Source organism: Aedes albopictus, chromosome 2 (genome assembly GCF_035046485.1).
Source record: "Aedes albopictus strain Foshan chromosome 2, AalbF5, whole genome shotgun sequence".
Classification (NCBI taxonomy): domain Eukaryota; kingdom Metazoa; phylum Arthropoda; class Insecta; order Diptera; family Culicidae; genus Aedes; species Aedes albopictus.
The window spans coordinates 150,277,724-150,330,184 of NC_085137.1; the positions used below are offsets into that span (position 1 = coordinate 150,277,724).

At 40.0% G+C, this 52,461-nt stretch overlaps 3 protein-coding genes and 2 long non-coding RNA genes across 7 annotated transcripts in view; 4 read left to right on the forward strand and 1 right to left on the reverse strand.

Moving 5' to 3' along the window:
* Positions 1-1,812, forward strand: part of LOC109420978 (zinc finger protein 60-like) — a 70,533-nt gene extending 68,721 nt beyond the window's left edge. Inside the window, exon 4 of the mRNA XM_062850607.1 lies at positions 380-1,812. Within this exon, the coding sequence (XP_062706591.1) occupies positions 380-1,748 (1,369 nt within the window). The 3' untranslated portion in view covers positions 1,749-1,812. The remainder of the gene's footprint in view (positions 1-379) is intronic.
* A 14,488-nt stretch (positions 1,813-16,300) lies between these two features.
* LOC109420977 (zinc finger protein 564) lies at positions 16,301-18,852 on the reverse strand. Its single transcript, XM_019695451.3, has 3 exons — positions 18,007-18,852; positions 17,101-17,924; positions 16,301-17,039 (listed from the first exon to the last, which is right to left on the reverse strand). Exons 1-3 carry the CDS (start codon positions 18,694-18,696, stop codon positions 16,382-16,384), a joined length of 2,172 nt encoding a protein of 723 aa, XP_019550996.2. The 5' UTR covers positions 18,697-18,852; the 3' UTR covers positions 16,301-16,381.
* Positions 18,853-23,183: 4,331 nt separating this feature from the next.
* LOC109420976 (small ribosomal subunit protein uS7) lies at positions 23,184-35,449 on the forward strand. 2 transcript variants are annotated; one of them, XM_029859054.2, is made up of 4 exons: positions 23,184-23,321; positions 23,787-24,285; positions 24,620-24,718; positions 35,213-35,449. In XM_029859054.2, exons 2-4 carry the CDS (start codon positions 23,794-23,796, stop codon positions 35,279-35,281), a joined length of 660 nt encoding a protein of 219 aa, XP_029714914.1. In that variant the 5' UTR covers positions 23,184-23,321; positions 23,787-23,793; the 3' UTR covers positions 35,282-35,449. The 2 variants fall into 2 exon arrangements, with proteins under 2 accessions (XP_029714914.1, XP_029714915.1); XM_029859055.2 differs by having other exon boundaries at positions 23,196-23,321; positions 23,790-24,285.
* Positions 35,450-38,113: 2,664 nt separating this feature from the next.
* LOC109428496 (uncharacterized) lies at positions 38,114-40,546 on the forward strand. Of its 2 annotated transcripts, none has more exons than XR_009997518.1 (7): positions 38,114-38,212; positions 38,488-38,539; positions 38,892-38,948; positions 39,158-39,722; positions 39,907-39,963; positions 40,166-40,218; positions 40,475-40,546. It is a non-coding gene; the product is annotated as an uncharacterized LOC109428496 (long non-coding RNA). The 2 variants fall into 2 exon arrangements; XR_009997519.1 differs by lacking the exon at positions 40,475-40,546 and having other exon boundaries at positions 39,158-39,452; positions 39,673-39,722; positions 40,166-40,468.
* Positions 40,547-45,047: 4,501 nt separating this feature from the next.
* On the forward strand, positions 45,048-45,828 carry LOC115269477 (uncharacterized). Its single transcript, XR_003898779.2, has 2 exons — positions 45,048-45,380; positions 45,665-45,828. It is a non-coding gene; the product is annotated as an uncharacterized LOC115269477 (long non-coding RNA).
* The last annotated feature ends 6,633 nt before the right edge of the window (positions 45,829-52,461 follow it).

Consider the following 52,461-nt stretch of genomic DNA (forward strand, 5'->3'; position numbering starts at 1 on the left):
TTCCTCCTACTTTGTATCTTCCTATCTAGTTTGTCCCTTCTCTCTACATATACAACTCATGTACATTCAATGTGTGAACCCTCTCTTAACCATATCTAAACAACATTCCGACATCCGTTTGAGTTGATTTGTGGAGGCACATATATTTATGTGCCTATGGCATATTTGGTCTGCCATTGCATTGTCGTCTAGAAAATCATCAATACTCACACACTTTAAATGCCTGCTAGTTCCCCGCGGATAACTTATTGGTTCCTTGTGTGAGTGTACATGTTCGGGCGATGCTGGAGTAGCATCTATGGGCTGGGCGGTCAATCCAGTTTAAGCCATTCCTAACGTATAGATATTAAGTTCTTATATTTTTTCCACAATTTTCCAGATGTACCCAACAACAGCCTTCGATTGGCACTACCGTCAAGCCAGCATCCAACAAGAAAGCGCTTAAACTTACGGATGCCGATATGGGAGGACCGGAAGGAACTTTCGATATTTTCCTGTGCAAGCAATGCCCTGCACGTTATCGACTCCTCAAAGACTTTCTGGCCCATTCGGAACTTAGCGGTCACCAGCTGCTGCAAAATTGCACCTTTTGCGAATGTGTCTTTACGGATGAAACTAGCTACAATGATCACATAAACACACACAATCCGGAAAAACTGTTTCGCTGCAATAAATGCATTGGTCCTGCAAGCAATTTCGAAACCCTGGAGCAGCTTGTTGAACACCGCAAGAAAACACACCCCAAGGAAACGAGTTGGCTGTTCAAGCCCTGTCAAATCTGCAAAAAAGGTGTCTACGCTCCTACCATGGGCCAGCATAAGGCTTTCCACCGGAACAACGCGCAGTTTCAGTGTCCCGAATGCGAAGCCATCGTTCCCCAGCATGATCGCAAATCTCACGCCCAGCAGCACCACAATGAGCAGAACGCCCTCCGCAAGTGCCGATTCTGTCACGTGTTCGAGGTGAAGGAGCTACTCACGGAGCACGAATCGATTTACCACCCGGAGGAAAGTCCGTTCGTTTGTGCACTATGCAGCACGAAATGCGACAGCCAAGAGCAGTTACGATTGCACGCCGATACGTCCCACAGCCCAGCGGATTTCAAAACCCTGGGAACGAGTTTGTACAAAACCATCTCCGTTGAGAATGCCGAATACTACGAGTGTCGAATTTGCCTGATTGATCTCGTTTACCGGGCAGAAATGGTAAAACACATCCGGGCGGATCATATGAGACGGCCGCGCCAAAACACCTGCACCATTTGTGGTCGGATTTTCCGTCGAACCCAGACACTGCTCACCCATCTGAAGAAGCTCGAGTGTCAACCGGGACAAAATTTGCCGCTGGTTAAAAAACCCTGCTCGGTGTGCAAAAAGTGGCTCCTGAAGCAGGACCACCTGGAACACTTCAAGCGGGTCCACCCGGGATCGTTCCCCGTCCAGTGCGTACTCTGCGGCCAATCGTACAAGGAGCAATTTCAGCTGCAACAGCATATGGACATCGACCACACCGGAGAGGAACGGAGCGAGTTTGTAATGCGCCATCGCGGCTACCAGGTGTTCGTCGATGGGAAGTATCAGTACTTCGAGTGCAAGCTGTGCGGTCAGGAGTTTACCCACCGACAGACCTGCGAGGAACATCTGCACGTGCACTCCGTGGGTTTGACGCTGTCGGATGCGGACGTAGTTATGGAAGTGGATGTGGTGGACCACGTTGACATGGACGAGTACGATGATGATGAGGATTGATGTTAGTGTAAGTGATAACGTTAAGATACCCGTTGAGTGCATTGAGTAGCTAATTGTGTGAAAAATTTCATGCAAATGAAAGACTATAATATCTAGAATTTCTTTTTATGTGTTGTGAATATCCCTTTATTACATAAGAGAATTACTTACTTTACCTTACCGATCAGGCTAAGGCCGGGGTGGCCTCTGCTGTACATAGTAGCCGTCTCCATTCGATTCGGTCCATGGCTGTTTGTCTCCAGTTCCGCACTCTGCGTAGGGTCTGCAGATCGTCCTCCATTTGGTCGACCCACCTAGCTCGCTGCGCTCCACGTCTTCTTGTACCGGTCGGATGACTCTCGAGAACCATTTTAGTTGGTGTTGCCGATGGGAAGGGGGCAGGGTCAAATGCTGAACTTCTTTCAGCGAATCTAAAAGTCGATCTTTTGGTCGATAAGCTAAAGCTAAAAATATATAATTTATTAGTATCATTTGTCTTGCACTTCATATTAAATTCATTACAATTTTTCAGTATGACCTCCACTGCAGCCCTTACTCTTGTTTCGGCAGACGTCTCTAGGCTTCGGCTTCACCGGATCTGTTAGTGTCTGCTATCGTACACACCAAAATTTTTGAAATGCTTCCAGCACGCCAAAAATCAGCAAAAGAAATTGCTGAATTTCAGCAACATTTTTGCTGAATTTCAGCAAAACTTTGCTGATCAACTGTCAAAATTGCTGGATGGTTCAGCAAGTTGAAAAATAATTGCTGATACTCAGTAATTTGTATTGCTGAATGCAATCAGCACGCCAAAAATCAGCAAAGTTTGCTGATTACCAGCAAAAATATTTTGCAGTGTAATTTGAAGAGTAGATGTAGAAAACCTGCTTAATTTACAAATTGCACTACTTACTTGGAATATATGAGTATTAATTCCCTAACAACTTCCTAAACTTTCTCACAAGCTATCCTACTATTTCAATCCAATTCTTTTTATTCTTCTTCACATAGGTATCTTCTATTTCTCAATCTGACAGAAAACTTTGTTCTCACTTAGACGAATGTAGAGTCACGCAATTGTATCGCAACATTCTCCCCCCCCCGTAACACAATCATGTTCATGAATGTTTTACAAACTCTCAGCGATTATTGCGTCCTTGTATTTCCATATACGCACCACCCTAAAGCGCATTTAAAGGCAATAAGTTCATTGGAGTTTCCTATGCGCACTACTGACGGTGCTACTAAGTGTGCATTAGACAGCCCTATCAATAACCTTGGTCTTACTTTTTCGTACCTAAATTGGGACAAATCTCGCAGATGGTTGCCACTCAAAAGCGATGCATCAATCTGTTGCACCGGCAGATCAAGATTACTAACTGTATGCACATCCCTCAACATGAGTTGATCTTTACTACCTACACTAACATCGGAAATTCCTAATGTTGTGGATTTCGTTATTCGACAGCGACAAATCTCATGTGCTATGTTTCCCTGCTCTCCCGGAAAATTGAAATGAGGCGGCAAGTCGATGCAGTGTATATCGATTTTGCTAAAGCATTCGATACCGTACCTCACTTCTTAGCAGTTGAAAAACTCAAACATATCGGCTTTCCAAATTGGATTACCGAGTGGGTTTTGTCATACCTATCTGACCGTACCGCGTATGTAGTGGTTAACTCGGCCGTATCTCGCATGTTTTCCATTACATCTGGAGTCCCACAGGGTAGTGTGCTTGGACCGCTGATTTTTAACATTTTTGTTAACGATTTGTGCTTGCTGCTTTCGTCTTTCAAACTTTCGTTTGCTGACGACCTTAAATTCTTTCGTGTGGTGCGTTCACCGCTCGACTCTACCGACCTCCAAGAGGACATCAACACCGTGTTGGTTTGGTGTAGCGATAACGGCATGCGTGTAAATAGTCAAAAATGTAAAATCATATCGTTTACTCGCTCTTATAATCCCCATCACTATCGTTACAATATGAATGGAGAACAATTGGAACGCGTAAAGTCGATCTGCGACCTTGGAGTCATCGTGGACGAAAAGCTGAACTTCAATGAACATGTGGGAATTGTGACAACGAAAGCGTATTCTGTGTTAGGATTCATACGTCGGCATGGTTCGGAATTCACCGACGTGTATGTCCTAAAAACACTTTATTGTTCGTTAGTGCGGAACATACTCGAGTACGCATCACAGGTTTGGTCTCCATACTATGTGCATCATATTGCCAGCGTAGAGCGTGTGCAGAAAAAGTTTCTCCGTTTTGCACTGCGGCTACTACCGTGGAACGATCCAGTCAATCTCCCTCCTTATTCGGCAAGATGTAAACTGATAGGGTTGGAGCCACTATCGACCAGACGAGAGAACATGCAGCGTTTATTTGTCTTCGACATAATCACGGGAGCAATCGACTGCTCCTCGCTTCTTGAGCAGATACCGCTAAATATTCCACCTCGACGGTTCCGGTACTCTTCTCTTTTGGCTGTCCCTTATCACCGAACAAACTACGGATATAATAACCCACTTGACTCTTGCATTCGCTTGTTTAATAATGTTTGTGATGTGTTCGATTTTAATATGTCAAAATCTGTTTTTAAAACCCGACTAAAGAGAATTGTTTAGATTTTAAGATAATTGAATTGTGTTAGCATATAAGTTCAGTCTGTACGATGTATGTCGAAGACGGTGAATAAATAAATAAATAAATAAATAAATAAATAAATAAATAAATAACGGTCTTCACCGAACCATCAATCCATTTAAGACATAATCTGTTTACATGTCCATCGAGCTCAAGTTCTTCTGCAAGCTCACTTTCTAACAAAGTTTCCGACGATCCTTCATCTATAAACGCGATCGTGTCAACACTTTTAGATTTTCCATATAATTTAATTGGGATATATTTAAGCAAAGTATGCTGACCGGCACCTGTGTCGACAGAACATCCACTTGTAGATGGCATATCATTTGCAGAATGAAGCAACGGGTGGTGTTTCATCTGGCACCCATTAACACCGCAGTTTTTTACAGTTTTACACGGCCACGACAAGTGACGATTCAGGCAACAAGGGCACATTTTATTTTCATTGATGAGTTCCCAGCGTTCTCCTACATGCATTGAAGAGAGTCTCCCACAATTGGAAGTCCGATGATTGCATTCACCACATATATAACATCGCTTACGGTTTTGTCGGCGACTGACGTTGGGATACGATCGACTGGATTCAACCTCATCATTACTCTCGTCGTTGTGCTCGTCTCGGTGCTTGTTTTGATCACGGACGATAGTGGACGTAACTTGGCTTGCTGCTGTTACCAACTCAGCCATGAAACTGCTAAAGGCAGCAATGGTTATGTCGTTGTATTTTCCTTTGTGAGTAGCCCATTTCAGCTTTAAATGTGTTGGCAATTTGTTTACCAACTCCTGAAGCAGGCATGGATTATTCAGATGAGTTCTCAATCCAGCAGCGATCATATGGTCAGCCAAATTCTGAACCGCTAAGCCGTACACAATCAACGAATTGAGATCGTCATCCTTCGGTGCTGGTGTGTCGTGCATTTGAGAGATCAGAGTGGAAAGCAATAACTCTGGTCTACCGTAGAGCAATTCCAGTGTTTCGATCACTTGAGTTACACAGTCTGGGAGCAGCAGTTTACTACATACGGCTTGACGGGCAGGTCCACGAAGGCACCGCTGCAACCTTATAAGGTTCTCTACATCCGTGAATCCGCATGCTTCAGTAGAGTTTCTGTAGCAGCTGATAAAGATGGGCCAGTCCTCGGGATTTCCAGTAAATATTGGTAGTTCAGCTGGAATCACCTGTCGAGCAAACATTTTCTGCAGTCCAGACTTCGAAGTAGTAGTGCTGTCGGCATTGCTCATTACATCATCGGTGGATCTGTCTACTTCACAAGCTAATGAAGCTCGGTTTGGTTGTATATGTTTCGGTATAGTGTCGATTTGCACTTTCAATGTGTTGACATGTTGTTGCAAAATATTCAGACGCTTATCGATTGCTTTCCTTTCCAGAGTTAATTCTTGTTGCAATCGTTGTATCATCTGGACAACTTGTGCGCCTGATGCTGATGACGTACAATCATCACATCTCCAACTCTGGCAAGGTGTCGAATTGTCAACTTTCGCACACTGTTGGTGGTAATGGTTCTCACAGTCTGCACACGTTACGCAGTTGGATAGAAGAACTGCTGACTTGAATTTTTCACATTGAACTTCCATTCCGCTGGTTTCAGCAATTTCGATAGAAATGAAAAATTCTTTAGTGTTGCCGATGGGAAGGGGGCAGGGTCAAATGCTGAACTTCTTTCAGCGAATCTAAAAGTCGATCTTTTGGTCGATAAGCTAAAGCCAAAAATATATAATTTATTAGTATCATTTGTCTTGCACTTCATATTAAATTCATTACAATTTTTCAGTATGACCTCCACTGCAGCCCTTACTCTTGTTTCGGCAGACGTCTCTAGGCTTCGGCTTCACCGGATCTGTTAGTGTCTGCTATCGTAATTTGAAGAGTAGATGTAGAAAACCTGCTTAATTTACAAATTGCACTACTTACTTGGAATATATGAGTATTAATTCTCTAACAACTTCCTAAACTTTCTCACAAGCTATCCTACTATTTCAATCCAATTCTTTTTATTCTTCTTCACATAGGTATCTTCTATTTCTCAATCTGACAGAAAACTTTGTTCTCACTTAGACGAATGTAGAGTCACGCAATTGTATCGCAACAGTTGGGTTGCTATCCGACAACCTGATGACGTGTCCCTCCCACCGTAGCCTCCCGAATTTCGCGGGACGATGGTTGGTTCTCTCAGCAGCTGATGCAGCTCGTGGTTCATTCGCCTTCTCCAAGTTCCGTCTTCCATCTGCACTCCGCCGTAGATGGTACGCAACACCTTCCGTTCGAAAACTTCTAGGGCGCGTTGGTCCTCTGCACGTAGGGTCCTTGTTTCGTTCCCGTAGAGGACGACCGGTCTAATCAGCGTTTTGTAGATAGTTAACTTCGTGTTACGGCGAACTTTATTCGATCGTAGAGTTCTGCGGAGTCCAAAGTAAGCACGATTTCCTGCCACAATGCGTCTCTGAATTTCTCTGCTGGTGTCGTTGTCGGCGGTCACCAATGAGCCTAAGTACACGAATTCTTTAACCGCCTCGATTTCATCACCGTCTAATTCGGGGTGGCGGGCGCGATGATTCCTCCCTGGAGTCCTTTGCCATCATGTACTTTGTCTTCGACACATAAATTACTAATCCGATTCACCTGACTTCACTCTTTACGGATGAATGTTTCCGCCATCGTCTCAAATTTGCGAGCTATAATATCAATATCATCAGCGAAAGCGAAGCAGCTGAACGGACTTCGTGAAAATCGTCCCACTCGCGTTTATCCCCGCTCTCCTTATTACACCTTCTAACGCAATGTTGAACAGCAAGCACGAAAGACCATCACCTTGCCGTAACCCTCTGCGAGATTCGAAGGGACTCGAGAGTGTCTCTGATACTCGAACTACGCACATCACTCGATCCATCGTCGCCTTGATCAATCGTATCAGTTTATCCGGGAATCCGTATTCGTGCATAATCTGCCATAGCTGTTCTCGATCGATTGTATCATACACCGATTTGAAATCGATGAACAAGTGATGTGTGGACACGTTGTATTCGCGGCATTTCTGCAACACCTGACGGATGGCGAAAATCTGGTCCGTTGTAGCGCGTTCACTCATAAATCCAGCCTGATATTGCCCCACGAACTCTCTTGCAATCGGTGATAGTCGGCGGCATACAATTTAAGAGAGTATCTTGTAGGCAGCGCTCAGTAGTGTGATCGCGCGATAGTTCCCGCAATCCAACTTGTCGCCCTTTTTGTAAATGGGACACACGATACCTTCCATCCATTCCTCCGGTAATACTTCCTCCTCCCAAATCTTGGTAATGACCCAGTGTAGTGCTCTCACCAGTGCTTCTCCACCGTATTTTAGAAGCTCGCTTGGTAGTTGATCTGCTCCAGCGGCTTTGTTGTTTTTCAACCGGCCAACCTCCTCCTCAATCTCTTGGAGGTCAGGGGCCGGATGTCTTTCGTCCTGTGCACATACTCCTAGATCTGTTACCACGCCACTTTCGGTACTTGCAACGTCGCCATTGAGGTGCTCATCGTAATGCTGCCGCCACCTCTCGACCACCTCACGCTCGCTCGTGAGAATATTCCCGTGATTATCTCGGCTTGTGGCACAAAGCCTCTGCGCGAGCGGTTCAGCTTCTCGTAGAACTTTCGTGTGTTCTTAGTGCGGTACAGCTCTTCCATAGCTTCGCGATCTCGTTCTTCATGCTGGCGCTTCTTCATCCGGAAGACTGAGTTCTGCCTGTTCCGCGCCTGTCTGTAACGTGCCTCATTTGCTCTCGTACGGTGTTGCAAAATTCTCGCCGATGCTACATTCTTCTCGATTTTTAACTGTTCATATTCGCCGTCGTACCAGTCGTTTCTGTGATTCGGAGTCGCAAAGCCTAGTGCTGTAGCTGAGGTACTACCTATGGCAGATCGGATGTCCCTCCAGCCATCTTCAAGTGTAGCTGCGCCAAGCTGCTCTTCCGTTGGGTGGGTCACTGCTAACTGCTGCGCGTAGTCTTGAGCCACTTCTACGTTACGAAGTTGCTCGATGTTGAGCCGCGGCGTTCGACTTCGACGCGTGGTGATAACTGTCGAAAGTTTTGAGCGCATGCATACAGCGACTAAGTAGTGATCCGAATCTATATTCGCACTGCGGTATGTGCGGACGTTGATTATATCTGAGAAAAATTTACCGTCGATTAGAACGTGGTCGATTTGGTTTTCTGTTTGATGGTCGGGTGATCTCCAGGTGGCTTTGTGGATATCTTTGCGGGGGAAGAAGGTGCTTCGGACTACCATACCACGGGAGCCTGCAAAGTTTACGCATCGCTGGCCGTTATCATTCGATACGGCGTGCAGGCTGTTTCGCCCGATTACCGGTCTGTACATTTCCTCCCTTCCTACCTGCGCGTTCATGTCGCTGACAACGATTTTCACGTTACGCGGCGAGCAACCATCGTATGTTTGCTCTAACTGCGCGTAGAACGTTTCTTTCTCGTCATCGGGTCTCCCTTCGTGTGGGCAGTGGACGTTGATGATGCTGTAGTTAAAGAAACGGCCCTTAACTCTTAACATGTACATCTTTGCGTTGATCGGCTGCCACCCGATCACACGTTGTCGCATCCTGCCCAACACTATAAATTCTGTTCCCAGTTCATCGGTGGTGCCACAGCTTTGGTAGAAGGTAGCCGCTCGATGCCCGCTTTTCCACACTTTCTGTCCAGTCCAACAATGTTCCTGCAACGCCACGATGTCGAAGTTGCGGGGATGTAGTTCGTCGTAGATTATCCAGTCACATCCTGCGAAACCTAGTGACTTGCAATTCCATGTTCCAAGTTTCCAATCGTAGTCCTTATTTCGTCGCGTGGGTCTTTGCCGATTGTATCGAGTCGTATTTTCTCCTATGTTATTCGCAATGGGGATTTCTACGGGTGGCTTATTGGGCCTACGCCAACACTCCTGTCTCGCCGGAGGGCCATTTTGCCAGTTCTGTTTAACGTCCCAACTAACACTGGAACGACCACGTTGATGGGGCTACCACCTTGGATCTAGCTGGGCGTGGTGCAGCGTTTCTTACTCAGCCGCTGGATGCCAGAACAGACGCTGTTTGAGCCGAACCTCCTTGGTGAATAGACGCTAGAGTCGTATCTTGCTGAAATCAGAACAACAGTGCCCAGGCTGCACTACCAGCTAAGCACACTTAGCAACTCTTAGCTGGCTGTCTTTGTGATCGCTTGACCCGTGGAAGCAGCTTTGATCAGAGCTATGTTGGACGCTCTCCTTATCGACTCACCGTTTTGCAGCCTAGATAATTACTAAATCAATAACAGCGCCTATTAATATACGTAAACTCATCAAGAAAAGAAGGAATGTTAGTATCATTCATTTTCATCATTTCATTTCTTTAGTTCACATCAAATTCATGATAATACTGAATCAACAATTTGCCGCCATAATACTCGATTTGCAGCTGCAGCTCTGCATCCTCGGTCACGCCCAACACTCGCCAGATCACGCTCCACCTGGTCCGCCCATCGTGCTCTCTGCGCTCCACGCCTTCTTGTACCAACCGGATGGTTAGCAAACACCAACTTTGCAGGGTTGTTGTCCGGCATTCTTGCAACATGCCCTGCCCACCGTATCCTTCCAGCTTTGGCCACTTTCTGGATACTGTGTTCGCCGTAAAGTGCAGCGAGCTCGTGGTTCATCCTTCTCCGCCACACACCGTTCTCCTGCACGCCGCCGAAAAAACCACCGGTCTTATTAACGTCTTGTACATGGTACATTTGGTGCGGGGGTGAATCTTTTTTGACCGCAGTTTCTTCTGGAGCCCATAATAGGCACGACTTCCACTGATGATACGCCTTCGTATTTCACGGCTCACGTTATTGTCAGCCGTTAGCAAGGAACCTAGGTAGATGAATTCTTCTACCACCTCGAAAGTATCCCCGTCTATCGTAACATTGCTGCCAAGGCTTGTCCTGTCTCGCTCAGTCCCACCTACCAGCATGTACTTTGTCTTAGCCGCATTCACCACCAGTCCGACCTTTGCTGCTTCACGTTTCAGGCGGGTGTACTGTTCTGCCACCGTTCCAAATGTTCTAGCAATAATATCCATGTCATCCGTAAAACAGACAAATTGGCTGGATTTCGTGAAGATCGTACCCCGGCTGTTGAGCCCGGCTCGTCGCATAACACCTTCCAGGGCGATGTTGAATAGTAGGCAGGAAAGTCCATCACCTTGTCGTAGTCCCCGTCGAGATTCAAATGAACTGGATAGCTCACCCGAAATCCTTACGCTGTTCTGCACACCGTCCATCGTTGCTCTTATCAGTCTAGTCAGCTTCCCGGGAAAGCTGTTCTCGTCCATAATTTTCCATAGCTCTGTGCGGTCGATACTGTCGTATGCCGCTTTGAAGTCGATAAACAGGTGATGCGTTGGGACCTGGTATTCACGGCATTTCTGGAGGATTTGCCGTACGGTGAAGATCTGGTCCGTTGTCGACCGGCCGTCGATGAAACCGGCTTGGTAACTTCCCACGAACTCATTCACTTTAAGTGAAAGACGACGGAAGATGATCTGGGATAGCACTTTGTAGGCGGCATTCAAAACGGTGATCGCTCGAAAGTTCTCACACATTAACTTGACGCCTTTCTTGTGGATGGGACAGATTATCCCTTCCTTCCACTCCTCCGGTAGCTGTTCGGTTTCCCAGATCTTGACTACTAACTGGTGCAGACAGGTGGCCAACTTTTCCGGACCCATCTTGATGAGTTCTGCTGCGATACCGTCCTTACCAGCCGCTTTGTTGTTTTTGAGCTGGTGGATGGCATCCTTAACTTCTCTCAGCGTGGGAGTTGGTTCGTTCCCGTCCTCTGCTGCACCAACATAGTCATTTCCTCCGCTGCCTTGGTCCTCCATGCCTACATTCTCTTCGCCATTCAGGTGCTCGTCGAAGTGCTGCTTCCACCTTTCGATCACCTCACGTTTGTCCGTCAGGAGGCTCCCTTCCTTATCCCTGCATATTTCGGCTTGCGGCACGTAGCCTTTGCGGGATGCGTTGAGCTTCTGGTAGAACTTGTGTGTTATGTTAGTATCATATACGTTGTTAATAAAATCGAATGCAGGTTTTCCGAGTTCTCCAGGAATTCTGATTTTCCTAGCAAGACTCAGAAAGTCCTTCGTTAAATCTGCCAGAAATCTGATAATTTCGCCTAATTCTTTTACATGAATTTATATAGATCCAAAAGAAAGTACTAAAATTCCTGAGGCTGCCTTTCTAAAGAAAATAGGCAACTGACAACTCTGTTAATGTTGCTATCATTCTATTCAAGACTTGCTTGTCACATACCCAGCGTTGTTAGTAATCCCAGGTACCGTGACCGGCCCTAATTTTGCGCAGTCCCTAATTCGGCGCACTTTCTCGAATATACCACAAAATCACGGACGCTAGTTCAATATTAGCTTCAAATATATTTTTTGAATATTGCTTCAATAGTAATAAAAAAGTTTGTGAAGAAAAATTTTTCAAATCAACGATCATTAGGCTGACACAAATTTCGATTTTCTCTTATGTCACCGCCCCCTCGGAAAATTTTGATCGAAATTCAACGTTTTGAGGGGGGACACCAATAAAATATTCAAGAAATTTTAAAATTTTAAGGTGAAATTAGAGTTGCACAGAAAGTTTCTTAACAAATCCGATGAGTTTATAGATTTTGCCGAATTGTTTGGGTATTTCTTCGTCAAATACATTTATTATTTATTGTCCTCCCCCTTGCGAGCCAACGAGTATTGTGACAAAAGAAGAAAATGAGATTTGTTCCGGCCTTATTTTGTAAACAATAAAATGATGTTGCAAGTACTGTAAATTGCCTGAAATATATGTCCGTTAGCGAAACTGCTAAAAAGTTGCTTCATGAACTGAAGCATTTTGCGACATAAATAATGAAGAGATTGTCTGCTTTTCCATGCCCATCCTGTACTGCTGTCTTCGAGGAATCAGAATCGGCCAAAAACAATTGAGTTTTCTTCTTCTTTTTTTAATCTTCTTGTTCTTCTTAGGTGCGCAGAATTAGGAACCGGTATTAAATGGTGGTCCTAATTCTGTGCAGACATTTCAACACTAAGTTTTGAACATATAGTTAATAAACAAACATCATATAAATGCCACCATAGCTATAGCTAGGATATTCTATGTTTCTATCAATCCGGTGAATGTAATTACGGTTCAACAAGTTAGTTTATGAACTTTGAAGGCTAATTTACGATTTTTGTCATTTTTTTGAATTTTTGATCGGATAGTTCGACCAGACAAACCACTTGTTTTAAACATTTGCTATCAACCTCGGGGGAAATTTTATGTATTCATGCAAGCATTCGTCAAATGCGATATATGATGTGAGTTTACATGGAATTTTCTTAAACAGTGGAAATCCTGGAGTTAGACAAGAAAGAAGTCTCAGTTTGCAAACAAAGATTGTGCCACCTTGTCATGGCGAAAAAGTTTATAATGCCTTTAGAAATGAAAGTTAATTTTACTAAAATGTGCATATGCGAATAACTTAAAAGCTTTACGTAGTAGTATTCTATAATGTTACAAAATCTTTTGTGTATTATGATTAAAATTCCCTTTGCTTAGTAATCAAAGAAGGTAGTATCAAGGGGTGATACACAAATTATGTCACGCAAAAACCGACCTTTTTCAACCCCCCCTCCCCCCTATGTCACACTTTTTGTATAGGACCTCAATATTTTTTGTATGGGTCGTCACGTTCTGCAAAACCCCCCCTCCCTCCTAAAAGCGTGACGTAATTTGTGCATGACCCCCAATGTTGAGGGCATGCAAAGTTTCAATATGATCGTAAAGTCGTTGAAAATGAAGAATTCAATTGAATTTCATCTATGAATCATGTTCTCATTACAATATGTTATCTTTTTAGAGTTTTTCCCATGTGTGCAGAATAAGGAACATTCCAAAAAGGGTGCGCAGAATTAGGAACAGACTGGAACAGAGACACACTTTAGAATTTTCATGATTTTACATATAAATTGAGTGTTTTGTATTATAATTATATTTTTCCCTCATTTACAAAGCTAATAACAATGTGCAGTCAAAAATTCAGCCAATTCGGTTCGATTTGGAATTTGTTACAGCTGATTGAAATTGAAAAAGTCTTAGATGCGCAGAATATGGGCCCTCCACGGTAGTTTTTTATCCAATCAAGAAAATCCTAGAATCTCCTGGAAGGAAAAATTCTAGAAGCCGCCCTGAAAGCTAATGTATCAATGTGAAATATTTCACTCTGCATGGTGCATCTCTTTGGAAAGCGCCAGACGGTATACTCATAAGTATCCAACCTTGATAGTATATGACTAATATAGGGTTCTAATTTATGGAATGAAAGACACTTCTAGATCTTCCTATAGGATTGATGCAGCTATGCTCCTAACTCATATCATATTTCATATCTATGATTTTTATTCACAGAATATTCTAGAAGGATACCTTTTAAAAGATTCCACGAAAGCTATTACATCAATGCATATGTGAAATATTTCACAGCATTGGGCATCTCATTGAGAAACGCCAGAAGGTATACTTCCAAGGATCCACCTCTTGACTGTCAATGACTGTTGTAGGGTTCTGAGTATGAAAAGAAAATTCTAGAAACTGCTGAATTGATTTAGCAAAACAATGCTTTACAATTCCTACGATGCATTTATGTACGACCAATGCAACGATGTATCCATGGAACGATGGAATCACACAACAATGCATCAGTGCAGCGATGCACCAATGCAATGATGCACCAGTGTAATGATGCACCAATTCAACAATGCAACGACGCAACAATGCATCAATGCAGCGATGCACCTATGCCAGGGGTTTTCAGATCGTGCACCGCAGTGCACTTGGTGCACCGCGAAGCCTTTCCAAGTGCACCGCGATCGTTCTGGACAGGCTACAAGCTTGATGACAAATATTAGATGAATAAATCGATCTACAACATGGATGAATGATGGCACTTGTTATATGACTATTGTATCTAAAATATAAAATTTCGGAAATCGTGAAGAAAATTAAAGCAGCGCGGTCCTGCGGCAAGCAGACAAATTTATAATGAATTCTGTAGTGAATTTCCTAAGAATGCCAAGGGGCTCGTTAGATATGAAACAATTCTCATCAAGAAATACCAAAAATCTTACAAGGTATGTTTGATCTTCACTAAAAATTCCAAAAATAATATGGCTAGTATTTCTCATAATTTGAGCAGGAATCTTTTAATGATCTTTAAAGTATTTTGAAAAAAAAAGTAAAGATTCAAATGATTTTTCTGGGAATTTCGCTCCGATATTTAAAAAGTTATGAAGTTCTGAAAACAGAACTATTTTAAGCATTTTTTAGAACCTCTTTTTAGTTATCTTTCAGAAAATATTTATTAAAAAAAAATCATAACAGTTATCTAGGGATCCAGAGATCATTAACACTTCTGACAAACTCTAAATTTCATATTTTAAACATTTTGATGCACCGCGGTGAAGTTTGTCTCCAGAAAGTGCACCGCGAGACAAAAGGCCTGACAACCCCTGACCTATGCAATGATGCACCAATTCAAAGCAGGTACAATGCTACAGTGCAGTGATTATTGTATAGCATACATTCTGTGAAACATTTCAAAGCGTGACGGAAGGACAGACAACTCTGGGATTTTATATAGGGTAGAAGCTTCAGTTTTGGCCAGTCCGGAGTTTTGGCCATAGTGCGATATTGAGCCTGTTGCGATCTAAATCGGCGTAAATTTATTTTTTACTAGTAGATCCTAATACAATATGATGATTACAGCTGTGAGAACCACACATTTTGATTAAAAACTGGAAGAAAAAAAATATATTTCCTTAAAAAATCTGCTCCCATATATCTATTTTGGCCAGGGTGTTTCTAATTTGGCCACTCCCATAAGAAATACACGTGATTGGCCAAAATAGAAACCAAACTTAAGAATATGGCCAAAACTGCGGCAGAGCTTCTATTTTGGCCAGTGCCACTTTTAATACAAAAATCAAGTATTGGTTTGATTTCTGCATTTTTCCTTCAAAATATAGAATGAAACCTTTCATTTTACACATTGGTTGTTTTCATAAGATTATTGGTTATTTTTATAAAAATGATTTCCCTTAGACTGGCCAAAACCGATGCCCTCACCCTATATGATGTGCGGGCCGCCCATTTGCGGAGTTGTGCGGCCCATTATTCTCTTTCCATTCCAGAAACGACCGTTTTGAAGCAAGAAGTGTGCCAATGGCCAAGACAAACGGGACTTGTCCGAAACACATAAGCTAAGTACAACAATTTTATAATCAGGCACCCAACTCTTTCTACTACTTTGCTTATAGATAATGCAATATGCATACTTCGATATCTATTATTTATTTGTTTGCGCATTTATTTATGACACTATTGAAGCATTCGTGTCGCCGCGGAATAGTTTACAATTTATCTTATTTACATATTTCAATTCACTTTAAAGAATCTAACACTGCTTTTACAATTGTGTATGTAAACTTGTATCTTAATTATGTTCATTATTAATAGTAGTCTGATAATCCAAGTCTAGTGATTTTTTTCCCAAGGAATAGAAAGAGTCGGTGTCATAATCAATATGTACAATACTTGAAACTGGAAACTCCTTATGTTCCCCTATGGGTTATAGGGAGGGGCGGGACATTCGAGCCTACTCATCAGTGGAAAGGACTTGCTATGCTAATCGGTTTAGCATAGGGCAGATACAAGTCTACTGGTAGACGTATCGCCCAGCGAAACAACGCAGATTGGCCACGGCCCGGGCCCGGGGGTGCGTTGATTATAACAGAATAACAGAATTAAAAAAATGGGAAATCTTCAACTAGGTTCGTAATTACAATCCCTTATCATTGTATAATGAATATTGTTTTAATCAAACTATTCAACCTACGTTATGTACTCACCCACTCGGACACCACTCCCTCGTCGAACTTCAATTCCCATCTCCTGAATATTCCGCTTTCGTTTCGACACCGCGTTGCCCTGCGTCCAACTCGGGGTGAGTTCTCTCGTGCTTTCTCCGACCGGACGAGGTGATGAACGCGGCCGGACACGCCCGGCATGGGAATGGCTTCTCCCCGGTGTGAATACGCTCGTGCGCCTTCATGTTGGCCACTTGGACGAATGCCTTCTCGCAGTAGCTACACTTGTGCCGGCGGTTGTTCTCGTGCATGTCCAGGTGATACCGCAGCTTCTGGTTGTTGCTGAACTTCTTGTCGCAGTACGTGCACGGAATGGTTTTCGCCGCCTTTTTACCTTCGTGGGCCGTTTCGACGTGCTTCACCAGGGTTTGCTTGGTGGGGAACCGGCGAGCGCAGATTTCGCACTGGAACTTCCGGGTGTGCGTCGCCAGGTGATAGTGCCAGCTCTGGACCGAGGTCGTCGTGAAGGTGCAGTTTTCGAATTCGCAAGCCCTCTCCCTTGAGTAGCGGTTCTTCCCATCGGTAACAATGCCCTTGGGGTTACTCAGATTTACATCGTCCTTTACATGGTCGTATTTGGGTCGTTTTATGCTGTACTGAGTACGATATCGAGGATCGTCGGGAAAGTGCTCGGCCATGTGATAGCGCAGCATGGGAGCGTTGATGAATCTTTAGCGAAAGGAAACACGCGTGAAATAAAACAAACAGAGAACAAATAAAACACCCTCACCTTTTGTTACACTCCGAGCAGACGTGGGCCTTCTCGCCAATGTGACTTCGCTTGTGCACCTGGAAAATCGACTCGTGATTGAAGCGCTTGCTGCATTTCTTGCATTCGTACGGCTTTTCGCCGGTGTGGATGCGCAGGTGTCGCGTCAGTAAAGCCGAACTGCTGAACGCTTTCCCGCAGTGGTCGCACTTGAATTTGCCCTCTCGGATGGCCCGGTGTTTGTAGATGTGCGTCGAGAAGGCTCGCTTTTGGGTGAAGAACTGACCGCAGTCATCGCAGGTATATCCGTCTGAATTGATGTTTTCGTGCAGGCATTGCATGTGAAGGATGTAGCTCTTCCGGTTGATGTAACGCAACGGACAGTAATCACAGACGTACGAATACAGATGAGACTGCAGATGTTTGTTCAAAGTAATCAATGACTTGAGCACGATGGGATGTTCTTCGGTGCTGCAGGCACAAGTGTACGGAACAAGCTGGACATGCTGCTCTATGTGACTGTCAAGCTCGTCCTCATTTTCGTGAACTGTGTTGCAAATGTAGCAAGTGTTGGGAACCAGCGTCGGTTCCGGTAGATCTTCCGTAATTTTGTGCTCCTTCACCTGACGGACGCGTTTCGGTTTGTACAATTCCTTCCAGGAATATACAATTTTCTTCGAAGAGCCGGCTTCTTCCTCTTCGCCAGATTCGGAATAGACTTCTACTGTGAGGTTGCTCTCGGGTGGGTCATGCTGTATTGACCCACTGCTTGTAGGCTGTTCCGTTCTATCTTCCTGCTCATCGTTCAAGTGCTCCTCTACCATTTCCTCTACCGGTTCTATGATCTGAAGCAAAGAAAAAGAAAATACTCAATGTCTCAGCAAACCAACTTGAAGATAGCCTTCAATGCCTTCAATCTCAACTAACCAGTTCCGTTTTGACGTCCTTCATCAGGCTGTTGAGATAAATTTCGCTCTGACTCTTCCAGTGCACCACATGGTTATCGAAGCACCGGTAGTGCGCCTCCAACTGCTTGTTCTTTATCATATTCCTCAGCACTCGTTCCTGGTGCAAAAACTCCTTCCGAACGTTGAACGCCATATCGATCTTCCCCACGCAGCTGGCGCAAATCTTCGTCGGAAGATTAACTTCCTCCTCGTCGAGCACCAGCCCGGTTACCGTGTAGATCACATCCACCAGGCTCTCATTGTGGAGCTTCGAGCTAAACGGGATCAATCCCGCCGCTTTCTTGAGGCAAATCCGGCAGAACAGCGACTGCAGATCGACGGTTTCGTTCGCCTTGTTATGGGAGGATGCCGTCGATTCCGAGACCATTACGCGATCCCTTTCCGCCAGCACGTCCTCCTCGGCTTCATCCGGAGAATACACGGTAGGGACTGCTCCCGCCATCGGACCGGTTTCGACCAAATCCGCCCGGTGGAAGTGTTCGGCGCATATCTGTTTGTTTCTCCACCGGAATCTCTGTGGATCTGCCGCTCCGACGAAATCAATCCACTTTGAGCGCAGATAGTCGTCCGTCGCGGGGAACGGATAGCACGGAACTCCGCGGTCGCCTTTGGAGTTCCGGCAGATCGGGATACAGCACAGTTTTGACATTTTCCTACATCACATTAGCAACGTACAATATGAAAGCGAATTTATAGATTAATTTTTTGTTGTAACATGCAGTTTTTACAACTTTTGCACTAATTTATTATAATATTTTACAACTTTTTGATCAAAACATGACAAAAAAATTATTTTGTTTCAATTTGTCAAACGCAAAATGTCCAGGAGCTGTGGGATAAAAAACGGATCTCGGAATTGCTGTTAGCATCTCTTTTTCACGCTTAAACTGCTCCGCACATCGCATGAGAGCCGATGCACACGGGCGGCGCGTCCACGCAGCGTGCACGCAAGCGCGTCTTGAGTTCTCGCGTTACATTTGAAAAGGGCCTATCCCCAGAACGTAAACATTGAGAAAAATCGATGCAAACATTTTTCATCACATTTCCTATTCGTATTTCGCAGTTTTCGCATTTTTCAACATGCTTTTCGTTTTAACGACACAAGAATAGATGTATCTATGCCTCAATAATCAATTTTGCATTAAAAGTTATGAAAAAAGTATGAAAAATTATAGATAAACACAAGGGGTTGGTCATTCAGCACACTTCATTTGTGCCGTGATTTTTGAGCGTGTGCCAATATGTGCCTAAACTGTGCCGGTTGTTTTTCAGTGTGTGCCGAAGTGTGCCGAACGTGCCGGAGGTGTGCCGAATGTGCCCAGTGGAATATTTTCTTAGAATGTTTTTGCGCTAATTATAATCCTGTCTATTTTTGGCGAATGTTATTGGTCAAGTCGGTGTTTACAGACAAAATTCCACCCAGAACACTTGTCTAGAATCTGTATGAAGGGATTTTTTGCAATCGTAAGTATAATGACAGTTTGATTCCATACCGCAAAGTTGGATTTCTATGTTGTGCCCATGTGTGCCGGATTGTGCCGGCATGTGTGCCGAAATGTGCCGGCATGTGTGCCGGGCACAATGTGCCGAATGACCAACCCCTTGGATAAACATGTTAAGCTAATTTGAAAAGTTTCACCCGGTGTACGCCTTATTGTGAGTCTTTCTAAAATTTTCTTAGCGTGGATTGGTCCCCCGTGTGAGTCCGTTGTTGACATCGTATCAAGGCTTGGCCGTTTTTGAGAGAGAGAATTCTCGCTCTCGGCGCTCGGCCCGAGATCCGCTCCGGAAATTTTCGGTTGTCGGCCCTTTAAACGAGAGGACCAACAAATGAAAACAAAATTTTACCGTTACTGGCCCATTTGAAGCACGGGCTTATGAATGATTGCGAAAAAAAGCAATGATCGGCCGTTTTGAAGGTGGGGTTTATTCTGATTAGATTAACGGTTAGGCGGGTGATGTTTGCACAGTATGTTACTGTTGGGGGATGCTATGGAAAGGTATCAAAATCGATTTGTTTACATTTTAGGGATAGGCCCTTTTCAAATGTAACGCGAGAGTTATGCTAGGTATGCACTTCAAACACGCTTAGATCAGTTTACTCATAAATAGGTATTTGATTTACCCATATTTGGGTTTCATGTGCGTTACTAATAATATGAGTAAAATATACCTTAAAAAAACGATAAAATGTACTCATATTATAAGTATAGCCACTGTACCCAAATATGGGTAAATGAACTTACCCATATTTGGATGAAAATTTGTAAGTTAGCAACTTTCTTCTCGCGATGATTTAGTGCCCCAGCCCCCAGCGCCGCCATCGTAACACAACCGGAAAATTTTAGAAGACGTTTTCCCACGTTTTAAAGGCATCATCTGGCCAGTCGGTGTCCTTCCAAACACCGGTTTTAATGACCGATACCATGTCCATTGGACTCCCGCACGGGTACGAGTCGAGGTGCCCACTGGTTGGTAAGTACTTCCCGGAACTGATCCCGTTCAATTTTCATTTACTTTGATTTTTTTTATTTCACCAGGTTTGGTGCACGAAAATACTGCAGAGGAGCAACAAATCATCATGTCCAGCTAGCAAGGCTGCAAAACAATGGAATTTTCAGGTAAGTTCCGTAGTGACATCATTTTTATTAACGAACATAACCTTGAATTATCTGTCTTATTTTGCAGTTCCGTCCCCACCGAGGTTTTATCAGCGTGATCAGCAACAACCGGAGGAGTGAATTACAATGTTGATCATTAGGAAAACTTCAAAGAACCCCAGCCGGATCCGATGTCAGTCCCGAGATAACAGTCGACTGTTATCCAGAAGAAAATTGATAATTTTAGAGTATTTCAAATATGTAATAGTTTTAAAAATAAATAGAAATAAACTGTAAAATGAATGCCAAATTTTGTATAAATGACGTTATGAATTTGATTACTTTTTTAAAAATATAAGAAAAGTCGAAAAGAAAAAAACACAGTGAAATTACTCATGAGTAAATCTATTTACTCATTTTTCATAAAAGGCACTTTACCCATATATGGGTAATGGGCCTTTACCCATAAAATGAGGTTGTGCACTTTTCGGCGATTATGGGTGAACTTTACCTATATTTGGGTAAACTGACCTTAGCGTGAACGGAATCGCTCAAGTAATTTTCGTTCAGTGCATTATTTTTCCGTGACCGAAATGGTCAAGAAATTTAACACAGCAAGTCCCATTTGATTTGACGTTTCGTTTCAGCTCCATACTAGGATCCGGAATAAAGCGACGCTTTCTCATTTCTTGAGCGATTCCTTGCCTGAATTTTCCACGCATCGAGATAGGCCAAGAAATTTCTTACGATCTCCGTACACTGAGAAACCGAACTACTCTTTAAAGGGTGAAAAAGTACTAGGTGAACTCATAAAAAGAGTAAAGTCATCGTACTCTTTAAAGAGTAAATCAACTGTACGTCAAAACAAGGTGTAAATTTTACCCTTTATCCTGAACTGTAGAAAACAATAAAATGGGTGAATTTTACCCTCCCTTTTCAATAAATTTCGTGTTGCATTAGCAAATTAAATTTTAAATAATTAATATTAAAACAAATTAATCACGTAGACGGTGGAAAACTGTGAAGGGTTTATTAAAATCGATTTTGTTACGTTATTATATATAGATGGAATTTAACAAATTTAGTAGCAAGAATGCATTCGTTGAGTTTCTCAGCATAAATGGATTCCTCGATGTCCTCATCTCTTAGCCTTTTCCGAGTCGAAATCCCGTCTCCTTTTGCCATCCGTACAGGGAAGATAAGGGAGTAGATGCGTTTCTTGGCTATGTCCGTATGGGAGCAACAATGAACAAACCTGAAATTTTTATGTAATTTACTTTCAATGTTATAATTGACTATCTTAACTTGAATGTACTTACCATCACACAAAGGTTTTCAAGTTCAAGAAGAGTTTTCCATTTATTAATCAATAGAAAAAAGGCTTGTCTTAAATTAAGACTAGAAAATTAAACAGATCTGAGCTTTCAGAAGAGAAGAAGAAAATTACCAAAGGAATTTTGACAACTGATTAGTATGGAAAAAAATGTCACTTTTCCTTGAGGAATAAGGGCTTGTTCACAAATGTCATAACGCTGGAGGGGGTGGGTGGGTGTACTTCATGGTGTTACAGCTCGAACATTTTTTTTTCTTCCCATATAAACAATGTTACGAAGGGGTGGGTGGGTGTTAAAAAAGGCCAATTTTGGGTTCATTCACAAATGTCATAACGCCAAAATTGGCCTTTTTTAACACCCACCCACCCCTTCGTAACATTGTTTATATGGGAAGAAAAAAAAATGTTCGAGCTGTAACACCATGAAGTACACCCACCCACCCCCTTCAGCGTTATGACATTTGTGAACAAGCCCTTTGGCGTTATGACATTTGTGAATGAACCCTAATTGAACGGAATATTTTTCCGCAAGGAAAAGTGACAGCTCCATTTGATTTACCCGGCAGGCGTTACGAGCGTTACACAATTTTCATTTCTTTTCAGCTGCGGACCGCTCAAGAAATTTTGACAACGAAATCATTTCTTGACCGTATCTTGTCCTATTCTTTTCCACAGTACTTTTGAGGTGCGTACTACACTTTATAGGGTAAAGAATTTAAATACAGAAAAGGGCAAAAAGTACCCTTTATTCAAAATTTGAAAGTACCCTTTATTTTGACAGCTCCATACATCTGCATAAAATGAGTACTTTTTTCCCTTTGAAGGGTAATGCCAGCGGCGTCATGGTCGCATTTTTTTCCGCAGTCAAGTTCGCAGATTGTGAACAATCCTCGGTACTCACTTTACGTAATTTATGTTTAGTCCCTTACTGTCAGAGCTGTCAGATCAGTGTAACACGCTAAATAAAATTTACACAAAAGGCAATTTACACGGAAAAAAATACACGGTTATGAATATTTATTGGGTACCGGACTGGTCACCGAAAATTTGATCGTTTTCTTTGGTACATCGAGGTCTTGAAATTAGTCTATGGTAATGCCGAGTTCGCAGTGTACTACCCAAGATTTTTACAAGATTTTTCCGACACGCCCTTTTCATAGAACTTTTCAGTCGACGCACGTCTCGCATCTCCTTTATTCGCGGGCGCGCTCGGTTGACAGCTTGAAAGCTGTCAACAAACCGCGAGAAACGCAGTGCCGCCAACATGCCGCGCCGAAAAACTGAAGTTTCCTCTTTCCGGCTTACGCCATTGTCAAACACAGACGTGTAGAATATAAATAAGTGAATATCTTTTTTAGTTTTTTACCTGTTTAAATGGCGTTAAATTTCGTGAATCTGCGCCAAACGGCAACGGTACGTTCCAACCAAGTGGCCCCGTGTGAAAAGCGGTTCGTGAGTGGTCCGTGAACGGTGAAAATCGGTGAATTTTTCGAGGTGTTGATCTGCGGTGATTCGTTCGTCGGTGCCAGTGGGGTCGGTCGGTTCGCGAGGGTTATGTGGTGGTGAGCGAGCGTTCGGCTCGTTCATTTGCTCGCCGACTGTCACAGGCACGTGTCGCATTTTAAGTTGGTTCCGTCGGAAATCCGCATGAAGATTCCAAGTCCAAGAAAGTGTAGATTAGTTGGAGTAATAAAGTGAAGAGAAAGGCCTGCGCTTGGTTGGAACGAAAATCTGTTGCCGTTGTGCCAGAGTGAAACTGGGAAGTGTGCACACGAATTGACCGGAGGAATTCTGGATCTTTTGCAGCAGCACCATGGCTGAGGTCGAAGCGTTCGATAATTTCGAGGAGGAACAGCCCCAGGTCTTCGAACAGGCCCCGGTTGTGCAGCCGGCCGAACTCCCGGACATCAAGCTGTTCGGTCGCTGGAGCAGCGATGATATCCACATTTCGGACATTTCCGTGTCGGATTACATCGCCGTCAAGGAGAAGCACGCCAAATATCTGCCGCACTCGGCTGGCCGTTATGCCGCCAAGCGGTTCCGCAAGGCCCAGTGCCCGATTGTGGAGCGTTTGACCAACTCGCTGATGATGAAGGGCCGCAACAACGGCAAGAAGCTGAAGGCCGTCCGCATCGTGCGCCACGCCTTCGAGATCATGCACCTGCTGACCGGGGAGAACCCGCTGCAGATCGTTGTCCAGGCCATCATCAACTCCGGACCACGTGAAGACTCGACCCGTATCGGTCGCGCCGGTACCGTCCGTCGTCAGGCCGTCGACGTGTCGCCCCTGCGTCGTGTCAACCAGGTAAGGGAGAGATGGGGTAACGGGAATTACATATTGTGTATGCTAAACACACTAACGGATGTAAATATAGGAATGTTTAGAAGCTGTCCTTCGTGTGTTCCGATTCTATGCAGGCATATTGGGTGGACTTTTCCTCGGGAAAGCATGTGGCCACCTTCAATTCCATTGGAATCGGAAAGTAACCTCCAAAATGGGCGACTGTTGTTGCTAGATTCGACAGATGGATCAAGTGTTCTAGTTGCCCATTTACATTTGAAACGATTCACATTCAACGCTCTTTTTTTTGTAATTTTGTCATTGTTAATTCAACTCTATTTCATTGTTTACTTTTTAGGCTATCTGGCTGCTGTGCACTGGAGCCCGCGAAGCTGCATTCCGTAACATTAAGACCATCGCCGAATGCTTGGCTGATGAGCTGATCAACGCTGCTAAGGTACGTGCGATTAAACTCAGTATTCAGTATTTACTCAGTTTAACGTTAGCCTATAGTTATAAACTTTTCATTAGGTCAAGGAATCATACACAGGGTGGCCACAGACTCGGGAAATGCGGGAAAAAGTCGGGAATTGACATCCATCGGGAAATATGCGGGAATAAGTCGGGAATTTTATTCATGATCGGGAATTTTTAAAATGATGTGTAACTCCTCCAGAATGTAAACTCAAACCTAGATTTAGCACTTGATTCATTTCAAATCCAGATTCTTACACAGTTTCAGAAGCTTCACACAGGAATTTCAAAATCCAAATAATGCAGATGAGCATTTGATTCTGAATTACGAGTGATTTCTTGTATGATAGTAATTAATTATACGATAACAGGTTTTTATGGTCCGGCTGCTCGAGTCAACAATTAGACCTTAAAATTAGGCAAAACATATTTCAAATCATAATAATTAGAATTAGAGTTTAGAACGACTAAAAACCCAATCTAAAAAAACGATAAAAAAGTATCGCAAAAATAATTTTGGTAGTTGAATTTTGAATGTTTTTATCAAAAATGCCATAAAATACTTCTCCAACATTTTCTTAGAATATTTTTGGTAGAAATTTTCTAAATGAAAAAGAACGTGCCCCTGGAGCAGATTTACTGACACACACACTTAATTTAGAATGCCAAATCTCGGTTTACAAATGCCGAGATTTTTTACTCAAAACCGACTGTTCTAGATTAATTTTAATTCCTACATAAATTCGATTAAAATTGGTCAAATTACTTTTTTCGAATAGATGTCCTATACTCTACGCATAAATTCCCATCGAAAATTATTCACGAGTTTTCAAATGAGTTCTTTAAAAATGGGATTCGAAATAAAGCCCAGACTATCGAATTTTTCCTGAAATATCTAAAAAGAGCCTAACAAATTTGGATAGAAATGTCAAAGTTTTTTTTTTAGGGTTTGAGAATTTCTGTACAAATTTAGCTAAAAACTGTTTATGAATAGAAAACCCTTTATGACAATCCCCAAATATTTTCAAAATTTGAGAAAAATTCCGCTATCACGCTATGTCCAAAGGAAAATATTATGAAAAGTGAATATACCCCAAATGTTTTTCGCTAGGATCGAAGATTTGGACCTCTAGTATCAGAATCTGTGCGGCTTAGAATATTTCACCTTAAGTTTTTTAAATATTGATCTAATTTTTATTTTTTCATCGAAAAAAGTCACATCGAGGTCAATTTCATCCTATAGGTATAAAAATGTATGGGAAAAAAACTCAAGATGAAATATTTGAAACCGCACATATTCTGAATCTAGAGTTCCAAAAATATGGTTCTAGCGAATAAAGTACATTCAATTTTCATAATACTTTCCTTTGGACATAGCGTGCGCGTGTGCTCTCATAGCAAAACTCATATTTTTTTCTTTTTTGAAAACGATCAATTCCCACTAAACAGGAATTTTGAGAAGTTCCAACAGAAATTTATCAGCGTCTTGCATTTTTTTTTATCTAAATGTAGCTTTAGAAGCCAGTTTCTTTAGAATTTTTTCGAGAGTTTTGACATATAACGCCAGCGAGTCCTTGTAAAAACCTTTATATATACGAAAAATTTAACTATGTATAATCTAATGGATTTCGGATAATTTTGAATCTGGTGGTTTGTATATGAACCTGTTCATATTACAGAATTTTATTTTCTTGTTTGATTTGGTTTGTTAACTCAATTATATTTTTTACCAGCAGAGTATGCAAGAAAATATCGCAAACATTTATTCAGTATTTTTGCAATAAACTTTTTCTTTGTCAGGAAATTCGCCAGAAAACAGCCCAATAATTCTGTCTATAGGAACTATAACAGAATTACGCCAAGAATGCCGTCCTTCATACTTTCAGAGTTCCTGGGATAGCGTAAAAAAACTCTTTTAAAGAATTCATCAAAGAATATTTTAGTTAGCCGACTAGATTTTTTTTCAAGCATTTCTTAAAGAGTTCACAAAAATCTTTTGGGAATTCCGACACAAATATTTTCAAGTATAGGTTTACGTTTAAAGATATCCAGAATAAGAAGCGAATTTCAATCATTTGTTACTTGAAAGTTTCTTTTGATGTTAACGTCTCCAAAATATTATAAACTGTCACAGTATTATAATGACACTGTACATATTTCAGTAAGTTTTACAGATCCACCTAAAATTTTGGATTTTTGGATGTTTTACATGCTCCACAAATATATAAAGAAAAGTCGGGAAATTTCAAGATCAATGCGGGGAAAATGCGGGAATTTCAATTTTGATTTTGTGTGGCCACCCTGCATACATTAAAGATTAATACATATTGATAGTTTCCTTGACCTCATTTAAAGTGTATACTGGCAGGTTATCGTTTTTAATAAAATTATAAATTACAAAAAAAAATGATACAAAACTACTTTAGCTTCTACCGGTGTGGATAAGGGTGGCTAAGTCAAAATGCTAGCACTAGATGACCGAACAATTCGTAGTTGCTACTCCGTGATTGATCAGAACAATCAATCGAAATTGTACAAGGAAGCAACAAACAGAACGTGGGAGTTGTTTAACCTAGAGTGACCCTTCCAGTCACTTTAGTTTAACCATTCGCAATGTGTACTTTCGAGAATTCCAAACTTTATTTCAGGGGACTTAAGGTGAAACGGGACGCCGTGTTATTTTTCCTATCTTGCCTCTCTTTCTAACAATTTGCCTCGCGATTTTGAAGATGGTAATCTCGAGTTCTATTGCACTGAAGATGATGAAAAACAATAAGCATGTGCAGTGCAAGTGAGCATACACAATGATAGGTTTTTGTTGCAAAATATGAAGTAGAATCTGAGATTGGTGGGGCTGGCTCACCGACACTTCCGGTCCGCTTTAGTGCTTTATGCATCATTGTGGCCAGGTGTTGCTCTAGTTTTTACAACTGTATTGTAAAGCATGAGCGGTGATCCTTGGCATACTTGTGTAAATTGGGGTAGGTACTCGAAATGTTGATCGATCACCGATTATTGCTGGCAGATGCAGTGGAAAGTTTGTCTTAATACGTATCAATCGTCTCTGACAAACGAGAAAAACTGACTTCACTGATTACCTGTCTCTGAGCCAAATTTGGTATAGAGTCTTCAGTCTCCGATTAATCGCTTCATGTTTGATGGAGGTTTTTAATCCAATGGGTTACATAGCCGCTATCCGAATGAAGAGAGTAATGTTCCGCGTAATATATCACAAATCGAAAGAGGTACGGTACATTACGTGGAGCGGATATACTGAATTGGGTACCAGACCAAGTCCCTGCTGGGTGGCGCTAAATAGGTGAGCCATAGACAATAGAATCGTCAATGTCGTAGGGCATAGTATGTGACTATTGTCGAAACAACACTATTTTTGGTCATTGTCCACTAAGCGCATAACTATGTTAGGGTCAAGATTAGGATGAAATCATTGGTAAAATATAATAACACTTTTTAGTTTGTGTAGTTCGATATTCGCATGGTTAATTATTTTATGAACAATAATTTTATTGACGAATCCGATTTAAAATAATTGAATAGTAATTTTTGTTAAGCCATATTATATTAAAATAATCACTATCATTATCAATGAATGCTATCCGCTCAAGATCTTCGCTACATTGAATTTTGAAGTACTGGAGGCTTCACTTATCAACAAATTAACAACAAACACACTATAGCAGTATCTAGAGAATCGTGGAGGGTGAGAAACCTGAACTAGTAGCAGTATTCATATAGATTAACAATTATACTCTACTATTTTCAATCATTGCAACATTATACTAATATGTGCGGGCCGCCCATTTGCGGAGTTGTGCGGCCAATTATTCTCTTTCCATTCCAGAAACGACCGTTTTGAAGCAAGAAGTGTCCCAATGGCCAACACAAACGGGACTTGTCCGAAACACACAAGATAAGTACAACAATTTTATAATCAGGCGCCCAACTCTTTCTACGACTTTGCTAATAGATAATGCAATATGCATACTTCAATATCAATTATTTGTTTGTTTGCGCGTTTATTTATGACACTATTGAAGCATTCGTGTCGCCGCGGAATAGTTTACAATTTATCTTATTTACATTTTTCAATTCACTTTAAAGTATCTAACACTGCTTTTACAATTGTGTATGCAAACTTGTATGCTAATTATGTTCATTATTAATAGTAGTCTGATAAAACAAGTCTAGTGATTTTTTTTTTTTTTTTACCAAGGAATAGAAAGAGTTGGTGTCATAATCAATACAATACTTGAAACTGGAAACTCCTTATTTCCCCCTATGGGTTATAGGGAGGGGCGGGACATTCGAGCCTACTCATCAGTGGAAAGGACTTGATATGCTAATCGGTTTAGCATAGGGCAGATACAAGTCTACTGGTAGACGTATCGCCCAGCGAAACAACGCAGATTGGCCACGGCCCGGGGGTGCGTTGATTATAACAGAATAACAGAAATATGAAGTAGAATCTGAGATTACCATCTTAGTAGCAACAGAGCAATGGCGGATATTTACCCGACCGTCCCGTCCGCCCTTAAGGACAAACGTCTTAACATCCCGCTTTAACAGTGCATCAACACGCACAAATCTCAATAAGCAAGTTCCGCACAACAAAGCATTTTATTATTTATTCTGTTCTTGCTCACTTGTAATAAACTTAAAAAAAGATCAGGTGCGCTGGTTTTGTTTACGAAATATTTTGTAATCCTAATGTTAACTCAAAATTTTTATCCTAATGTAAACTCGAAATGTTGTTTTTCCTTGACCTGAAAAAAGGGTACTACCTACAGGTTCACGTATGTTCAATAAAAATTACAATAGGACAGATCGGTGAAGTACTAGATTTGTAGTAATGAGCTGAATTTTAGTATGGTGAGAATGTCAATTCTCCGTTTCTGCAATGAAATGGTGCAAAAAGCATGGGTATTATGATTCCTTGCCTAATTTGATGATGTTTGAGCAAAACTTTGGGCAACAGTGTTGTTGTTTTCTCCATTTCTTGCAACATAAACAACATAGTGATACAAAGTTTTGCTCAAACAGCATCAAATTAGGCAAGGAATCATAATACCCACGCTTTTCGCACCATTTCATTGCAGAAACGGAGAATTGACCTTCTCACCATACTAAAATTCAGCTCATTACTACAATTCTAGTACTACACCGAACGTGCCCCATTACAATTTGTGCCCTCGAAATCGTGAGTAGGTGCCAAAGTCGGCCATTGTGGCGGCCATTTTGGGATTCTAAGTCTGTCCTTAATCGAATTGGTTGCTTTTGTGTTGTTTTTCACTTTTCTACTCTGTCCATGGTAGAATGATTAACACGATGATATTGAAATGTTGCTGTTGTGTTCCTTTTCCAATCCGGTTGGGGGTCCGTTATGAGTGGCCGTTCCAATTACAGGTTGTCGATTATTTGGAAAAACCATCCGGTGTTGGTCCTAGGATGTCTCTCGAAGTTTTTTTTTCTGAATTTATCCCGGTGTTTGTCCTAAGATTTTTCCGGAGTGTCTACTACAATTTCTGCAGGAGCTGGTATTACTCATGGAGTTCTTTCCGTGATTTCTTTTTCTTTCAGAGCTTTTCCTGGTTTCTCCTCGTAGTTGTTACCGGATTCTCGCCTGAGATTATAGTTTTACAGATATTTTCAAGACAAATTCAGAGCTCTTCCCGGAATCCCTGCCAAAAATTATCTGGATGCTCCTTTTGAAATTTCTTTATTAGATACTCCCAGAGTTTTTGCAGGATGTTTTCTCGAAATGTCTCCTGGGATTACGAGATATTTTGTATGACATTCCCTGAAAGTCCTGGTAATCCTGGTGAAATTTTGTAAAAAACTACTCTAAGACTTCTTGTAGAAATCTCGAATGAAACTTCGAAAGAAATCCTAAGAGAAACTGAGACATCTCGGAAAAAAATAGGGGTAGGCGGGGCATTATGGACACCCGGGGCAGAATGGACACCCTCAATATTTTGAAATATGCGAACTTTTTTGAACTTTTAATGAATGGAGAATATAGTCCATTTGTCTAAAACGTAGTTTCAGGAAATAAACATTCGAAATTAAAATTATACTTAATTTTACGCGAAAAAGTTGCGTCCTCCGTTTTTTGTGCATGGAAATTATAATTTCCACACCATCTAAAATAGGATTTAGTGATTAATTTATTGCAGGTCGATTAAAACCTGATATTTATAGAACACATGCAAGTAGTTTTGCTGTATCTACATGCTTAACATGTTTATATTTTCTTCTTTATTATATCAAAAATCAAGTTTGAAAATATCTTCTGCTGCCGGGGCAAAATGGACACTCACCTTTTTGAAAGAAGCGACAAGGGAAAAATATAACCTAAATCACAAACCAACCAAATTATTCGATTTCAGTATATTTTCGGTTAAATGTTCACTATAGTAGACATAGGGTGAAACAAATTGGTCAAAAAACGACAGAAGTGAAAAATAGTTGTTCTAGGCACAGCTGTATATGCCGACAAAAACGAAGCTTTATCCAAAACAGCCTGAATTTAAATAAACTGAACAAAAATTAACTACTTCTGCGTATTATTCATCCATAATAGTTGTTTTGTAATGAAATGACTTTATAGGTGTAAATAATGTACGAAATTCGTAAAAGTCTCATGGTACCCATATTGCCCCATGGGGGTGTCCATTCTGTCCCGTATGCTTGAAGACGGTCATGAAAAACTAACATTTTTCAAAACATTTTTTGAAGTGGATAAATCATTTTTTTTCGTGAACATTCTTATGCAATAGATGCTAAATAGACTTTAAAAGGATACATGGTTCAAAAAACTAAACTTTTTTGACATCTTGCCAGGTAAAGTTGGCAAAAACCTTAGGGTGTCCATATTGCCCCGCCTACCCCTATTTTGAGAATAATCCCAGGAGAAAATATTGAAGAAATTAAACGAGGAACTCTGAAAACCTCTAAAAAAAGTCCCGAAGGAAGCTTCGGGCGAAATCTTGCGCGAGGAAATCCAAGAAAAATATCGGAAAACTATCTCGAAACCACTAGGAATTCATGGAATTTCTGGAAAAAATTGGAAGGATCTCCGGGAAGAATCCAGCGAGAAACTGGAGGAAACCTGGGGTACATACTCTCGCAGAGAACCCGTGTAAAACTCCTGTTGAAATCTTAGGAGGAACTGTGGTAGAAATCCCAGGAACAACTAGTTATAGACACAAATACGTAGAGTCTTCGGATGTCATTGTAAATAGGTAGGTGGAAATGTGAAAGCAAATAGATGAAAGTATAACCTGTCCTAGAACGTCCTGAAAAACTTTGTCGAAGACCGCAATCCGAGACGTTTGAAAAAAGTTATTACCTACGGATCGTCAGAAGCTGCTTAACATTTGAAATGTAAGGGAATAACATCAATAATATATGTAATCTTAAGTTTTGGTAGATATAGTTGCTCAGAAGGTCGTAGCTTCGTGAACGCAAGCGGTTTATGACCTGTTGAACAATTTTGCCGAGGACTCGTACCTCCTCTTTTATCAAGATCGTTAGATAGAGCTAATTTTAAATGCTCATGCTTGCCTGCTCTCTACGGTCACCTTGGGGTAGAATTGCTAACCAAACTGCTTGCATTCATGAATGAAAAGGCCTTATGAACAACTTTGCCGAAGACGGAAATTTCCTATCTCATTGAAGTCACGAAATAAAGTTGGTAGAAATGCAAACCAAACTGTGACAAAAACGGAAAAAAATAATCACAGACAAAAAGACGTATCACTTGGAACAAAATGCATTTAAAAGCATCGTAGAGGAGCAAAAACGATGCGAGCGCCGTGAGTGAGCGATTTGCGAACTACAAAACATTTGAATTATTTGTTAAGAAGGAAAACGATGAAAAGTGAGTAGAGTAAGACGTCTGTTTGTCTGTAATTTAATCTTTGACAAAATATTTTGCAATATTTCAAAATTAACTGAAAGTTTGATTAGCAAACACATTCCTGAAGTACAATTATGCAGTTTACCTACTATTGGCGATCAAAAGTAGAGATTATGTCGTGAAAATTTGAAAGTTTGAAAGGGAAATACCAGTTTATCGATAAAATGAATTTTTCTACCCCGATCCCACATTAAATTTTATCTGGAACGACTCAATCACTAAAGTACGAAATGGGATTTCACTAAACTTAAGAATTTCACTGAACTTCAGGATGCCAATAAAATGCAATTGCTCAATCTGTCCATTTTTGATGAACGTAAGAATGGCACATGTGACAGTTACATAGAGTTCCATTATCCGGAAGGATGCTTTCAATAATGACGCACTTCCTGGAAGATCAATCTCCACAACGCGATTCCGATATCCAAGTATAAAGATGTTTTTTTTTTGTTCCGCAAGGCATTCCATTAGTATCTTTTAAGATCCCTCAGGTATTCCTTCACGGATTCCCAAAAAAGATGTTTCTCCTGGGATACTTATAGAAACTCTCAAGGAATTTATCTATAAAATCACTTGGAACATCTGCAAAACTCCTTTTAGATAGTCGTTTCATTTCACTTGGCTATCTCTTGGAATTCTGCGAGAATTTTTCTTTCGACTTTTCGAACCCTCTAAGCAGAATACCCTCTTCGAATGAGTGTAATCAGTTTCGTACCTTTTAATTCCGCCCTATATTGCTTATCCTTTGAAAGATACGTGTATTTCGACTACCATTTGTAATCTTCCTCAGTGTGCGTTATCAGTCGGAACTGATTACACCACGTATGTGGCAACCCAATGGCAACCCTAATCCCACCTAATGCATCTGACAGGAGCCAACGTCTATCGTGTATCCACAATGGAATGCTTTGTGGATGCACACATGTTTACATACAAGATGTTGGATTCTTAAAAATGGCGGTTTCGCACCCTGGTGGATTGCACTCATTCGAAGAGAATTTTTCGCAAAATGAGCATAACTAACCCGTGGGTTATATTCAGGAGCTCCTCCTTGGATTGATCCAGATATCACTGTTTAAATTCCTTCTGGATTTTCTCCGGGGATTCCTTTAGGAACTCCTCCAGAAATCGGAATTCACCAGAAAAATCATACTGGTAGGTATTTAACTAGACCTTCTCATGAAATTGGCTTCTTAAACGGTGTTGAGATAATTGCATATTCTGAATCTGCATTTCAAACTGAGCCGAAATCCAAATTTTCATGATTTTCGGTGCTCGGGAAGCTATTTAAAAATCAATTTGAAGTTTGTACGGGAGCGATTTGTCGAATCACCCCTCATCGCATTTTGTACTGGGCGCAGCTGTCAAGCAGTTGCCCAGCTGTCAAAAGGTGATTTCAAAAAATCTCTGAAATTGATTTTAGGTATCAAAATAAAGTTCTAAAAATCTGAAAAAAATCATGGTGGCTTAGAAAAAGGTGCTCTTTCATATAAAATCGAAAAATCATTACATTTTACAAAATTAAAAAAACCCAATTCATCCAAAAGTTGCTTTTGAGATTCGTCCAGTTATTCCTTCCGAAATTCCTTCAGGAGTTTCACCGATTCTTCTTAATTTCCTCTTCCAAAATTATTTTTTTTTTCTAGAAAATTATATTCTTCCTAGAGTTTGCTGACGGGTTCCCCCAGGCCAGAGTTTCTAGGATACCTTCAAAAGTTTTTCTGGGATTTCATCAGGAGTGTCTTCTGGGACTCTTCAAAGAGTTTCTTCTGGTATTTCCAGGTTATCCTTCTGGGACACATTAAAATTTTCTTTGGGAGTTCTTTGATTGATTCGTGCTGGAACTCTTTTTAGATTTTGAATACTTGCAAGATTTTATGTTTATTCGTCTTGGAAATTTCTGCACGATTTCTCCTGCGTTTCCATTATGAGTTCTTTCTGGAAATCTTCCAGAAGTTTACTCGTACTCGTAATCCTCAAGTGCTTCCAGCAGAAGGTCTTTCTACAGATCATCCAGAAGCCCTTTCCCTTTGTTCCTCAAAGAAATCCTCCAGATATTCCTTCTAAAAATCTCCAGAAGTTTTTTGACGGAAACCTTTAGAAGTTCTTTCAAGAAATCCTCCACGAGTTCCATGTGGGGAACTTTCAGAATTGACGGGGTTCCTTTGGGTATTTCTTATGAAAATCCTTAATTCCTTCTAGGAATTCTTGAGGAGTTTCTGGACGAATCCCTAGATCGAATTCCTGGATCCTGGATCCCAGACTAAACTTATAACTAACTCCTATCAGACAAAACAATTCCCAGAAGAAACTTTTAATGCATTTTTCGGTAAAATTCTCAGAAGTAGTTACTGAATCAATCTAAGAATGCATTTTTGGAGTAATTGAGAGATGAAATTTCTGTATAGAAATCCTGGATAAAAATTCTGTAAGGATCTCCAGAAGGAGTTCCTTCTCCATTTTATAATTGATCCTACTCACGTTATTGAACGTTTAAGCTATAATTTTTTCTCTTCCAAACCACCTCTTCCATTGCAGGGATCCTCCAACTCGTACGCCATCAAGAAGAAGGACGAACTGGAACGTGTGGCCAAGTCCAACCGATAAGGTGTTGTCGTGGTGGTTGGGGGCACGTGGGGCGTGCCCTCTCCTCGTCGAGGTGGGGTGTGGTGGCTGGTACTGCATACCAATGTAACTAAGGAAACATTAGGCACTCGGTTGCAAAACCAAGAACGTGAATAAAAACTTGAAAAAAATGAAAAGATAAAAATTGAATTTGAGATCGGTGTTGTTATTTCCGTGGTGTGGGTGTGGAGTTTTCTGTTGGTCGATGCAGTTTTGGATAGGTTGATTAATGATTTGTTTTTGAGCTTATTTATCTCCGTTTAGGTTCTGACTGACGTTTGGACGCTTTTCACCACTTGTGAAGGTAAGTTATCAAATATTTTAACATTTGAATGGGAGGGTATACTGACCACTATACTATCGAGGAAATTACAATATACTGGGAGGGTCGTCACTGAACTGTTTTTTTTAGAATGATATTGTGGGTTTACCGGCTACTTGTATTCTACCGGTTACTTGAGTAGCCGTTACAAAGTAGCCGTTTTCATATAAAAATCAACTTGATTGTCAAAAAATGAATGTCGCTGAATAGCTAGTGGCAACGAGGAATAGCAGCGCGTACAATAAAAATGTTTAAAAACAATTTTAAGTTACTCTTTTTATAAAACGGCTACTTTGGAGGCCATACTGAAGCGACCGGTAGAATACAAGTAGCCGGTAAATCCACAATACATCTGAAATCATCAAATTTTCGTTTTTTTACGATGAAACAAACCATTATAGTATTCCACAGTTCATTGGCGATCTTAGTTTAGTCTGAATGATGAACACGGAGAATTGGTTCAGATGGGACATGCAGAGAAGTAGTTTGCCAATGGGACACGTTCGTTCGGCGTAATGAGGTAAATCTTCATACGGTGAGAAGGTAAATTCTCCGTTTCTACAATGACATGGTGCAAAAATCGTGGATATTATGATTCCTTGTCCAATTTTGCGCTGTTTGAGCAAAACTTTTTGTAACTGTGTTGTTTAAGATGCGGCAAGTTACCCAAAGTTCAAATTAGGCAAGGAATTTAGGGGGCATCCATTTAGTACGTCACGCAAAATTTGGGAATTTTCGACCCCCCCCCCTCCCCCCTTCGTACGGGTTTTTCGTATACTTAATACATTGCTTGTCACACTTTCCGAAACCCCCCCTCCCCCCTATGACCGTGACGTACTTTATGGATGCCCCCTTAAAATACACACGCTTTTATGTATCATTTCATTGAAGAAACAGAGAATTTACCTTCTCCACCATACGAAAACTCAGCTCATTACTAGAAATTTTTTGCTTCACCAAGTCCTATTTACAAAGCCATTTTTACGGTTCTCGTTGTAATTTCGACCAGAGTCAAACAATGTCCCTTTTAGATCAACTCCTCCGTGGTACTACATCGCTTCAGACGTCACATTCGTCCAGATACTTGTAAATGTTGACCTGCACCTTCTCCGGTCAATGTTCGTTTCTGCTGGACCAGATCAATGAAGATAATCTGCAAAGAAGTACGACCCCATTCGAACTTCTTTCTCGCAAACTCTGCAACAGATCATCATCATCATCAACAAGCATTACGTTCGTGGGAAGGATATAAATTTAATTATTTTTCCTGTGCTCTATTTCGATTTCTAGAATCGCGAGGCATTTTGATCGAAGGAAATTCCTAAATGAAAAGGTGAGTTTCGCTTGTGTCGTATTCATTAGCGGTAGATTGTTGCTTGTTGACACATCGGTCCAAACGACTTCAAAAGCTTTTTCCACTTTCAATTCGATTAAGCATTGCGACTTTGGACCAGATCAATGTTCTCAGGTATCTTGGAGTCTCGAGCTTATTTGTGACTCTACATCGCACGGTGTAACGACATTTTATCGAAAACAATCTACCACCAGAAATGCATTCAGAAAGTGAATAAAACGGATTATAATTCTAGTTTTTCATTCATTTCTCAGGATTATACGATTACCGTTGGACAGTACTATTCACCACGTGAAACAGCTCATGGTAAGTTTCTCATTCATGTTTACCACCACAAAAACAACTCGCTACTGTCTTTGCTGAAATTTCCCACTCGCTGCTCCAAGAGCGGGAAACCAATAGAAGACACAGAGCATACTAGTTTCCAGTGGGAATTGCTCACACAAAGTTAGTTTCGGTTGCATCTTTGTTTTCTCGCTTTAAGCACATAAAATGCTTACTTTATTGCGATACTGCGAAATTATACACACAATAGGAAAACTAAATGCTATTTTTTCTTTACTTCTAGACGAAGGTGCTTTGAATCTGACGAATATTGCGAACTCTACCCTGCACACTGCTTTTCACGGTGAGTTGAATGATCATGTTTGAACAACAATTAGTCCTTCATGACACAGTAATAGCTTCTGTTTGTAGTTATATTCTGACGCTGAAAGGACAATAGTAAATTCGGGTGTTTCTTCTAAATGATCCAGTTTATGATCTGTGCGCAAATTGGATCACTTAAAAGAATCAACTACAGTTACCTTCTAAAATTCACATGTTTTTCTCCTGAGAAAATTGTAACTTATCCCATGTTTTTTGCTTTCTTACAGATTTTTACAAATCGAGCAACTATTCGTCCAATGAATACTCCACTTCAGAAACAGGTAAATATCTCCAAAAGTTACTCAAATTTCTCGTTGATGTGTCAAGGCAAACCATTTGGGCTGGATCTTTCCTCCGTTCAGCTCGAAAGGACGCCATTTGACTAGAGCAACCATCGTGTGCGATCCTTCATCATTTGTCCCGAACCCGTCAGGACATTTGCCTGAAATACGCATCGACAGTTTTGCTCCAATTAACACGAAGGTCACATTTAAGACATTCTTTAGACTAAAGTCTACTTGATTTTGTGTTCACAGCCATCTGGAATGACTCAAAACTGATGGGAACGCACTCGGTTCATCACGAACAGGTAATTACTATTGCTTAGTTGTCTTAATTATAAGAAAATAAGTTGAAATCCGTCCACCAGTGTTAATTGGCTTCGCCAATGTCTGTCGAAACGATTTGTTTGATTAGACGCTTCCCAGTGGACAAGAACAATAGTTAGTCACTTTGCAGGGTATTTTCAGTACAATTTTAAGTACCCATCACAAGGCTAATAACACTGAAATATAACTGCAGATTCGGAAGATTTCCGTTTTTTTCGGAATTGTTCTAATGGAAACCCTTTTGTTTTATTTTCAGACGGCACGCCGCTTCACCGCTGTAGTTGGCATGGATAGCAAACGCACAATAGGTAAGCACAACTAGGTTTATTGTTTATCCGAAGGATAATTCGTCAACTGCAATCGTTGATGTCCTAAAAGTTAACGAGAACACAGTCACAGTCATGTTTGAAAAGCCATTTGATTGCCATACTGCTATTCATCGTGAATGTTTTCGATAGTTGATGGAATCGATTGCGAAGTTTTGACAAGTTCTGCTTCACTATTCCACATGATGATCTTTGGATTTTATTTGTACCGCTCCAGGCAGAAAGAACACATGTTGTTTTCCATAAACTGACAATAGTCTTAAATAAATAATAGTTAAGTTGATTCATAGGACAAATCGGTAACATTATCATCTCTCTCTCTGATTTCTTACAGATTCCTTGGTATGAGCTGATCAGCTAATATGCGAAAACAAGTTTCATTGTTTCATAGGTAAGTTTCTGAAGACTTCCATAATTGCTTGCATCTTATTATTTTTTCATGATGATATCTTGGATATTTAGAACAATCGATGTACCGCTCCAGGCTGAACGTTTATATGTTGTTAGTTCTAATCTGAATTATACTCGATGCAATCAAGAAAAACCATTTTGGATCGTTTTTCAGTCTACTAACTATTGCTTTTCCATTTCAAATTACAGATTGACAAATGTCTTTCTCATAATGATCGAGGCTTCTGTAAAAAATACGATAAAGGTGAGTAATGAGTTCTTGATTGGTGAGATTCATATCTACCAATGATGATCACATCATTTTTCAGTTATCCCTGTCTTAGGAATAGTGCTGACCATTTTCAATTCTGAACCCTCATTTGATCATCAGCATGTCATTTTCTGATTAAAAACTTTGTTACTAAGGCAAATTTCTCTTTCATTTTCAGAAACCTTCATGGTGAAAACTAAGAACAAGAAGTTGATCCGTTTATAAGTGACAAAGGTAAGTCAACTTCTAACTCAATGGGTTATCTACGGTACTATGAGCAACTACTTCAATGATGATTTTAAACACAATATACGCATACGGGGACAGAATTTAATGTTGTTGAAACTCTAGTTTACCCAGACTTGCCCTATCTGATTCTAGTTGCTTCAGACTCTAATACTAGTTTCACGCTTCCAAAGGTTTTCTAATTACTAATCATATGTTTTCGTTGCAGAATCTTTCCAAATACAAACATTGTTGCATTGGATCTTCAGTGTACATCAGGTAAGAATCATTTTTATCAACCACAGTTTAAAGTCCGTAACATTTTATGATGAAACAATGAATATTACTTAAATATAGTGTTGAATAAAATATTCGATTGGTCTTACTGAACCATACTAGTGTTCATCATGAATGCGCAGAAGAAGTCTACCTCGTTCTAAATCATACTTCTTTCTTTATATAGCTGAATGTTGCCAACGAATTGCACAAACGAGTTGAGAATCCACATTACCAACTAAAGGTAAGCAATTCATGCAATTTTACCGAAGTTTTACGCCTTTGAATGATGATTTTAAACACAATATACGCAAATGGGGACAGAATTCTATTGTTGTTGAAACCTCAGTTACCCAGACTTGCCCTATCTGATCTTGTACCGTGTAAAAATCATCTTGGTGTTTATGGCACCCACGATTCTAATTCTTCGTCTTCATTTTTTACAGGATTCAATCAGTTGTTTCATCCCTCAGATCACACGGCTCTTCTAGACAAAAAGGTGAGTTGTTGTGATTGTGATGCGCTGTGATTTCGGTGACGTCCATCCTAATGTGGCTGCGGTTAGATTCTAAACTGCACTCGCTTCGCTGTTGGACAAGAGCAAATTACTTTATTATTCTGGCGATTGGCTGTAACGTTTGCGTTGCCCTTCTCCGTGGAAACTACTGTTACATTTATTTTTCTCAAAAAAGAGCAAATTTTTCGAGTGTTCTACAAGGCATTAAAATTTCTATTGTTTTTTCCTTCGTTTCCAGGAGATTATCTGTCGTCGATGTGCTTGGAAATCCCTGCCTAATTTAACAACCAAAGGTAAGTTTCGTTTCGTTGTTTTGTACCGTGAGGTCGCCATTCACCGCTCATTTAACGGCATTTTCGTAAAGTATATGACATTAAAAATCGACGTTTGCGAATATTGCACTTTAATTTACGTTAACAATTCAACAATTATGTTGTTATTATAGAAAAAATATAAAACGATTGTAAAATATGTTTACAACCGAAAAAATAAAAATTCAAATGTGTTATCTCTTGGCTCCTATTAACGCTCATGCATCCATTCACCGCTCATAATGGATCCATTCACCGCTCACTGGATTATTTTTTCATGGAATCACAGAAACTATTCATTTATAAAAACAAAATAACTTTTATTTACCAAAGTATTGATAATTCATGGCGTTCAGTTCATCCTGTTTTGTCAAAGCGGAATCTTTAATGGGTTTTACCTGTTGGATATTTCTTCCGCTGTTTGCCCTGAACAGTTCCCATGTTGTCCTGCAGCGCAGTGTGAGAAATATTTTTTGAGAACGTGATTTCAGGTACATCCATATAAAAACTTGGTGAAATGAAAGTTTTTTAATGTGACAGCATGTTACATTCACTTTTGTTACGATACTTTACTAACATTTGATCATTTTTGTATGATTGGCCCAAAATGAGCGGTGAATGGGGCATGGGCGGTGAATGGCGACCTCACGGTACATATTTTTTCATCTAGACGTCTCAACACAGACGGTAATTCCTCACGGGATCGAAGAATCTCTTCAATCGGAATTATTGTTTTTCGATGAGACAATAGAAACTCGTTGCTTCATCCACAGGGACGGATCATTCTCAATGCCGTCTCCCTGTCAGCTTCAGTTGTCAACGACATTTTCATCATATGTGTTGTAATAGTTTTCAGAAAAGTGACAGCAAAATCGAGCTCTTCGTAGACAAATTTCGTTTGTGTAAATTTTTCATACTGCTGTTCAAGTTGAATTTCAATTTTATCCGTTAGCCTCGTCCTTCTGTTCAAATACAACTTTCCAGTTTACGAACATGCCATAAAGCTGTTATAGATGCAAATAAAAACTTCACCATGAATTCCAGTACAGTTCACTTACAAGAGATGGATTTTGTGTTCACTTTTCCATATTTGAAAATATGAGACTGCCAGACTTATCATAGTTTAATCATTTCCAGATCGAGCTCATTCAACAAATCTACATTCGACCAATTTAACATCTGAATTCATCTAGGTAAGTTCATTAGTAAAGCCCTTGAATCGAAAATCTCCCTCAAGTGGTCCTCTACTAGTCAGTCACTTAACGTGTACCCCCAGAAAAGGTCTAGTTAAGTGATCTCCGACGTGGACAAAAGTAACCAGTTGCGCTAATAAAAGGGTCACCCGTATCCACCCGCTAGGGTGATTCTTTACTCGGCGTAACTACATTTCTTTCCCGGATAAGATTTCGATTCTTACTGTTTGGTTGATTGAAGAGCTGATGTGTAATAGCCTCTTTTCCTATTGTTCCAGGTGTCAAACTCGAGTAGCTGCGCTGAAACTTACGCTTCAGTTCAATATGGTAAGTTTCCATTGGATCAATACTCTAAAGTGCTTTGTAAACGTCCTTCGCTTTACGCTTTGGTTGTTTTATTTTACTTTGCAACGAAAGAGGATAATCGGGACGTAGAGGAAGTTTTTGCATTCCTATTGTGTTTACCAAGTCACAGTTGCGACAGCTCTGACTAGCATTGGAATGTGAAAAACATTATTTTCAAAGGCTTATTGCGTGCTATCTATGTTGTAAAAAAATCTGAGAGAAAATTAGGCGTCTAAACTTGTTATGGAGTGTAGTTTATCGTACTGCATTCTAGTGTTCGTCGTGAATGTTTCATGTACCGTCAAGGCGCCATTCACCGTGGGGGCTCCATTCACCGTGTACCTTCGAATATTTTTTTCATTATTCCCATATCGTCCCCCTAATGCTAGAACTAGGTATCTGATTTTGCGAAATCGCGAGCAATTTGTTTATACCTGAACGCTCACCACAATAAACAAAAGTTAGTCGATTGAAACTACAAAAACACATAATGATGCTTCATTTAAGACCAACAAAGTGTTTGTTTTTTAGGAGGATAAGTTTTACCAGCCATTTTTACCCTTACTTTCCAAAACGAGTTACCTAGTTCTAGCATTAAGGGGGCGATATTATGATTGAATGATAAGACAATTTCCCTTCAATTTCACCAATACAACATTGTATTGGTGGAATTGAAGGGAAATTGTCATATCATTCAATCATAATATGGAAATAATGAAAAAATATTCGAAGGCACACGGTGAATGGAGCCCCCACGGTGAATGGCGCCTTGACGGTACGCGTATCATCATTTATCATTAAAACGCCATTGCAGTGCTCTTTAGAAGCCAAAACTTGCAAAACTACGATCTCTTTTTAGAGAATTTAGAATTAATGGCATTTTTCTTTTCATTTTGCAGTGCGTCAACAAAATGTTATTGGTGTCAGCGGGGAGCTATGGCAAGATAACAGGAAAGCATCAAACTAATATCATAGTGATACTCATTATGAATGTCACCCAAACTGTTTGACAAAACACTCGTCTTCATCATACGTGATGATCTTTGGATTTTATTGTACCGCTCCAGGCAGAATGAACACATGTTGTTTTCCATAATCTGACATCAAACCAAACAAAGAATTTAGAGAATTCGTGCTGACGAACACAATTCACTAATTTCACTATTGTTTTCTCGCGTTTGTTGCAGCTTTCCTAATGCGAGCTCAGCCCAGTCGAACCAACTCTGGTGTTCTACAGGTAAGCTTTCCATAATGCAATGCATCACTATTATTACCCTTTGTATGATGATATCTTGGAAATTTAGAACAATTGATGTACCGCTCCAGGCTGAACGTTTATATGTTGTTAGTTCTAATCTGAAAAGATATTGTTTCACACATGTCTCTTGTCTACATTTGCCAGTGTCTAATCATGTTGTTTATCTTTTTCTGTCGCAGGTCGGGCGTGTTCTCCACAAATGACAATCGTTGATGCAATTCCCGAACCAATAGGTAAGTTTCCTTTGATTGATACGCTCTTTTAAACTATGCATCTAGTTTCGATTGCACTCGTGATGACTCAGAATTATTCAGTTATCCCTGTCTGAGGAAAAAATAATGCTGATAGAAATTCGTTCTGACATGTCCAAACTCGAAACTACTGCTATTGTCCCTTTGCCCTTCGTTATACTGATAATCGGTTTGAATTTCATTGCAGGTGGTTTTTGGTGCTGACGATCTGCTGATTTCTTCTGTAGATGACAGTGTCACTAAAATGGTAAGTCGGTTACAATGCCAGTATAAGCAGACACTAATCCCAAATATGAGCTATCCATGTTTGACGAGTGTGTTGAGCAGATGTGTTCAGTTGCTCTTTATACTGACTGAATTATGGTAGAACAATCGTTGAGAGCATTGTACGCAATCTACTTGATTGAACCTACACAATGGTCGATCGAAAACACTGCGTCGTTGCTTACACTACTGTTTACACACACTCAATTCATGATGAAAACCGCTTTTCTTTTGTCCTAATGGATTGTTTTTGCTTTAATTTACAGATTTTCACAATGAGCCCTGATTGATAAGCGTCTTCTGATTTGATGAGGTGAGTTTATGCTTTATTTCACCAAATTCGTCATTTTTTTCAAGTATAAAAACGATAAAAACATTCACACTTTCAAATCAACGTCCTGTTTTAGTCAGTCGTGCAATTCTAGCCAAGGGCATAGTTGCACGATCTCCGTTATGGACGAAATCAACTCGCTTTCAAATCCTATCCTTTCTCGCCCGTTCCTAGGGTTAGAAATCAATCTTGAAGCAACATTTCCATCTCTGACTTAACTTATATTAGTCTCGTTTAGTTCTACGCTACAATGCCCATTGTTTCTTTCTCTATAATTTCAGATCTCGGTGGCTGTCGTCACTCTCAAATTGCTGACACATGCAACGAGCTTTTGAATGGTAAGTTGTCTTTGGAGTTCATTTCCATTCAGAAACATTGTGAGTCCTGACTAGAGCTGCTTGACCGTAACTCGCAAGGTCAAGCGGTCTCGAGATGGACAAGATAATGAATCCTTTGACACTCCTGCCGGATGATTTTAACGCCTTTGTCAGTTAACTTTATCTTGGATGCATTGGCTACATTTGCCCCTGAACTTCTAAAGCAAGTTAACATTACCATCTAACAGATTTTTTTAATATGTTCTTTGTTTTCTTACAGTTGAAATCGTTTGAGATGACGACCACAAATCCGGTTTCAACAAATGGATCAACGATCAACGGTGAGTTTGAGTTCTAACCGATGTCCTGACATCAGAAACATGTTGAGAAAAATGAACGCAGTATTGAGTTAATAATCCATACTAGAATTCGTTGGGAATGAGTTTTTTTTTGTATAGCTTCTCTTTTTGTATTATTTTTGAACTTTTTCCTATTATTTTTGAACGATGGTGTATAACTGAATAATGTGTTCGGAAATTTTTGAGGATAATATAACGTATAGAATTCACATCGAATAGCAGTATTTAAAAAATAACCCCAATATGAGAGGTAGACTTTGCACGAATGATTCTCAGTACTTGTATTCATTTTTCCTAACGTGTTTCAAGTTCTTTTCAATGATGATCACAAATCTCAATTACCTTACCTACATTACTTGAAAAACCATGAAAAAACAATTGTGAAACTGAATCTTCAAAAATGAAAAGAATCTTTGCTAAATAGTTTTTGGTTCCATTTTGTTAATTCAGTTTTTTCTCCGTTTTTTCCACAGATGTTTTACAGTACGTTAGAGTTCTCCTGCATTCCAGATAAGGTAAGATTTGATACTGAGTTGTGTGTTTTATTGTCCCTTGATAATGCATCTTCATTGATCTTCAAGAATCCATACTACATGTAAAGCGAGGATCTCATAAAGCTGCTTCTGTCACTCAAAACATCTTCAATGATGAGAAAAAATCCAAATTACCTTACCTACATTAGTTGAGTAAAACCTAATGAAAAATCCATTTACTCTGACACCGAAACATACAAAACAATAATTTATAAGCAATTGGTTCAGACTGGTCTAACGAATACTTTTTTCTCTCCTCTTTACAGGTCAGGTAAGCCAAACACTGCTGTTTCGGGAAATTCGGGGATAGAGAAACACGTCACTTTCCGCATGTTGTTGTGTGCATTTTCCAACGTTAAGCTCAGTTTTGAGACAGTAGTCGTATGTCGAAGGGAAACTTTTCAATAAAATCCCCAGAATATATGAAAAATTCGGCTATTGGTTGTTATTGAAGAAAGAAATTTCGTTGATCTATTTTGAAGAAACAAATCTACCTAATTGTTGGGTTTTAGTATTGTGAGTCTATAAATTAGTGTGTTTTGTTGTATTTAGCGGTCCCAAATCTCAAATGATCTCATTTTCTACACTGAACGAAAACCCCATACCGAAATCGACTGATTTGCTCGACCATTCCTTCCTCCCGGAGTTACTCCAGAAGTTCCACCAGAGATTCCTCTAAGAGGTCCTGGAATTCGCCCAGTAGTGTTTCCTGGGGTTACTCTTGGGAGTCCTCCAAGAATTCCGCCTGGGACCCCTCTAGGAGTTCTGACTGGGAGTCCTCCAGAAGAATATTTTTTTGGATATCCTAGGTCATCCTAAAGCCTTCAGTACACGCTTTGCCAAGTGAGCAAAATTTTCCGCACGCATCAACCAACAGCAAAGCATATGCTTGACATTTCCGATGTTATGTCAATGTTGAGACCACTGTTGGCCTGTTGGATTTTGCGTGCGGAAAAATTTGCACACTTGGCAAAGCGTGTACTGAAGGCTTAACTGTTTTTGCAGTGATCCAAAATGTACTGTCAAAAACTGTACTTAGTTTACATGATAGGGTAATTCATGTATTTTGGACAGGCTGAGGACAACGTTGGAAAAATCGTCCCCTAGCTTCCTTAGAAAACAAATGATTATTTTGCAAAGTTACTAATACGCTTAGGGTAAAAAATATAATTTGGACATGTATGTAATTTGGACATGCACGGTGATGTTTGTAATGTTCCGGAGAACTAATAAAAGTAGATACTTCTCAATATCGATTATTGGATCAAACAGACCCTATTCTGATTACATACGTTGAAAATACGCTTAACCCTTTATAAGGCAGTGGCAACTATATTGCCACCTACTGTTTGTATTTTTATCTGTGTTGCAACAATTTATTTCGAACTTTTTTTTTGGTTTACGCAAAATTGGGATTACCAACAACACCTGGTATTTTTTGGTGCTAAACAAAGCTTTAACAACAATTTGGGAGTCATTTGTGTTCTCAAAAATGGCTAAATTTGACCGCGTGAAGAAAATAAGCTCAAACTTATTGAAAAATTTTAGATTTGGTAAATATTTTAAGAAATAATCAAATTATGGGTTAACATGAGCTGAACAACACAGTTTATATTATGGGTTAAGCCCTAATCCACTCTAAAATCTCTTTTCCAGCTTTTTGTCGAAGTCAAAAGAAGAAAAGTACCCTAAACGGGCAGTGGCAAGAATATTGCCACCAGCGCTGGTGGCCTAAACGGGCAGTGGCAACTATATTGCCACCTCAAAAGCTCGTTTTTGGGGTTACCGGGCAATGGCAACTATATTGCCACCAGCGTTTTTGGGCTAAACGGGCAGTGGCAACTATATTGCCACCTAGATTTTTGAGAGTTTCTTTCAAATAAAAATTGCTTTGTACATGTAATAATGTATATAATCATTTCCATGATATTATACGTTGACAACTCTACTAGTTTTCTCGGCCTTATAAAGGGTTAACAATTAAGAATTTACTTCAAAATTATCGAAAATGTAAATTATTCCACTAAAACCCCTCTAAGACACAGGTATACAAGACGACACACACTTCACAGTCACATACAATATTCACCTCAAAATCGTTGAATTAATAATTGTAAGAATTTTAAAAGCCTTATTACAATGAAAAATGTTCAATAAAGCAGCATTAGGCAGCCAATCTCTTAAAATTCATCTAGAACGCCTAAAATAGATGGTGCGTAAAATACATTACAAGCTTTCTACTGTAAATTATAGATAGTAGAGTAAACATAGATCTGCGGACATCACTGAATAAAATGTTTCAAGCGTGCGAATAGTATTTTTCAGGAGTGCGACTGTTGGATATGACGTCATGCGCTCCATTGTTGTTGTTGGAATCGTGACGTCATGCTCGTTTGGATACAAATTTTGACAGTTCGTTTGGATACAACGGATTCATCATCGACGGATCTATGTTTACTCTACTATCTATACTGTAAATATATTTTGGTCTTCTGACGAACTACATGGGGATGCTGTGCGATTGCATACTTGGAGGCGTATTCTGTGGGTCTGACGATATTTACTCGATTTTAACAAAAACTGTAACAATTATCAAAATAGATTCCTGTTAAGCGCAGAAATTAGATTATTTGCAAGAAACTATTTGTTAATTCATGCTACTTCCACGATCTAGCAGTATTCATGGCTAAACATTGAGATAATTGCCCCGTCCAAATTATATATACCTGAGGGTGTCCATAACATATATTAGGTGTCCAAAATGCAATTCTAACAGGCGATTGGAAGTTGTGATTTTCTCAGTTTAAAATGCTTTCGTTAAGGTTTTTGTCACCAGGGACGCAAAGTACAATCATATTATAAGCGTATTAGTAACTTTGCAAAATAATCATTGTTTTCTAAGGAAGCTAGGGGACGATTTTTCCAATGTTGTCCTCAGCCTGTCCAAAATACATGAATTACCCTATTTCACATTCAGGTGGCACTAGTGAGCATTCCCATTTTATACCTCATATATCTCAAGATCCTGATTACTTAGAAAGATGATGTCTTCGACATTGTTGTTTGATGGATAAAGAATGGATGTACTTATCCCGTGACATTGACATCCTTAAGATAAGAGTATATTGAAATACGACGGTCAGATATTGAATATTTTACTAAGCGCTTTAACTTCATGTAAAATTTATCAATCAAGTGCAAATTTAAACAAATTATAATCAACTAGTTTTGTAATTTTCAAATTTTGAAAACTTTCGGAAGTATAAAAATTTATAGCTCGTTGATTTTTTTCTAGATGAATAATAACACGTACATGCTTTTACAAATTTACAACTAGCGTCTTCTGGTGGCAGAAGCACGAATCAAATGGTCAATCAACTGAAAGCCCTTGATCTACCAACCAACCTTGCCAAAGATATCAACTTCCCAGGCAATCAGACTCGGAGATATATAAGATATAAAATTTGCAGACTCATTTGCACTACTTACTGGCGAAATATTGATTTCAACGACCCATCAACCAAATGCACCTATTTGACAACTTTACCGAAACCGCCATCTCTCTTCTAGTAACCAGGATCCTGAGAACTATTGCATACACATTTTTTTATGTTCACTAGCGTCATCTAGTGGCAAGGTAAGCGTCATCTAGTGGTGAAATTACGATTAAAACGAACAACTATCTGTAAGTTTTCGATCTTTTAGAAGGTCGGCACGAGAGGACAGGTAACTTTTCCTCCATTTGGTCTTTGATCTACCAAACAACTTTACCTTTAGATAATTAAGAGCCAGTTCGCGAGAACCGCGACCCCCTTTCCAAAGGAAGTGGAATCGATGTGCTCCGATTGAGCTGAAATTTTCAGGGTATGGTTTTCCATATAAAAGATGATATCTGGCCGATTTTCAGATTTTTTCGTTAGGGGGAAATGGGGTAAAATAGCCCACAAAGATTTTATGTCTAAAAATAGGTAAAATCACTAAAATCGCAATAACTTCCACAAAAGTTAACGGATTCAGCTGAAATTTTTCATGGATGATCTACTCCTATGGCACTTCCATTTAAGCCAAGCGATGGATATTCTTTGATATTTAATTTGAAGAAATAAATTATTTTCATAATTTTTTTGACGATTTTCAGGGCGCCTGTTTTCGTACCAACAGAACTAGGATGAAAAACTGAGTACTACGTTTTAAAGGATTACCCAAGAGCTTTCATTTGATATGTGACCCAGATGCGCCAACTTAAAAACTTTCGAAAAAAAAAACTTTTTTCTCGGGGTATGCATTTTACCCCATATTTGTCTAAAAAGAAGTGTTGTTATCACAAATTATGACAACGATATTTAAATTTCAAGGGGATTCCTTCAATAATAATTCAACAGAAAAATTATGACTAAAAAAATGCAATTATTGGATTTTTTTTTTCATTTGGGGAAAGTAGGGTAAAACGGACTAACTCTACCTCCTTTCGAAATAACGTTGCTAGTACGATGTTCTCTGATCGGACTTGAATTTTCAGTGTTATTTATTCTATTCAAGAATAGGTGCTGTATCACAAATTATTTTTTTTTCTTGAGAGGATAACGGGGTAAAACAATTCTTAGAAAAAAAAATGTTGAAAATAATCAAAATTTCAAATTAGAACAAAATTCTTAATTTTTATTGCTTATTCAAATGAGCAAGTCTGACAACATTTTGACGTCGAGAAATGTCACAGATTAGCACGTGGTGTGTGATTCACCGGATTCTTTCTCGATTTTTCTTTTGACATGCATCTCCGGTTCAATTTTCTCTCTTTTTTTCTCGTGAAAGTTGCAGCAGTGCACAATGGTCCACGAAAAAGATTTACGAGGAATTATGCATTCAGCGCCTTTAAATGATTTTTTCTACAAATATGGTCTTCTACAAAGTTATTCCCAAAAATAAGGCCCTCTTTTCAATGTACATAAAATTAGGGTGGTCCGTATTTTCAAAGAAATTGGAAACCAAACTTTTTTATTTGCAAAAATAACTGTATACATTCTTCGAGAAAGTTGTAGATCTATCAATTTTGAGCTAGTGTCCTGAAGACACTTTATGTAGCTTTAAAATTGACCGGTCTAGAGATATTTTTCTGAATAAGCTTAGGTTGGTCCAAGAAAAATTGGTTTTCTGGCGTTAACCTTTTCAGTTTCGATTTTTCATCAAAGTCGGCCAAGTAACACTTGTAGAGAATAGTTTTTTGAAGAAGTTTTATGACGGGTTGAGGCAATCATAAAAATTATCTTTTACCCGCATTCAAAAGAAGAAATGTTGTTATAAAACATCTATTTGGTAACTCAAGTCAAAAATACTTGAAAAGTGCCTATTTTTTTCTAGATAATCATCAATATCTTTTGGACGGAATGACGTAGCAACATTCTCAGCGAACGAAAATGCGCTTTTTTGGAAGCTGTAAAAGTGGTTCTTACGCGACTTAGACGAGAAATTTTAAACAAAAAAGATGAGACGAGCTTGGTGGTCTAGTGGCTACCGCTTCTGATTCATATGCAGAAGGTCCTGGGTTCAATCCCTGGCTCGTCCCTTTCCTCCCACTTTGTATCTTTCTATCTACTTTCTCTCTAACTCTCTCTCTCTCTCTCTCCTACATATACATCTCATGTATATTCGTATGTTCGTAGCGATCGCTAGAACCAGAAACGGATTTAAAAAAAGCCGTTTCCCTTCCTTCCAACTTTCATCATAGCACAGTGTCAATCTATCATATAACGCCAACAAGTTATGTAACCAAGTGGACTGTGCCGCTTCACAGTAATCTTCACACAATCTATCGTTTTACGCCTGGCACCCTTGCACCAATGCATCATCCATGTGCCAAATATAAACATTTCCCACCAACACACCAACATCCGCACGACCCTTGTGCAGGCGCAGAGGATTCAACGGCCTGATGTGGGCAAGCGATTGCAATCATTACTTCCCTCCCCTTCCCATTGACCAGCAACCTGACTCAGCAGGCACCATTGTCACCTAAAAATACAAGACCACCAACGCTCACACACTGAAGATGCCTGTTAGTCCCAAGCAGCTATCTCATTGGTTCCTTGTGTGAGTGTAGCTGATCTGGCGGTACTGAAGTAGTAACTGCGGTCTTATTCTTGGGAATAACTTTGTAGAAAACCATATTTGTCCAAAAAAATCATTTAAAGGCGCTGAATGCATCTTTCCTCGTAAATCTTTTTCGTGGACCATTGTGCACTGCTGCAACTTTCACGAGAAAAAAAGAGAGAAAATGAACCGACATGCATCGCAAAAGAAAAATCGAGAAAGAATCCGGTGAATCACACACCACGTGCTAATCTGTGACATTTTCGACGTCAAAATGTTGTCAAACTTGCTCATTTGAATAAGCAATAAAAATTATGGTTTTTTTTTACTTATTTCATGAAATTTCGGCAAGTTTTACCAAAGTATTGGTAGGTTTTGAAATTTTGATTATTTTCAACATTTTTTTCTGAGAATTGTTTTACCTCGTTATCCTCTCAAGAAAAAAATAATATGTGATAAAGCATCTATTCTTCAGTAGAATAAAGAACTCTGAAAATTCAAGTCCGATCAGTGAACATCGTAGCAACGTTATTTCGAAATGAGGTTGAGTTAGTCCGTTTTACCCTACTTTCCCCAAATTAAAAAAATCAATAATTACATTTCTTAGTCATCATTTTTCTGTTGAATTAATATTGAAGAAAACCCCTTGAAAGTTAAATAACGTTGTCATAATTTGCGATAACAACACTTCTTTTTAGACAGCTAAAAATATGGGGTAAAATGCATACCCCGAGAAAAAAAAATTTTTTTTCGAAAGTTTTTAAGTTGGCGCATCTGGGTCACATATCAAATGAAAGCTCTTGGGTAATCCTTCAAAACGTAGTACTCAGTTTTTCATCCTAGTTCTGTTGGTACGAAAACAGGCGCCCTGAAAATCGTCAAAAAAAATATGAAAATAATTTATTTCTTCAAATTAAATATCAAAGAATATCCATCGCTTGGCTTAAATGGAAGTGCCATAGGAGTAGATCATCCA

What these genes read in the sequence shown, in the direction of transcription:
- LOC109420977 (XM_019695451.3), bottom strand. Translation starts at nt 18,696, where the DNA reads ATGTCAAAACTGTGCTGTATCCCGATCTGCCGGAACTCCAAAGGCGAC. An exon ending in AGGACGTCAAAACGGAACTG is followed by an intron (nt 17,925 to 18,006) that starts GTTAGTTGAGAT and finishes TCTTTGCTTCAG; the next exon opens with ATCATAGAACCGGTAGAGGA. An exon ending in TGCTCGGAGTGTAACAAAAG is followed by an intron (nt 17,040 to 17,100) that starts GTGAGGGTGTTT and finishes CTTTCGCTAAAG; the next exon opens with ATTCATCAACGCTCCCATGC.
- LOC109420976 (XM_029859054.2), top strand. Translation starts at nt 23,794, where the DNA reads ATGGCTGAGGTCGAAGCGTTCGATAATTTCGAGGAGGAACAGCCCCAG. An exon ending in CCCTGCGTCGTGTCAACCAG is followed by an intron (nt 24,286 to 24,619) that starts GTAAGGGAGAGA and finishes TTTACTTTTTAG; the next exon opens with GCTATCTGGCTGCTGTGCAC. An exon ending in AGCTGATCAACGCTGCTAAG is followed by an intron (nt 24,719 to 35,212) that starts GTACGTGCGATT and finishes CTTCCATTGCAG; the next exon opens with GGATCCTCCAACTCGTACGC.